At 38.8% G+C, this 72,089-nt stretch overlaps 1 protein-coding gene across 1 annotated transcript; it reads left to right on the top strand.

The window, feature by feature from the left end:
- Positions 1–36,621: 36,621 nt before the first annotated feature.
- On the top strand, positions 36,622–71,886 carry rrp15 (ribosomal RNA processing 15 homolog). Its single transcript, XM_059985831.1, has 5 exons — positions 36,622–36,726; positions 41,181–41,425; positions 44,032–44,129; positions 47,843–48,044; positions 71,634–71,886. Exons 1-5 carry the CDS (start codon positions 36,672–36,674, stop codon positions 71,760–71,762), a joined length of 729 nt encoding a protein of 242 aa, XP_059841814.1. The 5' UTR covers positions 36,622–36,671; the 3' UTR covers positions 71,763–71,886.
- Positions 71,887–72,089: the final 203 nt, after the last annotated feature.

Here is a 72,089-nt window from a genome sequence, read left to right as displayed (position 1 = left end):
GAGGACGAAGCAGGTGACAGGTCCAAAGTATTCCTCAGTGCATTCTGAAAGTGTGGTTTAACACAACCACAGTATTAACATTTCAGTTCTGGGTTTCCCAACCAATTAGGCTTGGCTGATTTCGTGATGAAATGCAGGAGTGAATTTCAGATCCATAATTTAGTAGCCCAATGTTGGAATGAAATTTATGTACTCTGGATTAGACTGAATAATTGAGAAAGAGGAGACAATGGGCAGCTTGTGTGGCAAGGCTGCCCAAAGGTTGCTGGGTTATTTTGCTTGGTGTCTTCACTTATTATGTAGTGTTTGCATGTACTTTAAGCCAAGCTAAGGCATTCTGCAGGTCAAAGTGTAGCTCAGATTTCTGTTGACCACACAGTGACCTTGGTCAGTAATCAAATCACTGAGGAGAGTCAACTGACAAAGTGGCAGATCAGAACGAGGTGGCAAGAACTAAGAGTATGTAACAAGGAAATAATTTATGGATTCTAGTGAGGTCTCCATCTTTTCACAACAGCCACCCACATAATGTCATAACTAGAATGGAGAGACATGATGGATAAACGGCATGGTGAAAAGTCTGTTAAATAGAGGCTCATTTGAAGAGTACTCTATCATAGTAATAAGACTTGCCACCTGCCAATTTGAATATTAACTGTCCTCTTTCCTCCCTCTCATAGTCTGAGACAAACTTTCCACTGCTCACCCAGTCTTCATCACTCACTCCAGCTTATGTATAATTTGTGATGCTCCAACTGTTTTTACAATCCTATGTTTGGATGCGACCTGCTGCACATTAAGTGTGAGTACTATTTCTTGCACACCTTTAATGGTTCTAGGTATTCCATCCTTGGCCATTGGTGTCCCACTAGCGTTGAGCCCTGCTTCTGCATGCCAGCCAGGACCCCCAACCTGACATTTCCCTGTCTGCTTGCATGGGACCCATTGCCACCGGGAATCTTGGGTCCCACACTGCCAGGTTCATGAGTGCTTGTTGCCCTGCAGCCATCGATTTCCTGGACTGGCATGGGTGGCTTCGCCAACCTCAGAGCTCAACTGATAACACAGCCTATACACTCACTCACTTTGTCATAAAAGGATTTTCATGGAGTCTATTGTATTTTTTATATTTTCCTGTGGGTGTCTGCAAGAAATTGAATCTCGGAGTTGTATGTGGTATACGTACTTTGATAATAAATTTACTTTGAACTTTGTAAATGATCTTTTACTACTCTGAATGGTACAAGAACCAACACTGAGAAATGTGTGGACGGTTTGGTCAAGGGGGACATTTTGTATGACTAATTAGGGTTGGTGGAGGAAGGAAGTTGTGGAGTCAGTCATGTAAATTCCTGAAGGCTAACTCAACATGCTTTGATGAGGACATCAGACCATCTGAGACAACAGTGTATTCTGGCTCTTCTGTTTGCACTATCTTCATCCTTATGTCTTCCTTCTGGTCCTTGTCCAAAGAGGCTGTCATGCCTTGTCTCATGCCTCTAACTCCTGCTAGAGACAAGGTCAGTAGAGCGCAAAAGGCCATGGCTATTACTGTTGTGGCGCCAGCTATATACTGAAAAGTAATGTTCGGATGGGTCCAAACACTAAAAGTAAAATTTATGAATGCTTGTGCTGAGCCATTTCCTTAAGTAGATGATTTTTCTTAAACAATGCTGGGTCTCACCAGAACCATTGATAACCTTTCCTTTGGGTTGCCTTGGTCATCAAATAGCTAGACCTTAAGACTGCTGAGAGACATAAATAGGTCACTGAGGTGGCGGTGGCGGTGGCGGTTGGGGGGAGGGGTGAGTTGGTAGTGAAGGGTTGCCATTTTGCAGATGACTCAAGGTAGCTGACAAAGAACCTCATGGGCGTATGGACAACATTCTTCTTATGGTGATGTAGCACACCTGGAGCACAAGTCCCTATGATTGACGAGTATTCCTGGGTGATTGTCTTGAGAACCACAACCCTGGGCACTCACTGCAGACTAGAGAGTAGATGTGAGACTAGAAATAGAGGTTATAGGATTAGGGTGAAAGGTAAATATTTAAGGGGAATCTGAAGGGGATCTTCTTCACTCAGAGGGTAGTGGAACTTGGAACAAGCTGCTGGCGGATGTGGTTCAACTGTAGCATTTAAGAGAAGTTTGGGCAGCAGTGTGGATGAGGAGGATATGGAGGGCTAGGGTCCAGGTACAGGAAGACATGGCTGGGCAGAAGATCAGGTCATCATTGACTAGATGGACCAAAGGACCTGTTTCTCAGCTGTACTACTTCATGACTCACTCTGACTAGTCGACTCAGTGGCGAAGATGAAGCAGTTACCAGCCCCTCAAAGCAAGATGTCCATCCACCACCTGATGTATTACTGAGACTTGGAGTACAGTGTAGTGACCGCTTTCATATCCACAGGTAGACTATCGGCTTCAACAGACTATCAGTGTTCTTCTAGGTTAGTAATGGCCTGCCATCTTGTGACATAAAACTATGAACCATACTTACTTAGATCCTCGGTATGTTAATTATGCATGAAGAAATAAAAATGGAACATGCTAAAACCAGTTAGTCTCAGGTGGCCTCTGTAGAGATTTAAAAAAAGGCGGAGTTAACATTCCAGGATGAAAACTGTGGTCAGAAGAATAATCTCTGATGATCCCCTCTCTCATATACAGCTAAAGGTTTCTGAGGAGCAGGGTGCCATTGTTGCTGAGGCTCTTATTGTTCCCCTTTGAGTCTAACAGTCAATGTAGAGCACACATTGTGAAGTGTACTGGAGAGCAGGTAAGTGCATTAGCCATATCTACAAGCCCAGTGTGTTGAAACTGAAAGATGGTTTTCACAAATAGTGGAAGTTTTACAAGTTCTTATTCTAGACTTTCCCAGGGAAAGAGTTTGTGAAGAGTCTGTCAAGAAATGCAAGGGAGAAGATCAATGGAGCTATGGTAAATACGTTGCATCCTCAACAACTACAGGTGAAGTACCAGAAGACTGGAGGATATCTAATCTTGTTGCCTTGTCCAAGAAGTGCAGTAGAGGTAATTCTGGAGCTAAAGGCTGATAAGAATCAGAAGTTGTTGGAGATTCTGAAGGTGGATTTATACAGGGAAGATCATGTCTCACAAGTGTGACTGGATTTTTTGAGGAGGTAACCAAATCTGTTAAAAAAAGGTAGAGCAGTAAATGTCTGTATATGCATTATATAGGATTATTTATGCTTTAGACAAGATTCTGCATGTATATCTGGTCCACAAGGCTAAAGTGGAAGTTATCTGAGGCAAATGGTGAATTGGATCAAAAACCTAAAAAGATTCCATTAGTATATTAAGAGTAAAATAGTAGCCAAGGAAGTGAGTAGGTATCCTTAAGAGTTTGTGTGGTAATCTATGTGTGGAGCCATGGAAATGAGAGAGGTATAAATGAATGATTCTCATCCTCATTGTGGAGGTGCTGGTAGTGAATTCAGGGGAAGGAACAGTGGTAATGCTGAAAGTATCAAGAGGCGTCAGAGGTCTTGCAATGCATAGATTTGGATAAATTCCCCTGACCAAGTGTATCCTAGGATGTTATGGGAACCAGGGAGGAGGTTACTGAGGCCCTGGCAGAAATTATTGTAACTTCATTAGCCACAGGTGAAATAGCAGAAGACTGGAGGGTGCCTAATGTTGTGTTTTTATTTAAGAAAGGGAGTGGAGGTACTGCAGACTGGTGAGTCTTAACTCTGTGGTGGGAAATTATTGGAAATGTTTCTGACAAGCAGGATTCATTTGCACTTGGAAAGGCAAGGACTGGTCAGCATAGCTTTGGGCATGGGAAGTCATGTCTTGCAAAACTGAGAGTTTTGTTGAAAAGGTGATCAAGAGGATTGATGAGGGAAATATGGTATACATTTTCTACATGACTTTAGCAAGGGTTTCTATAAGATCACGGGGATAGTTCACTGCATTAGAATACTAGAACACATTCACAAGGTATGAAGGACTGTAGCTATAAGATTAAATTACCTGAATTTGTATTTATAGGAATAAAGGAGACTGTAGGGTGACATTATAGATATTTACAAAGTTATGAAGTACATTTATTGAAATAGACAATCAGTCTTTTACTTAGGGCAGGGGAGTCTGTAAGTAGAGGGCACCAGTTTAAGGAGAGAAGTGGAGATCTGAAGCAAAATTCATTGGTGAATATTTGTAATGAGCTATCAGTTGAGCAGATAAAATTACAACTTTTAAAGTACATTTGGCAGGTATTTGGATACAGGCCTAATGTGGGCAAATAGGATTTGCATTGATGAGTATTACAGCCAACATGGAAAAATAATAGTCATGCATGAACTTCTGTTGTAACTTGGAGGCTGGTTACTTAATCTGGAACCAAAGTACCGCAGAAGCCTGATATCAAATAGAAAATATAAGAAATATCCAACAAGCCAGACAATATCTGTGGAGCGAGGTATGGTTAATGTTTCAAGTTAAAGACTTTCTAACAGAATAGGAAAAGGTTACAGATAAAACAAATATATATACCCAGGAAAATGGAGATAAGGGTGTAGTGTATATGACTTTGAGGGTACTTTTAATGACTGAGTGCCGCACGTGTTATGACCTTGATATTTTTGTGCAAGGTATTGCTGTTTAGTTGAGATTGCTTTCTTTCAAAATTGTTTACTGATTTTTTTTCTGATAATTTCTTATTCAAGCAGCACAGCAAGTAAACACGAGAGCCGAAAGACAGGGGAAGAAACAAGATTCAAGCCTGTCTAACATCATTTCCGGCACACAAGTGTAAAGGAGAATAAAGTAATTGTATCCAATGCAGCACAGTTAGTATTGTTCAACTTTACTGCTTGGGGAAGGTAACTGGTTTTGAGTCTGATGGTCCAGGCGTGGAAGCCACGGAAACTCCTACAAAGCACCCACTGATGGGAGTAGGACAAACAGTCCATGGCCAGCGTGGGTGGATTTCTTCATGACATTGCTGGCCCTTTTCAACACCTTTCTGTATTAAAGCCCTTGATGGTAGTTTTGCCAACCTGGTGTAGACTATTCCCGTCAACTGCAGAGCAGCTTCCATATCTTGCAGTGATGCAGCATGTTAGAATACTCTCTACTGCCCATACATAGAATGATATGAGCATAGATGTGCACAGTCCAGTTTGCTTCAGCCTCCTCACAAACTAGAGGCATTGGTGAGCTCTCCTCATTGTGTAGAACATGATACTGTGAGCAGTTGTGTGTGATGTACACTCCCAAGAGATTGAAACTGCTTGCAGTTTCCACTGCTGTGCAGCTGAAGTAAAGAGGGGTGTGAGTGGTACGAATTCTCCTGAAACATCTTTGATTTGTTGATATTGAGGCCTTGAGTTCTGCCCAACTTCTCTTTGTAGGCCACCTCGTCATTGTGAGAAATGAGCCCCCGCCAATGTCATGTCATCGGAAAACTTGACAATGTGATTACTGTACTTCCACGTTTGCCCATTTGCAGACCCCGTGTGTGAGCAGAGCCCTGGGGGGCACTCGTGTTGAAGATGATGGAATGGAAGGAGCAGTCATACATCCTGGCTGCCTAATTAGGAAAACCAACTAAAGTGAAGGCCTATAATAAGATGAAATCAAGATGGATTTAATGACAAAGGCAGAAGGAGACATTTCGGAAGCAAGCAAAGAAACAAAGGACTGTTTCAGAGAGTTCAACAGATTTCTTATCAGTGGTAGCAAGCCCAAAAATTTGAGATTTTTGAACAGTACGGAATCCATAAGGCTGTAAAATTCCAAATGGAAAGGTGAGAATCTGTTCCTTGTGCTCGTGTAGAGCATCCTTGGAATGATGTAGGAGGATAAAGAATGCGAGTGAATGGAGAAAGAGAACGACAGGTGATGTGATTTATATTTCCATTTATGCGGCTGACCTGTGAAAATAAGAGTTATAATATTTCATAGCTGGCCTTGACTAATCTTTGATGTGTTTCATTCTATACAATTAATGAGGAAAACATAACGTTTCAATTGAGGAATCCAAACCAGTATCCAGGCATGTTATCGGACATCCTATTTTACTGTCCTGCTATTTTCACCGAGGAACAAAAGAAATTCATTCTCCTATAAATCAATACTTTTCACACACATACAGGACTTGCAAGTTCATAAAATGGTATTTTATAGGTCAGATCTGCATAGAGGCATCACAGAGTTGCTTAATCTTGGTAAATTAGTCATGTGTTTTTAAATTATTCATATCTTTGAGTCCTCAGGAATTTAATGATATAGTACATACACTGATAGTAATTTACTTGCTACAAGTACATTTATTTAATTATGCCACTAAACTTAGTGCACCAATTGGTCATCATAAGGGCTTGAGGCAGGGTAGCTAGGCTAATCAGAAATAATGGTATGTGTTATTTTGTCCCTAGCGGCTAGGTTCTGAAATGCTATTTAGATCTCAGAAGGTTAATGTCCTCCTTATGTAAATTGTCCAATTTAACATTCACTGGCAGTATCATAAATCCTAGCTCCAGGATTTCATTAAATCTATGTTCAAACTAGTTGACCTCGGAGGTTAACAATCACAAGTCACACAGGGCAATTATTTAACTCTCTTCTTATCACAAGTCTGAATCATGCTAAACATTCTACAATTACTCATACCTCACAGATAGAGTTTACAAAAGTAATTGCTCAATCTATGGGTCATGATTTTCCTAAAGACCACATTTGCTGGGGTCTGCAAATGGGCAAATAGTGCATGTTCTGCAGAGTTAAGGAGTGTCTTTGATGCTGTAATCCAATTACAAACCCTTGTCAGGGTCATTTTACATCATGGTAAAAAGGCCAATATGAAAAGAGCCTTGCAATTTGCATACAAACTGAATTAAAGTCTGATCAAGATTAAACTACGTAGGGGAATGATTTGGTCTGTCTTAGTTCAGAATGGAACTAGATAATATGTTAGAGTGCATCCTGCCATACGAGAGTTCATGTTCTGCTGTGAATAACAATCGTAACTAACAACGGGCTAAATTTTTCTCCCTGTATAATTAATCCAATCACTGCTATGCTGTTTTTTAACATTGCTCAACCTAAAGATAACACTTTAAAATCAAGCATATATTTTATATTGAAAATTATATTCAATGCAAGCAGTTCTCATAATTACTCACAGAGTTCCAAATACAAATCAGCTTAACACAGAATGGAGCAACTTTGTACACATTTGGGGAAATTTAACCCCTGATTTTTCAGTGAGATTTTCATTCTTTAAGAATAACATCATCAGCAGTGCAACTCTTGTCCACGGTAATCTTTTCAACAGCATAAATGTGAAATCTGACAATTCTTATTTATTCACAGTACAACCTGATTTTACTAACTCTGCATCCCTTGATGTTATGCTTTTTAGAGGGCCAAAACACCAATGGGATTCTCTGGCTTTGCTGAGAGCTCTGAACTTCTACAGCCTCAAATATGATCTCATGCAAGTGCTTTGATTGTTTTGCACATGGTCACTCCTAGCTTCCAAGCTCCTTCAGCTCACAGGAGGACTACATGAGAGAACTTTCCATCCATCTCCCAATACTGAAGTATCTAATCATTCAGTAGCAACACACCCCTGAAGCTGGAATTGATAATCTGCAGTATATCTCTTTAAGAGCACCCCCAAAGACTCTGCCTGGTGTATGACATACCGAGAACATGTTGAAAACTGCAAGAATTTGATACACATCGCAGGGAATGTCATGTTCAGTGGAACATCGCACAAGAAAACACATCAAAGCTGTACCATGAATCTTACAACTGCAAATCTCAAATTAACTTTCGATGGATAATGGTTTGAGTAAACCCATAACACTGCCATAACATTAAAAGAAAACATTAAAAAATAACTATTACAATAAAGAAGAAGATCCAGAGAGCTTCTTCTAGGCCCATATACAGTGAACTAAGTGCATTTTCCATTCTTGAGGGAAACACCATAAAATAAGGAGGAGACGATCCATCGCAATATCATAAACTACTTAAAAAAAGACATTTTAATATGGAGCAAATAGCAGGGGAGGACATTTTCTGTTTCTTGTTATGATTGCAAGATATACGAATAAGCAAAATTATATTGACTGTCAAGATTATTTCTTTCACAAACTATACACAATGTTATTTACCTGGAGCTCAGTCATATTCCAGATAGAAGTGTCTAGTCACTCAAGCTACAAAAGGACACAATTGTGAAACTTTCATTGCTTACAACAGTAAAAAGGTGAAACCTTGGTATCTTAGTCCTATTGAGAGTATGTTGTTGCTGGTAAATACATTTTATAGATGATGTGTATTTGGACCCAGCTTCATGAGTTTTAATCTTGAATTGATAAATTAAGAAAAAGCTTTGTATCTTTACAGTCCTCCTTTTCTGCAATTGTGTGCATTTTAAGTATGTACTTAACTGGACTTTACAGGAAAATGACAGGAGTTCTGATGTAAAGAGACCTTTACAAGAATTGGTAATTGGATTACAACATTTAAGACATTTCTTAAATCTGTAAAACAAATCTTATTTTCCTATTGGAAAGCCCAGAACTTGGAGAACACATTTAACCAGTGACTTTGCTATTGCACCAAAATTGGTCTTCTTCTGGAGTGTTGTATTATTTGCACAGAGGAGGCAATTGCAAAGTTGTACAGGGTTGGGCAATTTACAAATTTTAACTCAGCTTTTTAATTGAATGATCTTAATTCTTTTGAAGTGTTCTGATTTTTGAGGAAAGGTCACGACCTGAAATATCAATTGGTTTCTCTTTCCATAAATGATTGACTGATTGAGTTCTTCCAGCATTTCTGTTTTAGTGTGTGGTTTTTGCTGTTCCCCCTTTCTTAACAGTATACTTACTTTAATCATTTGATTTTTAAGATTTTTGAAATATTTTAAAATGCTTCTAGCTTCCTTCCGGAAGTATGCTGCACAGTACCACCAGCTCCTTTTTCCATGCGAACCACAATGCCCACCCAGCTGGTCTTTTGCCCTATATTCCTCTAAGTCCATCCCTCCGTGTAACTGCCAGGTGACTTCATGACTTTCAGCTAACACATGGAAAATGTTTATATTCATTAAAAAGCTATCAAACATTTCATTCTTAGCATTTCCATTTCCTATCCACACTGCTGATCAAAAGACCACTAGAACCAATTAAAATTTAAAACATTCATTCAATTCATGTATTAAAGTTACTTTGGAAAAGACACACCCTGAATTCTTTAGAAGAATAGATGTTCTTTTCCAAAACTTGATGTTTGAAGATACACAATATGATTCAGCTACTGTGAAATGTAATTACAAGATGCTACTTTATCTAAAACATTTATACAGTGGGATTTGTCTCTTAAAATGTCAATGTAGCTGTTAGTTTCAGAACAGTAATAATTAAATAATGTCATATGTGGCATGAACATGAATGTCATGACTAAACAGGAGGCACCTTAAAATTATTCATTTCAAATCAATCTCTCAGCCACCAGACAAGTACTTAGAAAATGTGTTAGACAAATGGCACATTACAACAACAAACCATTATTTGCTCCAAAGTTCAGGGAGCAGATTTAGAAATACAAATAATCCATTTTTCATTTCCACATGCTAGTTTAATTCAATTTGTGCTGCAGGTACTATATGGAATTAAATTGTAAGTTTTTCTGATGAATAATAGGCGCAAAAGCTAAATTACAGCAGTTTCTCAACATTTAAAATTCTATAAAATATAATATAGACAATTAAGTTTGCATCTAACCTATCAACACTATCCTTTAATACCTGCATAGAGCAGAGGGAGAAATTATAAAGAGCCACTCAGCATGGAAGAAATGTCTCTAAGCGTCATTAGAAAATTACATTACAACATTATTCATTTCTATGTTCACAAAATCATCCGAGCCTTTCCCATAATTTGTGTCTCAATATCTTACCATATCCATCTCCTGTAAATTGTTTCCTTTGCAGCTTCTAAGGCTGTCCATTATGCTCTACCTAAAAATTAATTTCCAATAATTAAACTGAAGGTAAATGTGAAAGTGTACAATATTTCTCTATACTAGGTGAACTTTGTCCTCAACAGGGTAAGTTAGTGCAGTAAGTGAAACTTCCTTAAGTTCATGTGTGGCCAGGTCCGTTACTGAGCATGGGAAGGGGGAGAATTCAACTGGTAAGTCTGTCACAGAGCCACTGCTGAAATAAACTTTTAAAAGTGCAAGAGCAGGCATCTGGGAAAGAAGGCACTCAGCAGCCAGCAATGAATAGTAAGGGTCAGGTCAGCCTTCTGGTTGTTTTGAAGTATTAGGAAATGGCTTCCAATAGTTGCATTAAGAAATTCATTGATATAATAAATTGTATTAGGAGTCCTATGGTGAATGCAGGATGCCAACTCAGACCTTTCAGTGAGTTGTTTAAAATGGAGTTTAGGATGGCCATTACAATACCCAGGTAAAAATTAGGTCAGGCAAATTTTTGACAGAAGTTATTTGCCTACCCATATTCGTCGTGCCATTGAGTGAGTGGCAAATCAAAAGTAGCTGCAAGACAAATGTTAAGATCAATGAGCATCTTATATGAAGCATTATTTCTTCAAAATCTAACAAAGTACCTCAGAAAATCAGAGGCTGCATATTTTCATCAATGCAAAATATTTATGGTCACGTTTGAAAGATACTAAATTTAATTGTTGTGATGCACCCCTGCACAATCCTTCTACTATCACATGATATTATATGACATATAATTTTAATGAAGTCCAGAAATAGTTTTAACCTGCTAATCTGTACTTGAACAACCTATTAGTTCAAGGCTTAGAATTTACACTGTAAAGGAACCAATAGTGTGTCTGTTGGACTGACAGTTAAGAGAAATATTACATGCACAAATATTTCTAACCACCAAAATATTTACACAGTTCAGCATATTTACTATATGCAGTTTTCAGAAGCCACTAACCTCAGGGTTTAAGTTCTTAAAGTGGTTTTTAACTGGAACTGCTGCTGGAAGTGATGAATTATCCTAGGAAGTCTCAGAATGAATGCAGCAATAATGCCCCATTTTTTAAAACACTAGATTTGGAGGTTATAGCTACCAAGAGAGAGGAATATAGGACTAGTCAAATAACAATGTAAAAAGTCTGATCTACTTACTAGTAAAAATCTGATCTGTTTTTTAATCAAAGCAGAATCCATCAGTGGCTGCAATGAACAGCCCATCAAAGATGAAAATAACGTCTCTTCATTTAATTTGTGCATCAGTAGGCCTGCTTCTTTCTGTTAACACCAATAGTTTGTTTGTGGTCACATTGCTTTTTTGAAATCTAACATCATTATCCTACACCTGGCATCCCACACATGTACATAGGAATGTCACATACATGGCAATAAATAAACAGAAGCTTCAATATGAATCATGGGCTTGAAGGTCCGAGACTACATTTCAAATATTGAGTACTTTAAAAATAAAAATGAAACTGATATGATTAAATTTACAGCCAAATAACCTTCTAACATGTCAATGGACAGAATTGAAAAAAAAAATCTTCATCTGGCTTCCACAATGTGAAAATGACTGTGCATTGCAAACACTGCAAATAAAATCAAAAGAGGTAAAATTAGGTCTTCCAACAGGCACCAACACCCATTCCTTCTTCCCCAGTATGCATATCCAGGAAATAGGACATTTGGTATTTACCTTCTCCCTCTTCACTATCTTGAATGCCAAATTCCAGTGCAGTAGTCATCTACTTATATTTATGTCATTTTATTATATTTATTTGCTGCTTGCATTATCTTCTTGTCTCTGTTAGGAAAGCCATTCTGCACTCAGAACGCCTTTCAGTCTCTACCCTCAGATGTTGTTTGAACTTCTGAGTATTTTCTGTTATTTCAATCCTGGTGAGGAATCTCGGTTTGAAACATCTTCTGTTTACTCTCCTCCATAGATGCTGCCCGATTTGCTGAGTTCCTCCATTATTTTGTGTGTGCTGCTTCAGATTCCCGACATCTGCAGAAATGCTTGTACCCTCTGTCGTTGTCTGTGTTTTATCACCACAGTATTAAACTATGTGCTGTACCTCATCTCCAGGTCTCAGGTGAAACTCAGGGATATTATACTCCATGATATAGTATGTGAAAATTTTCTTTCAATTATTTTATAAAAGAACTACCTCAATTGAAATAAATAATTCAAATGCTCAATTAAAAGAGAAGGCAATTGAAATACACATACAGTACATGAATATACAAATCTGTCTCTTTAATAAAAATGCACAGAGCAATTTAACCCCACAAGTGTCATTGAAGCCTTTTCTAAAAAATATCACAGACATTCACAGTTAACACTACATGATATATATTCCATCATTTTCAGTGACTAGATTTCTAGACCTTTTTAACGTAATGCTCCAAGAGTCTCTGAAGGACACTCCAGGCATCCCAGCTCGAGAATTTAAAAACTCCCCAGTGAATACCCAAGGTGTTATGAATCAAGTTCACACTAGGTATCATACGCAAAAATCCAATGCTTTTTTGTGAGTCCTCAAGAATGCAAGGAACTGGAACATGGTTTTAGCCTTTGTAATAATAGGAACACTGTTACTGTTCACTGCTGTTGTATTGGAAAATTGACAATAACGTGGAGTATGCAGGTGCACGTTAATGTTCATCCCCCACAGTACTGAAGTTCTTGCAATTTATAAATTGTCAAGGATGTCAACACTTCATTCTTTGAAAACGTTAATTTGTTTGAATGAGTTGTAACTTATAATAGTGCAATAAACTGTAATTTCTGCTGAATACCTCCCAAGCCTAGAGAAACTTCGATTTTTATAGAACCATAGAACATTACAGCACAGAAACAGGCCTTTTGGCCCTTCTTGGCTGTGCTGAACCATTTTTCTGCCTGGTCACACTGACCTGCACCTGGACCATATCCCTCCATCCACCTCTCATCCATGTACCTGCTCAAGTATTTCTTAAATGTTAAAAGTGAGCCCACATTTACCACTTCATCTGGCAACTCATTCCACACTCCCACCACTCTCTGTGTGAAGAAGCCCCCCCAATGTTCCCTTTAAACTTTTCCCCCTTCACCCTTAAAACATGTTCTTTGTTTTTTTTTCTCCCCTAGCCTCAGTGGAAAAAGCCTGCTTGCATTCACTCTGTCTATACACATCATAATTTTATATACCTCTATCAAATCTCCTATCATTCTTCTACGCTCCAGGGAATAAAGTCCTAACCTATTCAATCTTTCTCTGTAACTCAGTTTCTCAAGTCCCGGCAACATCCTTGTAAACCTTCTCTGCAGTCTTTCAACCTTATTAATATCCTTCCTGTAATTCGGTGACCAAAACTGCACACAATACTCCAAATTCGGCCTCACCAATTTCTTATACAACCTCACCATAACATTCCAACTCTTATACTCAATACTTTGATTTATAAAGGCCAATGTACCAAAAGCTCTCTTTACTATCCTGTCTACCTGTGACGCCACTTTTAGGGAATTTTGTATCTGTATTCCCAGATCCTTCTGTTCTACTGCAGTCCTCAGTGCTCTACCATTTACCTTGTATGTTCTACCTTGGTTTTTCCTTCGAAAGTGCAATAGCTCACACTTGTCTACATTAAACTCCATCTGCCATTTTTCAGCCCATTTTTCCAGCTGGTCCAAATCCCTCTGCAAGCTTTGAAAACTTTCCTCACTGTTCACTACACTTCCAATCTTTGTATCCTCAGCAAATTTGCTGATCCAATTTAGCACATTATCATCCAGATCATTGATATAGATGACAAATAATAATGGACCCAGCACTGATCACTGTGGCATTCAACTAGTCTCAGGCCTCCACTCAGAGAAGCAATCCTCAGCTACCACTCTTTGACTTCTCCCATTGAGCCAATGTCTAATCCAATTTACTACCTCACCATGTATACCTAGCGACTGAATCTTCCTAACTAACCTCTCATGCGGGACCTTGTCAAAGGCCTTACTGAAGTCCATGTAGACAACATCCTCAGCCTTCCCTTCATCCACTTTCCTTGTAAACTCCTCGAAAAACTCTAATAGATTTGTTAAACATGACCTACTACACACAAAACTGTGTTGACTCTCCCTAATAAGTCCCTGCCTATCTAAATACTTGTAGATCCTATCTCTTAGTACTCTTTCTAATAATTTACCTACTACCGATGTCAAACTTACCGGCCTATAATTTCCCGGATTACTTTTAGAGCCTTTTTTGAACAACGGAACAACATGAGCTATCCTCCAATCCTCTGGCACCTCACCCATAGATACCGACATTTTAAATATACCTGTCAGGGCCCCTGCAATTTCAACACTAGTCTCCTTCAAGGTCCGAGAGAACACCCTGTCAGGTCCTGGGGATTTATCTACTCTGATTTGCCTCAAGATAGCAAGCACCTCCTCCTCCTAAATCTGTATAGGTTTACTGATCTCACTACTTTTTTGCCTTATTTCCATTGACTCCATGCCAGTTTCCTTAGTAAATAGAGACGCAAAAAACCAATTTCAGATCTCCCCATTTCTTTTGGTTCCATACATAGCTGACCACTCTGATCTTCAAGAGGACCAATTTTATCCCTTACTATCCTTTTGCTCTATAGTATTTATTGCTTTCATTATTCAAAATTCCCACTTTATACAATTTATTTAAGTTTGTTTGTAATAGAATTAGATACTGGATACTGGGATTTTGTAGGATTCTGCACATAGATGTTCTTGTCATATGCTAATGACTTCAAGGTAGAGCTGGGCATCAAAATGAATGAACTATTTTCAGGCTTCCAATGGGTAAGGGTATTGATTTTAGCCCATGTTTTGATGACAAACTCTGCCATCTTCATCAGGGATGATGCCTGGGCACGTCTTGTCTGATGGCACATATACCCCCGTCATCCATCTCTTCTCATTGGATAGTCCTCATTCAATTAGGTTTTCACTGTCCCACCTTGTTTACAATCGAATTCCAGTTCTTAGACCTTCTGAGACCTTCAACTTTGGTAAAATTCTTTTCCACTAGTTTTATTTCAAAGGCTCCCTTCACCAGTGTAACGTATTATGTGAGTATTCGTAGGTCAGAGTGCGTATGACGTCAGAACGCGGGGGTTTTGTAAAATGGAAGTCTGGTGAATAAACATGTGTGTTTAATACTACGGTGTCTGAGTCACATTAACACTACATGGTGTCAGAAATTATGCACTTTCAACACGCCCATAGGGAGATATCGTTTCCTACGTCTACCCTTTGGGATTTCTTCTGCATCAGAGGTATTCCAGAGGTCAGTGGCACAAATGATTGAAGGCTTGGATGGAGTGGTCAGTATCATTGATGGTTTGCTGATATGGGGTGACACCATTGAAGAGCATGATCAGAGATTGAGAAAGCTTCTGGAGAGAGCACGTGAGTACAACCTAAAACTGAACAAAAGTAAATGTAGGATCAGAACTACAGAGATCAGAAATACATAGGTCATGTACTCAGTGCTGATGGGCTAAAACCAGATAATGAAAAGGTCAGGGCTGTGGTACAGCTACCACCACCTGAAGACAAGCAAGGACTTTTGAGGTTCATGGGCATGATACAGTATCTTGCCAAGTTCATTCCCAACTTATCGGAGGTCAGTTCTCCACTTCGAAAGCTAGTAGAGAGCAACACTGAATGGCATTGGGAAGATGAACAAAAGAAAAGTTTTGACATATTGAAGCAGTTGGTTACCAATGCACCAGCACTCAAGTCCTATGATGTCAATAAACCGGTGACAATGTCTGTGGATGCAAGTTCAGAGGGAATAGGAGCTGTTATACTGCAGGATGGGAGACCTGTGGCGTATGGATCACGAGCACTTACGGACTGTCAACGCCAATATGCTCAAATCGAGAAGGAATTACTCGCCATAGTTTATGGGTGTGAGAAGTTCCACCAGTATGTGTATGGCAAAGAAATCCAGGTTGAGAGTGATCACAAACCACTTGAGAGCATCTTCAAAAAGCCACCCCACCAAGCTCCTATGAGGCTGCAAAGGATGCTTCTCAGGCTACAGAGGTACACTCTCACAGTCACCTATAAGCCAGGAACAGAACTGCACATCGCTGATGCTTTGAGCCGTGCTTACCTCAAAGAGCAAAAGGAAGAGTGGCTAAGAAGAGAGCTGGAGGTCAACTGGGTTACACCTCAGCTACCTATTTCTGAGGAGAAGTTGAACAGGTTCAGGAAGGCGACTGCAGAAGATCCTGAAATGCAAATGCTAAGAGGCATTACAATGAATGGATGGCCAACAGAAAGAAAAGATGTTCCAAAAGAAATACAGAAATACTGGACATTTAAAGAGGAAATTAGCTATGCTTCAGGACTAATGTTCAAAGCGGCAAAACTCATAGTACCAAATCAAATGAGACAGGAAATGCTCAACAGAATTCATGCGTCACACCTGGGGATAGTGAAATGTAAAGAAAGAGCAAGAGATGTTCTCTATTGGCCAGGTATGTCAACTCAGATAGAGGACATTGTGTCTCAGTGTGCTGTTTGTAATGGAAATAAAAACAGCAATCCAAGAGAGCCTTTGCTTCCCCACCCACTACCAGGAAGACCATGGGAGAAGCTTGGCACAGATCTCTTTCGCTACAATGGTGCAGAATATCTGCTTTGTGTGGACTACTATTCAAAATATCCAGAAATCACTAAGTTAAGTGACATGTCCAGTCAAGGAGTCATTACCGCAATGAAGTCGACATTTTCAAGACATGGTATTCCAGATAATGCCGTCAGTGACAATGGTCCACAATATGCCAGTGGTGAGTTTAGAGATTTTTCGGAAAGCTGGGAATTTCAACATGTTACTTCCAGTCCTGGGCACGCTCAGTCTAATGGACAAGCAGAGAGAACTGTACAAACTGTGAAGAACATGCTCAAGAAGGCACAAAGCAGCAACAGTGACCCATACATTGCTCTGCTTGAATACCGCAACACACTGATTGAGGGTGTGGGGTTCTCTCCTGCGCAGCTGTTGATGGGACATCGTCTGAAGTCCAAGCAGCCAACATCCACAACTGAAAGTAATGCTCAAGTACATGACAAGCTAAAGTACAAGCAAATAAAGCAAAAGAGCTACTATGACAGACATACAAGACAGTTACCAGATCTGCATACAGGTGAAAATGTCAGTATACAGAGAGGAGACACTTGGCAGCCAGCTGTGGTTGTGAACAGGCATCAGCAACCAAGATCCTTCATAGTTCACACGGCGGATGGAAGAGTCTACAGGAGGAACAGGAAGCATCTGCTGAAGACGGGTGAGAGGGAGTTTCCACGTACAGATGCACAGGACATTTCCACGGATACAGACATGGAAACAAACGACACCAAGAGTGAGGGGCGTGATGAAACCCCACGACGCAATGACGGTGAAAGTTCGGCGCAGACAGACCGAGGTGGAAGTGCAGACACAGGGGTTACTCGAGAGACTGACTCTGAAGGACAAGCACAGTCACTGTTCTATCGCACAAGGTCTGGGAGTCAAGTCAAACTTCCAGCTAGATACAGAGACTAGATCTACCTACAGTCTTGCACAGTTTGAGAGGAAACCACATGTTATAAGTTCCAAGGTGTGAAATAAAAGGTTTATTAGTCTATGTTAGTAAAAGAAAATATACTGCTGTTAGTATTGTAAGATACAATGTAGAATACAGTATAAGAAGTTAAGATTTTTATTAGTTTATGTCATGGCTGTTGTAATGTTAGAAAGTCATACCTAGAGGCATTGTTTTGGTAATTCACAGTATTGTAAAAAAAACTTGAGAAGGGGGATGTAATGTATTATGTGAGTATTCGTAGGTCAGAGTGTGTATCATGTCAGAACGTGGCGGTTTTGTAAAATGGAAGTCTGGTGAATAAACGTGTGTGTTTAATACTGCGGTGTCCGAGTCACATTAATGCTACAACCAGGTGATCCCAAAAGCCATTGGCACAGCACACTAGATTGGGGGTCAAAATGTTTGCAAATTTCAGATGATGGTTTTATTTCTTCCATTTACTCATCCCAACCTATTACTACCCTCTTTCATTACCATTGCTGTTTGTGTAACTTATTTTACAAGCTACGCTTTTGTGTTTTTTTCTCTTTTGTCCTCTCAAGCTACTCTCCTTATTCTGCATTTTAATGTTTGTTTATCTCCACTTTTTCCCAGTTTTAAAGAAAGGTCACTGATTTGAAATGTTAACTCTGTTTCTCCACAGCTGCTGCCTGGTAAATTTAATCAGCACTTTCTGTTTTTAATGTTTCCTTGTTAAGCACTCTTGTAACTCAGCCTTGTGTGTGTTTTCAATTGTATTTAATGGCCAGAAATAGAGAGGAATATAAAGTATGTAAATTGATGTCTTGTCACATGTCTACTGTAATGTTTTGTAACTTCAAAGCATTAAACTAATCCAAAGGTAGACACAGGAGTCTGGGAATGCGGGTCTAACTTCATATTTCCTTTAAGTGAGGTGTGCTTGTGTCACGTGGCAGCGTGATGGCATATGCAATTCTTGTATTTATACGCGCAACTTGTAAAGAACACGTAATCAGCTAATGTATACATAGATATATATATATATCAGAATCAAACTTATTATCACTGGCATGTGACGTGAAATTTGTTAACTTAGCAGCAGTATTATCTAGCAGAGAAAAAAATAAATAAGATAATAATAAATAAAAAAGTAAATCACGTTTTTAAAAACGTGAAAAAAGAGAAATACTGCATATTAAAAAAATGTGAAGTAGTGTCCAAAGGTTCGTTGTCCATTTAGGAATCGGATGGCAGAGGGGAAGAAGCTGTTTCTGAATCACTGAGTGTGTGCCTTCAGGTTTCTGTACCTCCTACTTGATGGTAACAGTGAGAAAAGGGCATGTCCTGGGTGCTGGAGGACCTTCATAATGGATGCTGCCTTTCTGAGACACTGCTCCCTAAACATGAACTGGGAACTTTGTCGGCTAGTACCCAAGATGGAGCTGACTAGATTTACAACCTTCTGCAGTTTCTTTTGGTCCTGTGCAGTAGCCCCTCCGTACCAGACAGTGATGCAGCCTGTCAGAATGCTCTCCACGGTACATCTATAAAAGATTTTGAGTGTATTTCTTGACATGCCAAATCTCTTCAAACTCCTAATAAAATATAGCCACTGTCTTGCTTTCTTTATAAATACATTGATATGTTGGGACCAGGATAGATTCTCAGAGATCTTGACACCCAGGAACTTGTAGCTGCTCATGCTCTCCACTTCTGATCCCTCTTTGAGGATTGGTATATATATTATTGGTGTATATATGTATGTACTATATATATATATAAAGGTATATGTACATACTGTGTACAAGATTACTCAAATATCACTGAAATATTAAATACACAATATCTATATTTTAAACAATTATCATATCAATTGTTTGCCATTAAAGTATAAGGATGAGTTAAAATGCACATTTAGTTAAGTGGATGGTTTACTGGTAAAGTCTGTCACTGTGGCAATGTACAGACAATACTACAAAACTCATTGGTGATTTAGCAGCAGTTAATTTAGCCTGTCAGGATATAAACCCTTGACATTCCCTAAACTAATAAATACTCAAAACAGCATTTCATCTTTCAATCAAAAAAATTAATTAAGTTTATAAGCTTCTTCTCATAGACATGCAGTTTATTTATAAGCAAATATCAACTGTGCTCTATTGTAGCCTTTAAGTTGGAAGATTCTAACTTCAATTGTTACTTCAATGTCTCAGCTGACTCAACAGGGTAATGGTGAGAGAGAGTCACACAGTCAGAAATGCTAACTTTTACATAAGCTACCATATTCACTTTTATATTGACATACTGTAAATGGTCCTGTCACTGTGTTTACAATTTCATGCTAGGACACAGAAGAAGGATGTTTAGTCCATCAAGTTTATGCCAGGTTATAGAGCAATCCCACCAATCCTATTTGCCCCCTCCCTTATTTTCATCTTAATAATTCTCTCTCATGTGCCAGTTAATTTCCTCCCAATTCTCTTATCATCCATTTACACAAACAATAATTTATGATAGACACAGAAGCAACTCCAGATGCTGGAATCTGGAGCAACAGACAAAATGCTGGAGGAACTCAGTCGGTCAGGCAAAGTTCAAAGTGCATTAATTGTCAAAGCATATATACGTTATACAACCTTGAGATGCATCTCCTTACAAGCAGCCACAAAACAAAGAAACATCAAAAGAACTCTTTAAAAAAGATGTCCATCAAACATCCAATGTGCAGACAGAATGAAAAAAACAAATCATGCAAATAATAAAGGTAAGGAAATAGCTTCAGAGCTGAAGTTTTACAAATGACGCAAAGCCAGGCGTCACTGTAGTTGGGGCAGAGCGCAGCCGCAGTTCACTGCGGAGCTGAGTAAACATTGTGGAGCAGTGAGCAGAACCAGGAGAAAACCAGCCCTCACCTCACCTCCGGTCCAGACAACTTGACTGTTTCAATCTGGCCCGAAGCTTAGATTGTCCAAGCAGGGGGGTCATTCCTCACTCTTAGACCACTCTGGGGCCTGAAACCTGCTGCCACAATTCAGCCCATACACGACCTTTCCAGTTCAGCCAGATGGGAGGGAAATGGATAGTCAAAGCTGGATAATCTACAATAGCTATTCAGACTAACAATCAACATATCTTTGAGTGTGAGAGGAACCTGAAACACCTGTGGAAACTAAAGAGATACAGGTAGATTGTGAAACAGCAAAACTATGTTTTGAAGAGAAGGTGAATTGTTTCAGTGTACTATTTAATATGTAATTCACACAGCAACTTTTTAAAAGCTGATATTTTGATCATTATCACATCATCGTTGTAAATATACAAAAACTGGCTTCATTATGTACCTTTCTATATTTCTCCATTGACTATAAAGTCCATTGAAACTGAATTGCAATGAGATACATAACTGCAACTATTTCTTTCCCTTTGTTTGTGATTTATTATTTCATTGACAAGATCAGATAATTGATCACAAAATATCAAAGAAGCTTTGTTTTAAAGATTAACTAATTTATGTCACTTAGTGTAAATCATAACAAATCAATTAACGTTCACATTTCTTATCTTAAAATATGGGTATTCTACAAATACACATTGTGGAAATATAACCAAACTGAAGACACTTATGAATTCCAGAGTTACAATTTAGTGCTCAACCCAGTGGCACTTTACAACCTGAAATCTTTATTAGCCACAAATGAATACTACAATGCATATCACAGACTTTAGTTTCTAATCTCCTTTATCTTGCATATCATATCATAATGATAGAATCTATCCTGTAGCTAGAGAGAGAGAAGCTAAAATCAAATGTATTGATACCATAGTTGAGCAGCAATGGCTGGGGTTTCTGGGAGTAATTCAAAAGACAGAGGTTTGGTTCATCCCAAAGAAGAAGAAGCATTGTCAACAATCGTGGCTGACAAGGGAAATCAAATTCAGCAAAACAGCAAAAGAGAGGGCATTAGTATTTTGCATCATTCTTCTCTGTGAAATATACCAATAACATGCCAGAAATTCAAAAGTTAGAGAGAGGAGAAGTAAGTGTAGTCACTCTTACTAAGGAGAAGATGCTTGGGAAGCTGAAAGGTCTGAGGGTCGGTAAGTCAACTGGGCCAGATGGACTACCTCCCAGAGTTCCGAAAAAAGTAGAGGAAGAGATTGTCAAGGCATCAGTAGTGATCACTCAAAATATCACTAGATTTTGGAATGGTTACATAGGAATAGAAAATCATAAATGTCACTCCACTCTTTAAAAAGTGAGAGAGGCAAAAGGCAGGAAATTATAGGCCAGTTTGCCTGAAGTCAGTGGTTGTTAGTCTATTATTAAGGATGAGGTTTCAGGGTACTTGGAGACAGATGATTAAGTAGGCCAAAGTCAGCATGGTTTCTTTAAGGAAAAACCTCGACTGACAGATTTGTTGGAATTCATAGACCATGAATTAGGCCATTTGGCTCATCAAGTCTGCTTTGCCATTTGATTATAGCTGATGTATTTTCCCTCTCAATCCAATTCTCCTTCTTTCTCCCAGTAACCTTTGACATGATTACTAACAAAGAACCTATCAACCTCCACTTTAAATGTCTTCAATTATGTTGGATTAGACTGTATAACTCATTTTTATACAGTTTGACGATATATGCCTACTTCTATTTCATATAATTACCTATACACATGTAACTATTTAGTGGGGTTCCTAGTAGTTATAATATATATACAAAATTGTTCAGTGTGCTCCCTAGTGGTTGCAGTTATTTGCATTAATGTAGACACATCTTGCTATCACATTATTTGCGTAGGGGTTGTCTGATTGGTTAAGTCTTATCTACAAATCTGAATGGAATGTTTCATGTCTATGAAACATGAAAACTAAAGATGGCGGGGCAACACATTCTAATCTTCTCACACTCAAGAAGATTAGAATGTGTTGCCCCGCCATCTTTAGCTTTTTTCTGAACTTTGTTCATAGCTACTGGACTTTTACAACTTTACATTTCTGATTCTCCTTGTTCTATTACTGTTTAATAAAACAATTGTGAACTAGGTTTTGTGCTACTTTCCTGACTTCTGAAAGGACATTGGATTATAATAATCATAGTTGAACAATTTTTGGCATAGTTGGCAGGATGGTTATGAAAATTTAATGTTTTGGAAAAATCCCAGATGAAGTGGATTTTTTAGCACCCAAGCAAAGGAGGTAAGAGCTTCTTTAATTTCCAAATTGTTTGAGAGGAAAACGAACCAGTTCTGGCTTTAATACACAATCTGCTGGAAGTGAAGGATTAAGGAAACTACTATACACTGCTATTTTGAAAAAAAACAGATCTATAAAAATTAGATGAACACTGAAATTAATATAGGGCTCCGATTAAATTCATACAAGCCAATATAGTGCGAAGAAAAATTCTGGTTGTAATCTAATGCTTTAAAAAATCTAGATTGTAATCGAGTGAGAGAGGTTTGCAAACCAAATAAAATATGATTTCTACTATAAAGATTTTGAAGCAATCCTACAATATTTCTGTTGCTATCTAATAATATTTTGAGATTGTGGTCGAAGTAATAAAAAGTATGCTTAAATTAAGTGTCACACAAGTTTGTATGAAAACAATGGCCAAAGTCATTAAACTAAGCTCTCATCTGAATAAAACATTTGAGTTTGATAAGATTAATGAGAAAGTCTGGATGAAATATACCATTAACGTTATTAAGAAGGCATGGTCGATCACATGGCTTTGAGCCCACATCTGAGGTGCTTGCCAGCCATTGATTCCACTATTATACAATATGTGGATGATGCTCAATTGCACCTGAAGCTGCAGACCAGTATGAATTTGCTTTATTTGCTCAATTATCTATCCTCCAAAGGTCACAAAGCAAATCTAGACAAGGCACAATTGCAGCAAGAAGTAATTTACTTGGGACAGAAAATATCCCAAGGTAATTGGGAAATAACTAAGGATCATGCAAAAACCATTAAGTCAGCAAAGTCACCTACAAGAGTCCAGCAAATCTAATCACCTTTAGGCTTGTGTAACTATAACAGAGCATGGTTCAATTCAAATGCTGAGATTACTCAGCCACTGAACAATCTGCTAAAATTTTAAAGGCAACATTGTCTCCTGTACCTGCATTACAAATCCCTGATACTGTGGTAAATCAATGACTATGTACGTCAATGAGAGACACAGGATGGCAGTCTTAACTCAAGAACACGGAGTCTGACAGTGTCCTGTTCATTGTTACTCTACCAAAAGTTTGTACATCAATGGCTCATCAACAATTGAGATAAGAATTTGAACGGCTGGATGGGCTGATGATTTTGAAACCGAAGTGGTGGCATTATGGTTGCTGGTACCTCTGCACAAAAAGCAGAACTGAAAGCTCTGATTGAAACAGATTGAATAGTAGCTAAAATTTACACCAATTGTTGATATGGTTTTGGTGTTGTTCAATATTTTGGAAACTTATGGAGACCAAAGGGATTTCTTATGACCGTAAAAACCCTAATCAAGAATAGCCAACTGTCAGACACCCTGTGCCTGACAGGGTGGTCCTGGACTTATTTCCACTTGGCATGATTAACTTATTGCTTAATTATTTATGGTTTTATATTGCTATATTTCTTCACTATTTTTGGTTGGTGTGTCTGTAATGAAACCCAATTTCCCTCGGGATCTATAAGGTATGTCTGTCTGTCTGTCTAATACAAGAACTCATGAATGTCTTACAATTGCCATCAGAAGAGGCTGTTCTAACATGTAAAAGCTATTCCAAAATGGATACAAAGGAAAGCTGTGGAAATGCATTTGAGGATGAAACTGTGAAAATGGAAGTGTGGAAAGTAAGAAGTTAAAAGGTCAAAGACTTGGAAGAAGTTCTGAAAACATACGCAATTAATCCAATAACTGAAATCACAGAAATGGAGATCGACTCTGTTTCAGAGAAGAACATATGAGATATTTGAGAGATGCAAGCACAGTGCTTCAGGAAAAGTGGTTCTGGATGGAGAATGGTGGGAAGTTAAGCAGTGATGGAGCGTGGAGATATGGCACTAGTCATAGACTAGCAGCTCCAACTACATTGCTCCCTTATCTAGCACAGCAGATATATTCACTAGGAAACTTTGGACTGGAAAAGATGACCAACAGATTCTCCCAATGTTGGCAGAATCCAAAGTTCAATACATTAGCTCAACAAATACTTGAAAGATGCACGACATGCCAAGAAATGAATCCTAAAGCAGCAAAAAGCCTACCGCAATTAAATACTCCTGTCCCACCTTACACTTACAAGTGGACTACATTACTTCGCCAAAGTGTTAAGGATACTCAGATTAACTAATAATAGTGGACACATTTTCAAGATGGGTGGAAGCTAGTCCAGCAAAGAAAGCCACTGACAATACATAGCGAAAACTCTTATCAAGGACTATATTCCCAGATGGGGATTGCCATGTCATATCAACTCTGACCAAGGAGCACATTTCATTGTGAATGTTTGTCAAGAATTATGTTGACTGATGAACATTGAATTCTTTTTCCATTGTCCACCTCACCCAGGGTCATCGGGACAAGCCAAGTGAATGACTGGAACCATCAAACAACAACTGACTATGTGTCATGAGGAAGGGGTACCACCCTTATGCTTTTCTGATGGTGTCGCATAGCATTAGAGTGATCCCAAATGAGAAAACTAAATTTAAGTCCATTTGAGATAGGAACAGGATGTCACCTACAGGCGTTCTCAATTTCAGGGTGGCTGATAAACACAGTGTAACCAACAATTTAGATTACAATTGTATGAAATTAACCCAAGCTGTCGAGTCTGCTTCTCTATAGGCTTCTGCCACTGGGGGTGATCCAACAGAAGCAGGACACACCCTGATTCCTGGTGAGTGAGTCCCTGATTAAGAAACTGCATGAGAACCATTAAGAGCTTGATAGATAGGTCCTTATTGAGTTAATTACCGACTCAGCAGTGAAAGTAGAAGGTAAAAGTGAGAGGTTACACAACAGCCACTACAAGCAAGGTAACGTGGTATCCAACAAGGATGACAAATATTGTGATGAATGTGCTAGTAAACTTTGACTGGCACCTCCTGACTGCAAGAGGGATAGATGGGGCTGAATTTGTCAGGTGTGTTCAAGAAGGATTCCTGACACACAGTATGTGGACTGGCCAACGAGAGGAGAGGCCATACTGGATCTAGTTCTGGGTAATGAGCCTGGTCAGGTGGCAGACCTCTTGGTGGGGGAGCATTTTGGTGAGAGTGACCACAACTCCCTAAGCTTCAGCATAGCTATGGAAAAGGATAAAAACAGACAAAATGAGAAAATGCTTAACTGGGGAAGGGCTAACTATGAAGGGATGAGGCAGGAACTAGCGAGAGTAAATTGGAAACAGACGTTTAAGGGTGAAAGCACATAAGTAGTGTGGAAGAAGTTCAGGGACCACTTGTGCTGAGTTCAGGATAGGTTTGTCCCATTGAGACAAGGAAAAAATGGTGCAAAAATGGAACCGTGGCTGATGAAACACATGAGGCAACTCGTCAAGAGGAAGAAGGAAGCGTATGTTAGATATAAGAAGTAGGAAGCAGGAGGGGCTCATGAGAAATATAGGGTAGCCAGGAAGGAGCTTAAGAAAGGACTTAGGAGAGCTCGAAGACGGCCTGAGAAGGCCTTGGCATGTAGGATTAAGGAGAACCCCAAGGCACTCTATGCGTATGTGAAGAACAGAAGGATGACAAGAATGAAGGTGGGGCCGCTAAAGGATAAAGAAGGCGACATGTGCCTGGAGGCAGAGGAGGTTGGGAAGGTCCTAAATTAATACTTTGCTTCAGTATTCACAAGTGAAAAGGACCTTGATCAGGATGAGGTCGAAATAGAACAGGCCTGTGTGCTGAACAACGTGGAAATTAAGAAAGAAGAAGTGTTGGATCTTCTTAAAAACATCAAGATTGATAAATCCTCAGGGCCAGATGTGATATACCCAGGTTGCTGTGGGAAGTGAGAGAAGAGATCGCTGGAGCAGTAGCTATGATCTTTGAATCCTCTTTGGCCACAGGGGAGGTGCCGGAGGATTGGAGAATGGCAAATGTAGTTCCCTTGTTTAAAAAAGGTAATAGCGAGAATCCTGGGAACTATAGACTGGTGAGTCTTATGTCAGTGGTCTGCAAACTATTGGAAAGGATTCTTAAGGATAGGATCTACGAGCGTTTGGAGAAGTACAGTCTACTCAAGGATAGTCAACATGGCTTTGTGAAGGGAAGGTCGTGCCTCACAAACCTAATTAAGTTTTTTGAAGAGGTAACAAAAGAAATTGATGAGGGTAGGGTGGTAGATGTGGTCTATATGGATTTTAGCAAGACATTTGATAAAAAAAAAATTGGCTTACAGGAAGACAGCAGAGGGTAGTAGTGGAAGGAAGGTATTCTGCCTGGAGGTCGGTGACTAGTGGAGCGCCGCAGGGATCTGTCCTGGGACCCCTACTCTTAATGATTTTTATAAATGACCTGGATGAAGAGGCAGAAGGATGGATGAGTAAGTTTGCGGATGACATGAAGATTGGAGGAGTTGTAAATGGAGCTGTAGGTTGTTGAAGGTTACAAGAGGATATGGACAGGATGCAGAGTTGGGCAGCAAAGTGGCAGATGGAGTTCAATCCAGATCAGTGTGAGGTAATGCATTTGGAAGGACAAACCAAAATGCTGAGTACAGGGTTAATGGTTGGTTACTTAAGAGTATAGATGAACAGAGGGACCTTGGGGTTCAAATCCATACATCCCTCAAGTTCACTGCACAGGTTGATAGGATAGTTAAGAAGGCCTATGGGATGCTAGGCTTCATTAATAGGGGGATTGAGTTCAAGAGTAGAGAGGTCATGTTGCAACTCTGCAAATCTCTGGTGAGACCACACAGTATTGTGTTCAGTTCTGGTTACCTCATTATAGGAAGGATGTGGAAGCAATGGAGAGGGTGCAGAGGAGATTTACCAGGATGTTGCCTGGATTGGAAAACAAGTCTTATGAGGAAAGGTTAGCAGAGCTGGGAATTTTCTCTTTGGAGCGTAGAAAGATGAGAGGGGACTTGATAGAGGTCTACAAGATTATGAGAGGCATAGATAGGATGGACAGCCAGCACCTGTTTCCCGGGGCACAAATAGCAAACACCAGAGGGCATATGCACAAAGTTAAGGGAGGGAAGTTTAGGGGAGACATCAGGGGTAAGTTTTTTTATACAGAGGGTTGTGGGTGCCTGGAACGACTTGCCAGGGATGGTGGTGGAGGCTAAAACATTAGGGGTATTTAAGAGCCTTTTGGACAGGCACATGGATGAAAGAAAAATAGAGGGTTACGGGGTAGTGTGGGTTTAGTACTTTTTTTAAGGAATATATGGGTCGGCACAACATCAAGGGCTGAAGGGCCTGTACTGTGCTGTAGTATTCTAGCGTCTAATGCAGGCTTGGGCAAACTATGGCCCGGGGGCCATACGCAGCCCGTTAAGCTTTTTAATCCAGCCCGCAGAACTTGATGAAATTATATTAATAAACCTTGTTAACGTTTTTTCCCCGCAACTCTGGTGTTTTCCCAATAGATGATGCACTCTATATACATTGACCTTTGTTGAGGTGCAGCGTATTACTCCACATTTGCGCTTTACTCTTTGTTCGGCTCGACCTATTTGTGTGAACAGGCGTTCAGCGTCATGAACATCAACAAAGCCAGCCACAGATCCAAATTAACTGACCAACACCTCAGATCCATCCTGAGAATCGCCACAACCAAACTAAATCCAGACTTTGATGCGCTGGCTAAAAAGGGAGACCAACAACACTGTTCCCACTGAAATTAAAAATAAGTTTCTTCGTTGTGTTATGTAAAAAATGCATTTGAAAATATTTTTTTCAATAAGCCTTACATGTTACATGTCATTTCTGTTAAGTGATGGACATGAGTAGTGCGCAGGTGCACGTACGTTCTCAAAATAAAAAATGCGCTCCAGATCAAATAACGCGCTCTGCATACTGGCGCGCTGTCACTGTTCTGTCCTTGTGCTGATCGTTGTTGAGTTTTGGCACAGGGGACAATTGAATAAGAAGGAGCAGGACAAGTAGACCTGCATCTCCTACCGTTTTTGAAATAAAGACAGTCAGGAGGAGAGTGATGATGATAATATCTTGAAGGATGACAGAATTTTCAGTGCTTTAAAATAATAACTGTTACTATTAATAAAAGCTGTATTTTATTCATTTAATTTTCAGTGTTTTAAAAGTCATTTCAATAAATAGCTAAATACCATGGGACTTCAAAGACAGATATCTTGTTGTAATGCATTTGTTCATTTTAAATTGAAATTAAAGCACATGTTTTCTACATATCCCATGATATTTTATTTTCTCTTATGAGGTGTATTACCAAAACACTCCATCCATCTGCTCCTGGTCCGGCCCCCCTGTCAAATTTTAGAACCCTTTGTGGCCCACAAGTCAAAAAGTTTGCCCACCCCTGGTCTAATGCCTATGTTGCTGTGCTACAGTGAGCAAATCACTAACCAGCAAGAAGACTGCCAGCAGAGTCAACAGCTCCTGAACATTATGAAGTTTATTCCAATATTATTTGTTATTATATTTTTGTCAATTATTCCTACAACCATTTACTAATATTTGTCCTAATATATTTTATCATAACTTATATCTTTTTTACTTGTATTAGGGTGATTATTAACAGAGTAGTTTAAACTCATGTAAGTGTCCCTACTAATCTATTTAACAGTCACATAATTCTATAGGTACACCTATCAATATTTCCATAACTTGGGTAGTTTTTTGATTACTTCATACTTAACTAAGATACTGCCAATTTTTCTGCCTCTAAATTTTCAGATGTAATGATTTAGAATGTGTGGTTTAGAATCAAAGGGAGAATGTTGGATTGGGCTGTATAATTGTTATTTTCTATGCAGTTTAACAATTTATGTCTACTTGTATTTTATATAATTACCTATATACTGTCCACATAACTGTTTGATATTTTCCCTAGTGTTCACAGTGTGTATATGCAGAGCTCCCTATGATGCCATGATTTCAGTCTCTGAGGTCAACATGTGAGAATCTTTCAGGCGGGTGAGCCCACGGGAAGCATCCAGCCAAGATGGTGTATCTAGCTGAGTACTAAAGACTGGCTGGAGCACTCACTGAGATCTATAACCTCTTGTTGAGGTACCGAATTGCTTCAAGCAGGCTTCAATTATACCAGTGCCTATGAAGAATGTGGTAACCTGCCTCAATGACCATCATCTAGTAGCACTTACAACCCTTGTGATGAAGTGTTTTGAGAAGTTGGTGATGAAACATATCAAGTCCAGCCTGAGAGGTGACTTGGATCCATTCCAATTTGCCAGAACAACAGATCCACAACAGATGCCATTTTATTGGCTCTTTACTCAACCCTGGAACATCTGGACAGCAAAGATGCATACATCAGAATGCTCTTTATCAACTACAGCTCACTCAGCAGACAATACTATTATCCACTCAAAGCTAATCAATAAGCTTCAAGAACTTCGCCTGAATACCTCCTTTTGCAATTTGATCTTCAATTTCCTCACTTGCAGACCCCAGTCGTTTCAGATTAGCAACAACGTCTCCTCCACAATCTCCACCAGCACAGGTGTACCACAAGGCTGTGTGCTTAGCTCCTGGCTCAACTCACTGTACACTTACAACAGTGTGGCAAAGGATGTCTCCAATACTATATTTAAGTTTGCTGGTGACACCACTGTTGTAAGCCAAATCAAAGGCAGTGACAGATCAGTATTTAGGGGGGGAAATTGAAAATATGGCTGAATGGTGTCGAACAGCAACATCTTATGCAATGTCAGCAAGACCAAGGAGGTGATCATTGACTTCAGGAGAAGGAAATCAGAGGTCCATGAGCCAAACCTTCATCATAGGATCTGAGGTGGAGAGAGTCAGCAACGTTAACTTCCTTGGTGTTAGCATTTCAGAGGACCTGTCCTGGGCCCAACAGGTAATTGTAATTACGAAGAAAGCACGGCAGCACCTCTACTTCTTTTGGAGTTTGCAAAGATTTGGCATCTATAACTTTGACCAACTTTTATGCTTGTGTGGTGCAGAATATATTGACTAGCAGCATCACAGGAGAAGACAAGAAGTGAGCTAATGAGGCATTTTCTGGTTGGTTGCGGGTGACTAGTGGTGTTCCACAGGTGTAAGTATTGTGTCCACTACTTTTCAAGTCATATGTTAATGCTCTTAATCTGGAAAGTAAAGAGACTTGTTTTAAACTTCTTGACTTGTTACTTTTTCTCTCAAGCGAAGACTGTTTCTGCTACTTAAGTAAACTTAAAATAATCTAGTAGTTGTTGAAGGAGTTATTTTGACTATAGAATAAACTAAATATGATTGGTTCATGTTATCCATTGAAATAATGACATCATTTTTGGCAGCATGAAATCAGTTGCAAGAACTCTTAAATGTTTCCATGGTCCATTTGCAAATTTCTTATCTCGTGACTCATAAGAAATATTTTTTTCATGAATAAGAATGTAAAGATCACCGTAGCAGCATCTCACTCTATATGGGCTTCTATATGTGCCTCACACTATAGCTGTGTGGATCAATTGCTGGGCTAACCCTGAACAAGGCATTCAGAATCTTGAACAGCAAACCGTTTCACTGTTCTATCAGATTAATGGTTTATATCAGAATACCAACTGCAGAAAAATGAAGCTAGATGGTGCTTATTAAGTAACACATTCTTAGCTCCCAGCTAAGTGCCTATAAAATAGAAATTTAAATTTATATTTTAATGTTCCCAGGAGAATTTGCATGCTAATATTCTGATCTTTTCTTAACGGCTGAAATGGACCCTATAAAGTACTGATTATGGAAAATGGAAAGGTAAAGTTTGATCAAGCCTTTATGTTGCGTATCATCCAAGCACAAAATTGTACATCTACAAATATATTGCTTTAATTTATAGCTTAAGGGGTTCAGACTGTAGTACTGTATATCAAATTACATTCCAAATGTTTTTTTTGTTTTTATTTCTAATAGAACATTTCCCAAGCTCTCAATCTCAGCTTTAGCTCCCATAAAGTGATAAAAGCTTGACATGCAAGCTTCGAGATGGCGGTGCGACGCAGTTTGCAGCAGCCTCTCCGGAGTTGATATCTGTTATTTGTCAAGCGGGGTTGCGTGCACAATCCTAATCTGATGAAAAACGGACGTAGGAGCACAGAGGAACATCTGGAAATCTCCAGGAAGGCTTTCTTCATTGCTGCTGCTGTTGTGAGGTCTGGGTCTCTGCTGGGAAGAACAGGCCCCCAGTCCTCAGGGTCACTTTGCCGGTGGCCGGTGGTGGGGGCGTCGTAGTGCGCTCGGCAGAGGATGGCGCTCAGAGAGGCTGTGCCAGAGGGGATGGTCGGAGGCTCGGAGGTTCGACGGACTCGGAGTCTGTTGCGGTCGGAGTGCTTTCATTGTGTGCTGTGTCTGCGAGGCTGGTTCCGGCGGCGCTGTGGAAGTCCATAGCACGGGTATTCCCTTCTGCCTACTGCATGGGATGACTAATCTATCAGGGCCCTGAGGACGTGTGGAAACTGTGTGGTGGTTTCTTTCGAACTTATAGTCTTTTAATATCTTTGGACTATTTTTACTGTGCCCGTGGTCTGTTTTTATTTTAATCAATTATGCTATTGTTTACACTGTTGTCACTATATATTGTTAACTATGTGGTTTTGTGTAGGTCTTGTAGCTTTAGTTTTTGGTTTGTTGGGTGTTAGAGTTGGTCTCCTGACTTGGTGTGTCTTGGTAGTCTTGTTTGTCTGGTGGATTTGGAGCTCCTTTCCAGTGAACGCGCTAAGATGGTAGCGCAATATTAATACGCAGCAGCCTCTCCGGACTCTGGATTAGGGGATTACTAAACGTTATGTGGGTTTTCTGGTGTAATCTGTTTTGGTGTGTGCTTTTGTGATATCATTCTAGAGGAACATTGTTTCATTTTTTAACCGCATTGCAGTTGTGGTTTTTAAATGACAATAATCCGAAATTCAATTCAATTCAATTCAAAAGCATTACTTTGTTAAAATTATCTGAACTTTGATTAACCATTGGCCATTTCAGATCATGTTAGTACCATTTCAAAGTTTCTCACTAAATACTTCACCCCAATAAATTCTAACATAATGAGCTACATTTGCTTCTACACAAATTTGAAAGACCCCATTGACTCCAGAGTAATATAAATTTTGAATACTTTTGGGTAAGAATGAAATACTATGTCTTTATGTTATTGCCATAGTTCCTGTATGAAAAAAGATCTGGTGATTTCCCAGCATATATGATGAATAAATTCTCATGGGCTTCATTCCTGATGAAGGTTGGGAGAGTTTGTCATCGAAACATCGGTTATGATAGATGCTTGTACCCATCTGAAAGTCCTGGTAGAGTCTATTCATAGTTTCTGTATATTGAAAGAGTATATTTAAGGAAAACTGTAGCCCTCCCTGCTAGTAGAGAAAGATATAATTCAAATCCAGTAGTTTTCTAGGACAGATCATTCTGCTCAGGTAATGAATTTGATGTCATTGATCTGTCTTTTATAAACATTGAATGCTGGAGCACTACAGGAATTGGTTGGTGATATTTCAACTGCATCATCAGGAACTAAATCCCGCATATCTTCCAAATTTGTCACTTGATTTGAATCCCCTGAATGAATTATGCAAAAGACAGATTCTGTTTCCTTTTTACAGTTGCTTTGTTAACTTTAGGCTAAAACAAAATCTATTGGTTTTACTTTAAAGTGTAGTTCAAAGAGCAGTTGAGACTAATTCTGGGCATAAAGCTTTAGAATGTCAAGGGTTTAGACAAGAGGGTGTACATGTGAGATTTATTTGAATGTACTAATGATGTGAGGCTTCTGTCACCTGGAACAACAAATGAACCTCAAAATGGCTTCCTTAATATGTTAAACTCCTTAGTACGTTAAAAATATTATTAGCGTGAATCAAACATGATAAACATGAAGTTGTCAATGTTTACCACGGGATAATTATCACAGTCCCAAAACATTACATAGGGCAGATGCTAACAAAAACTCTGCAGGACAGTATGTACAACTGCATGCAACTTCAGTAATGTGCAAAGACCAGAGAAATTAGGCTGATTTCTAAACCAAAGGTTTGAGACACAGAAAAGTAGAAACATTTTCCAAATTCAAGACAGCTGAAAAAACAGGGCACAGATTTATTCTGTTGGCTGTACCTTGTATGAATCTGGACACATATTGCATGGGAGATTTTTACAAGATAATGATGAAAGGACAAGACAATGAGACCAATTATTCAAAGAACATAATAGAACACTTTTGCTGTTCCACTGAATTTATGATAGGCTTTGGAGGCATAATATAAGTTATGTAGCCTGTTAATACTCAGCTTGAAATCGTAGTAACATTAAGAAAATTTCAGAAATGTATTTTGAACTTTCTCCTAACATTACAAATGGTTGATGAAACATAATTCAGTATCCATTCTATCACCATCTTTTCTGCACATTTCACAAGTGTGAAAAGACACACATTTAGTCACACTCCAGCTGTCTATGGCAGATGTTTGCAAATGATAGAACACAGAGCATAGAATATAAAGCAGTACTGCACTGGATAGGCCATCCAGCCCACAATGTTGTGCCAATATTGATGCCAATTTTTATTAATAACCTCCTCCATATGTCACATCCATATCCCTTGATTCTTTTCACATTCATCTGTCTATCTAAAAGCCTCTGAAATTGCACCAGATTGCCTGACTCCATTATTAGCCTTGGTAACCTGTTCCAGACACATACCACTCTTTGCATCAGAAACTTCCTCCCTCTCACCTTAAAAGTATGGATTAACAATAGACTTAAGAGGGGAATCAGAAGGGCAAAGAGAGGGTATGAGATGCATCTGATGGGTAAGGTTAAGGAAAATCCCAAGAGATTCCAGAACTATATTAATAGTATGGCTAGGGAGAAAGCAAGTGCCTTTAGAAATCAGAACTGTTTGTTTATGTCTTGAGCAAACAAATTGTAGTTGGGAGAGTTACTTTCTATTTGCTTGGTCCTCCCATTGTCGGGCCCCATTGTGCAATACTATTTTAACTGTTTTCTGCTTATGCTATGGTTTCTTTTGTCACCTGTCTGGATCCTGAGTTCTGCATTAGGGCCAGGATATTCCAACCAAAAATGCACAGAGCAATATTAGACTATGCTTTTCTCCTGATCTCCACATTTCTTGCAGACTTAGTATAACACCCTAGAATCAGTGGTGTATTGATGATGCATGAGAGCAAATTTTGTGTTGTCTCCTTACATTTTTGTACACCAGTCAATACCACTACTGAAGTTAAATATCAATATATTTCTGGGCAATAATATTCATCTTTTACATAATATGCCAATGACCCTTATTTTCTAATATTTAAGTTTCACAATGTTGGTAGCTTATATCTGTATACGAAAACAAAGCTGGGGAGGTAACTTATTGAAATAGCATTCCATAGGTAGACACAAGGATGCACATCATATCATGTGTCAGAAAAAAAACATGCTTCACACTCCAAAACTGCAACCATAGCAGTTAAGGAGAAAGCCACGTGTTGCAGCACGAAATAAAAACTAACCCACAATGGCATAATTCGATTAAGACTTTTAAGATACCATATTAAGCTTTTTTTTTAAGAAGTTAGGCTTATACTTAGGTTGTTCTGTTTTCTCTCAGCATCCAGATCAATCTTAGTAGTCTCCTACGTAGCAGGCTTTCCATCTGAACTGTTAGTCCCATTCCTCTTCTCTCTGCTGTTGCTGGCCCTGCTGAATGCTTCCAGCATTTTTTTTGATTTTCCTTCATATTTCCAATGTCTGCATCAACTCCTCGTTTGCTAGTTTTCAATGAACTGAATTTAAATTGTTCTGAAATGCACAAAACTATAACAATTTCAAACGACCGCCACATTTTGTTTCTGTCGTAATTCAGGATTGTTCTTCAATGCCGATTGTTTACACAGAGAAAACTAAAGTTGCAATGGAGAGCTTCCCAACCCAGCATTCATTGTGGTGATAAACGTCCTATATTGAAACCGCAGCTCTGTCTGCAAATAGAGGGCTTTCAGACGCGCTATGGATCCTGGGATTGGCCCATCCTGTACAATGTTTGATCGATTCCCCAGCTCCGTGGCACAATGTGCCACATTTATCCTTTAAAGCAGGATTTATTTTCACCTGACGCATCATTCCCAAAGAGGAGAATTAAGAATTTTTATTTATTTTTATTAAAATAGTAAATTACTTTAAAAAAAAATAAATGCTTAATAAAGAGTACATGGAAACAGAAAACGTGACATCACGTTAAATTTGTGGCTTGAAATAAAACTGGGTTAAATTCTTAGCAGGTTTTAATAAATCCTTTCTTTTAAAGATCAACCTTGTGCCCACTTAAGTAAAGTACCCTTTGGTGCAGGTTAATGTGAACGAAAGAATCGAAGTGGAATTGTTGGACACACGTGGGCGAACGCTGCATGGAGTATAAGGGGAGAAGCGCGGATGTGAGTGCAGTGACTTCCTTTCTCAGCTGCACGGAACCGCAGGAGAACGGCTTCGCTTTGTGGCTTTATTGCCCCTATCCCGCTCCACTCACAAATATAAGCCGACAACACTTGAGAACTAAAGCAATCTGATAAACACAAGACGGCCACCTGCACCTGAATTTTCTAAAGCCACCAAGTTACGTACGCTAAACTGTTGTTCTGAGGAAGAACAGTTAAAATTAACAATTGGGCCAATCACAAAAAGATTCGTTTCAATGTTCATTAGCAATCCTGCTCGCAAATATGAAGATCGCTGCAGACGCAAAAACTGGGCTAAAACGTTCGGTTTTTTGGCGAATTGTGAATGCACGCAGTTCTGCTAATGTAAAAGTACAGTGTCAATTACGGGTGCTTAATGTTCCCGGAACCATCGATTCCAGCTTTTAACTGGGGGAACTTTTAAAGCCGCCCTCCGTTTCCTGTCAAGATGGCGGCGCAGGGGACGGTAGCTTCGCGTGGGAAAGTCGGAGATGAATTCAGTGGTAAATGGACGGGGCATTGGTGGGGAGAGTAACCGTGGATCTCGGTGAGAGGACGGAGAGAAGGAAAACGAGCCAGGGAGTGAACAGCTCGGGGGCTAGGAGTTAATTTGATCTGAAGCCTCGTTTCCTCAATTCAGATGTCTCCGATCATTTACTTAAAACCTTTCACCATGCTTTCTTTCTGTACTTAGGGTTAGCAACCCCCTGTTGTAGACGCATTCCGGCTTTTCTCTACATTAATTTTCTACTTTTTGTAACGTTGACAGTTTTCTCCTCTTTTTATGTCTATAATAGACATTGATATACTCCCGAGTTTCCCGGATTCGAAGTGATCTCTTTTCTGTTTTGCCGATTTGCCTGCATGGAATCTGTCCCCCACATGTTGTGTGATACGCCTTGTTAGCGTTAGTCAGTTTCTATACGTGCTACTAGATTCCATTTTCATTCCTTTAAACATTGCTACCAACTAGTCATGTGATTCAAAATCCAACTTAATGCTCAAATTGAGAATAAATCTTACCGTTTTTACCAACACTTTCTTACAAGTTCTTCAGTCTCCCGACTACTTTCTTAAATTAAGAATCAGATTCAGTTTATTACTACTAACAGACATTGTGAAATTTGGTTGTTTTGACGCAGCAGTGCAGCAAGACAAACATTACTGTAAGCTACAGTAAAAAATGAAATAAATACTGCAAGAGAGGAATAGTTGAAGCAGTGTTCATGAGTTCATGGATCACTGAGAAATGTGATGGTGGAGGGGAAGAAGCTGTTCCTAAAACATTGAGTATGCATCTTCAAGCTCATGTGCCTCCTCCCTCATGGTAGTGATGAGAAGTGAGCATGTCCTGGGTGGTGAGGGTTCTTAATGATTGATGTCAACCTTCAACTACTTACTTTTGAAAATATCTGTGGTGGTGGGGATCTTTTGCATTGGAACCTCTACAACGGGCCTTGATGCTCTCTAGGGTATATCTGCAGAAATTTACTAGAGTCTTTGATAATACCTGTATACCAAATCTCTTCAAAACTTCTAATGAGCTATAGCTGTTGGTGTGCCTTCTTCATGATTGCATTGATATTTTGGGCAATATGTGGAAAAATATGGTCAATGGAAGTGTAATGTATGGTTGCATGCATCCTTCCTTGTTATACAAGACAAGAGTTTAATATCTTTTAATTTGTCTTTGATAGCCCATGTGATCCTTATTTGACTCACACATAAATTTTCCCTCAGTTCTGTACTTCTGTAGTTGAAAAATACAGCTGGATGTCTGAAACCTTTTAAAAAGGTGACTTGTAAATCGAAGAAGAAGGAGGGCAAGTGAAACAAAGTCAAAAGTAAAATTGGCTAGAACTGGCTGTTCCTATATAACTGCCTGTCCAGCACTCACCCTCTTGTGTGCTGCTAGCTGAGTAATGGGAACGTGAAAGCTATTTTCTCTAATTTGACTACAATTTCTGCTCCTTTGCAACTGATTACCTAGGTTGATATAGGTGGATTATATTTATTCCTGTTTATCACGCATGTTCTTGAACTTGCCTTTTAAGTGTAAAAAGAAGAATCGTAATACAGTAGCTGACACCTTTATGCAAGCTTTTCACGTGTCCAACAAAGCAGTCTTTTAATTCCTCCCTTACATTGACCTGCTCAACCAGAAACATTCATTTAGAAAATTTTTGACTTTAACTGAAATCTCTTTTATGCCTTTCCACATCATATATATGTTATCTGTTGTTTTTTGTGTCCTGTAGAATATTCAATTCCCTAAGACAAACCTTCTATGCTTTATTACCATCTACCATTTATCAGTTATCTCTGTTACACACTGGAGTTCTCTGTCTTGCATATACAATGGTGGTGGTGGCATATCTAATTGCCATCTGATATTGCAGCTATAAAACTCCTGTCAGAAAATTTCTTGTTTGATATTAGTTTTACTTCAACGGATTGTGAATCTCGTGGCATATGTCCATGGGATACTTTATAAGTGAAAGTAGTCATAATCATTGTGATAGCTTCAGATCTGTCATTTTGCCTAAAAGAAAAAACCCCATGTTATAGTGACAAAACATTCATGAAAGCACATTGTCCCACAATAAAAAGGCTGCAGAAAGTTGTTTGGGATTGAAAGAAGCTTTGATTTTATGCTCTGAAGGCTTTCTTTGGTGTCCTTTGTATTGTTGGGCAGGTCCAAAAGAAAACCTTGCAAGAGACTTAACCAAGAAATGCAAAGGGAGCTAGCATCAGAAGTTCTGTTTCCTTTAAAAAAAAACGTGACTGTGGGTTGATTACTGTGGCTACCTGGCTTCTGTGATCTTGTTGATGCAGGAGTTTACAGTGTGTAGTTAAAGGTTTATTGCGTATTGACAATAAACAACGAATAAATAATTAACTTTGATTGTTAAAACAAACTGATAGCCTGTTTCTGGGGTTTGTATGTAAAAGATTCAGTTAGTCAGTGAATAAGGTAGCAAGGGCTCTTTGGCTCAAGTTCTCCATGGAGATCAAGGTACCTATTTTATTGGACTGCATTTTTCTACATTTGGCCCATGTTCCTCGAAACCTTTCCTATCCATTTACTGTCCAAGTGTCTTTAATTGTTGTTATTGACCGGCCTCAGCCATTTCCACTGGTGCCTTGTTCCATATTCATACTGTCCTTTACATGAAGAAGTGTCCCTCAGGTCTGTTTCAAATTGTTCCCCTCTCATCTTAAACCCATACCATCTAGATTTTTTTGAAATTCCTTTTTCCTGAGAAAAGACTAGGTGGAGTCTTTGTATTTTCTAGTCCATAAGACACAGGGCCAGAATTAGGCCATTCAGTCTATCAAGTCTGCTCCACCATTCCATCATGGTTGTTTTATTATACCGCTCAACCCCATTCTCTTGTCTTCTCACCCATGCTAGTCAAGAACCTACCAACCTCTGCCTTTCCTATCATTTTATACACCTCTAATAAGGCCACCCCCTTCTCTCTTGCGTTCCAATGAGAAAAGTCCTATCAGTTCCAAGCTCAGGCCATCGAGTCCTGGTTATGTTCTCGTAAGTCTTTGCATTCATTCCAGCTTCATGGTGCCCTTCCTAAAATGGTAACCAAAATTGTACACAATACTTTAGGAAATGCCTCACCAACCTCTAACACAATTGCAACATAATCTGCCAACTCTTTCACTCACCCTGACTGGCAAGGCCAGTGTGCCAAATGATTTTTGCATCACACTCTCTGCCTGTGAAGTCACTTTCAGAGAATGAAATACTTGTAGTCCTAGGTTCCTGTGTTTGCAATATTCCTCAGGACTTTTCTGTTCAGTATGAAAAATCTGCCTTAGTTTGACTTTCCAAAATGCTGGACTGAATGGCTTTTGCCTTACTATCCAGACTCTCATTGTAATTTTGTTAGCCTCCTTCACTGTCGACAATACCAGCTATTTTAGCGTCATTTGCAAATCATCTATGTAAATGAGGAACAACACCAATTCCTATGGCACTCGACTAGTCAAAGGTATTCAGTCCAAAAGCAACCTTTTTACCATCAAGCTAATTGTGTATCTACAAGAGAGCACTCCCCAGAGTGCTCCTATGCTACCCTGACTACCCTGCCCTGTCATGCAGGATCTTGTCAAAGTCTGCTTTGCAGAGGAATGCAAATCTAATGCCAAGTGCCTCTTTTATCCGTACCTTTGTCTTTGCTAAATTTTCCCAGTATGTTTATTATGATGAGTAATCAATTGAGCAGCACCTTTGAATTGTCTCTGAAAATCTAACGAAAAATGTCTCGGGTTTGCAAAAGTTCTGTTCAGTGTTACTATTTTACTCTTTGCACTTTCAAAATTACACACTAAATTCTGAGAGTTTGATTATACACACACTGGTATTGTATATCATTTAATTTGTGTATCTAATAGTTGATCAAAGTTTTCAAACTGTCAAGATTAACTGATAGATGGATGGAGAGAAGTGTTTTGCTAACAAGATGGTTTATGCAAGGAAGCATTGTCCAAGAAGAAGAGCTGGAAATTATGGGTCTACTTTTATTTTCAAATAGTGGGGAAAACATTGGACATACTTCTGTGTCCTTTAATTATTGCCACTGTAGATCATTTGTTAAAAAGTTTCAACTTTGAAATTGTTTAACACGATCAGGTTTAAAAGTAGGTGACAAACATAGGAGGTATACATAGAGGTAGGTTTCACCTTCACATGCTGTGTTTCTGTTTTGTCCCAATGTCAGGAAAAAAATTACCTTTAAAAATACAAGCATCCTTCGTGATGAACTAGTATCTTCGACAATTCTTTAATACATATGAGCCTGAATTTTATTTGTGGTTGTTGGCTGTTGCAAGTAGATGCTGAATCTCACTTTAACACTAGATGTCAGCACAGGATCAAATGAAAACTGGAATGAGAAATCGCCCTTTATTTTCAGTGAAACCTACCTGTTTCTTTTAGATTCCGATGGAGATCTTTCAAATGACCACTTCTCTTCAGAGGAAGATGAGAGAAATTGTGACCCACTGGCTGAACCTGGAGAGGAATCAACAGCTTCGAATCCCAATGCTGGCTGGGCAGATGCAATGAGCAGGATTCTAAATAAGAACTTACCTGGTGACAAACCAATAATACTTGCCAAAAATAAGGAGAAAAAGAAAGAAAGGGAGAAACGGAAACAAGAGCTGTCAGAATGGATGAAAAAGGTATTGCACTGAGCTCTTGAGTTGAAGCAATTATTTTTTTCATAGGTCCAAAGAAATTGAATGGAAAATGAATACACAACTCTGTTCTTCACTTGGCTCCTATTCATTACATCACTCTTGCAATGTTGAATCGAGGAGGCAAATTAGAGTGGCATCCAAAGAATTAAAAATAATGGGCTTCTCATTTATAGATGCAAATGCATGTACTGTATAGTATGAGATATGGTGCAAGTAATAAATATATTAGTCTGTGATCCCGTTGAAGCTGAAGTAGGGTTTACAATTCATTTGTGTTCTATAGTCAGGAGAAATGAAGAAGGGAAGGTGGTTGAATTGACCAGTGTTTATAAAAACAAGATTTATTAGGCCTAATGTTTTCTGCAAGCTCATTTCACTTGAGAAGAATTGACTTTTCATGACTAGCAAATTTGGTTGACTTTTCTGAACAAATAACACTGCATCATTAGTATTAGATGCTTATAATGCATAGTGTGTTTTAAGATACTTTCCAAACAAGTAAGGGCTTCATAGATTCCTTCAGACAACTTTAAAGGCTGCATACAACTTTCAATCCCTGGTCCCAGCCACTTTGTTTTCACCATGAAATCTGCATCTAGTTCCTGTAGGTCTTCATTGTAATCAGTTCCCATTCACCAGTCTTAAGTTTGGCAGAACTGGTGCTTGCCCTCAACAACTTTTGGCTCCACCCTTTTTCTTCAGATCATGGGCAGGTGCATGGGGCCCAGTTATACACACTATGTAGAGCAATCCATGTTCCAAACCTACATCTCTCTCTGCTACATTGACAACTGCATTAATGCTGTTTCCTGCACCTAATCATAGCTCATCAATTTCATCAGCCTTGTTATCAACTTTTACCCCACCACTTTGCTGAAACCTGAATAGATTGTGGAATTACTTTGTTGTGAACCTTTGCTGAGTGGGATCTCACAGTGGCTAGCCATTTTAATTCCCAATTCCCACACCAATAGGACTTACTGCAGCGTCCTGTATGGCTAAAATGAGATTAAATGCAGATTAGAGGAATGTCACCTTGTATTTTACCTTAGTATTCTCAAACACGATGGATTGTACATTGATTTTTCTGATTTTGATAACTACCCCCCATCTGTTTCCCCACTTCCACTTTTTTCATTTATCCCAGAGGCTCTATCGCCCTTTCCCTTCCTCTTTCTTCCGTCTCTATCTGCCCATTGTCCTCTCCTGTCAGATTCCATCTTCTTCAGCACGTCGTCACTTCCAGCTATCACCTTCCAGCTTCTTAGTTTATTTCCACAAACCCTCTCCCCAGATCCACCTATCACCTGCCAGCTCTTGCTCATTCCCTTCCCAACCTTCATCTACTATCTATTCCCTCCCCCCTTTCTTTCCAGTCCCAGTGAAGGGTCTTGACCCAAAATGTCAACTGTCCATTTCCCTCCATAGGTGCCGCCTGATCTGCTTATTTCTATAAGTGTTTTGTGTGCTGTTCTAGGTCCCTAAATCATCAGGGTTATATTGCTGTATCTGCTAACTTTTCATTGTTCCTCATGGATAAAAGAGAATGTGTTCACAGTCAAAGTGTAGTAGACACTGGGAATTTTGTCAAATGCTTAACTCCACGTGAAGTGAAATGAAACAGCAAGTAAGAAATTGAAGGAGACCTTTTGGTAATGGACCATCCTGTAAATGTTATGATAAAATCTTAGAGGATACTATATGAACTGTTGGTGTACATGAGTGAGCCATACTTAAAACAGTAAACGGAACAAAGTGTTTCCTGTAGACTAATGTGGAATTGCAAGCATTTGTTTTGGCCACTGTTTCAGCTAGGAGGGTCATGTTAGTAAAGCTTGCAATACATCAGGAGGCAACAACGTCATTAAATTCAGGGAGTGAATTTCAAAGAGTTTGTCACCAAACTCCCAATATTGGATTGCTGCCAGTAATTCTGGACCAGCCCTCAAGTGTTAATTGTGCTTATTAGTAAATTATATTAAATTTACAAACACTTTAATAACTCTGAAATTTGAATTTGACAGGATGTTTTTTGAAAGTCCTGGTTCTGAGGAGCATGAGTTGACATACCACTTCAAGCCTCTGGAATCGAATCTGACAGGAGTCAAGTTTTTGTTTCCTTGATTACACAGGCTCCATCTGAAATGCATTTGCCTGTCTGTGCTGCATTTCCTGATGGAAGTGGGCCTACCACATGCATTTCCAATTTCATTAAATGGATCTTGAAAAGACAGGTGTCGGATAAGGAAACCTTACATTTAGCAGAAAAGCATATTGTTAGAATTTGTTCTACTTCCATCCTGAGCTCGACTTGATGTGGAGTTAAATGAAGCAGACATCAAATGAGGGGAAACGTCTAACTGATAATAACATTCATTTAGTCCAGAAATATACCAATAACAGCCATGTGTTCAACAAATTTCCATATTTACAAATAACTAGTAACTGTTTGGCTGAAAGTTTAGTTTTGCTGGATAGTGTCATTAGTGTTCAATAAACAACTGGAATATTCAATATAGTATTTCATTCATTAAAAATCTTTGAAGTTAAGATTATGCAGCATGTTCTTAAATGAGTTTTTTTGGCAGCTGGATGAAAGGAAAGAATGGGAGCAGATGTGCAGAGTGAAACCTGATCTAGTTCGAGACCGGGAGATTGAGAGAAACTTGCAGAGGATAGCCACTAAGTAAGTATTCCTTTGTTCGGCTTGAAGTAATTCTCTAGTGGTAAGAAATTTTAATTTCTGATATATATTGCAAAATCACTATTTTGTCTAAGGACTTGAAGATGCGTACATAAGTTGGTGTCTTATGACAGGAGAAACAGGATGCTTAATATGTTCTTAAGATGGCACTGATGATTCACTGCAATGACTTGCTGGCAGTAGAAACAAGTATTAATTACTTTATTCATCATACTTGAAAAGGATCACTTTCTATAACTTCCCTCTTTTAGTCGAGCTGTTGAACCACCTGTATGACCTGGAATTTTGGTGGTGTGAACCGAAGTGTTGAATGTGCAGGGTGGTTATGGTGAGGAAGCAGGGCCCGGGCCTGAGTGGGAGGAACAAGTCAAGGTTTGACTGATGTAAGCGACGGGATGAATCGGAAAGGTCAGTACCCAGGCCTAAGAACATATTAAAATGGCAGGGCCTGTGTGCAACAGAGAGGAGGACCTGAGATTTGGCCCATTTAAGTGTGGGCCTGATTGAAAAGGTCAGGGTGAAACAGCTGGATGCAAGGAACAGGCCACTGTTCCATGGAGTTTACACGTCTCTGTACTGAACCGAGGCTGTGGCCTGCATTTAATGGGCTTGTGGATTGGCTGCAGTAATAACTGGCTTCTTGGCTATGGATTCACTTTTGTGAATTTCAGTTCTGAAATGTAATTTGCTAACTTTTATTGTTTGTACTGTTTTTTTTGCACATTGGGTTGCGGCACTGGGAATGGGTTCTATTGGGTTTCATTGTTTTGCGACAGTCTGTAAGGAGCCGAATTACGATGTCATATAAAGAGTACATACTTTGATAATGTACTTTGAACTTTGAAATTGTGATGTGTTTAGAAGACCTGTTTGAAATATCTTTTTATTGGTTTATATTATGTAATACAACTTTTTCTCATTAAAGCAAGGGGTCAGTTCTGTGAACTAAACTTTGCCCACCCATCAACAATTTTTTTTTTGGCTACACAGTCTGAAGGCAGATACTTAAGCCTTCATTTTTCTCATTCCAGCTCCCTTTATTTCGAAGGACAATTATTTATATGTTACTTTAATATAATTAAAATATTTTAAGGCATTTCACATGAGCACAATCAAACACAGAAGTATAAGGTAAAACATTCAAGACCTTGGCAAAAAAGTTTTAAGGAGCATTTTAAATGGAGAACGAGAGGGAGAATATGCAGAGAGGGGATTTAGGAGGCTAAAGCTTCAGCAGGTGAAAGCATGAGCTAACAAAGGTAGAACACTTAGAGTCACAATTTTGTAAGAGCATATTTGAAGGAACGCAGAAACAGGAGGACGGGTGAAAGGAAATAAAATTGAGTTTTACTCAATAAGGTGGATGAGAAATAAGATTTACTAGAACTAGGGGACATAACCTCAAGATTCAGGGGAAATGAGGAGGAACTGCTTTTCCCAGAGAGTGGCAAATCTGTGGAATTCTCTGCGCAATGAAACAATGGAGGCTTCCTCAGTAAATATATTTAAGACAAGGTTGGATAGATGTTTGCATAGTAGGAGAATTAAGGATTATGGGGAAAAGGCAGGTTGGCCATCATCTTATTGAATGGTGGAGCAGGCTCAACAGGCCAGATGGCCAACCCCTGCTCCTATTTCTTATGTTCTTATGAGTTTTGAAGACATGCAAATTTGAAAATTGAAATATTGCTTAATTGGAAGCTTATGCATTTCATCAAGCAGTGGGGAGATGATTGACAAGACTTCATTCAACGTGGTTGACAATTTTTGGATGATCTCTTATCATGACGGATAAGAGGGACATCAGTTGGAGGGATGGAAAGTCATGTCACATTTTGGCAACAAATGAACAAAGGGGCTAAGTTGGGTAATGTTACAACTGTCTTAGCAAGAGTGCTTTGCTTGGATCAAATATATCAAAACTAGGAATTGACTGATTCTGACTTAAACAGTTGCTATGAAGAGGAATGCCGGCTGGTGGCATAGTGGCATCAGCGCTGGACTTTGGGGCGAGAGGACTCGAGTTCAAATCCGGCTGGCTCCCTTGCACACTCTCCATCTGTGCCTGGGTTGAGTGTCAAGCTAGCAACTCGACCTCGTAAAAAAAAAACCTGGAGAGGAATGGGCTCCGTCAGGTTTCAGTTGCCCAAGACACGCCACAATCACACCAAAAAAAAAGATCGGTGCAAAAAGCTTGTCATGACGATGCCCTGACAACTCCACCAGGAGTTAGTGTGCACGTATATACACACACACACACACACACACACACACACCCCCCCCCCCCCCAGAGAACTGGTGACTAGAAAGGACTTGAGGTAGTGTTCTGAATTAAGTTCTTCCCTTCACCTGCTGTTTATGTTTCTGTGTTGAAATAACAGATCTTTAAACAAGTCTAAGGATATAATTTTTGAGGATCAGTGGAGAAGGTTTTGCACATTCAGTTATTCAGAAAAAACCTTCAGTCTTTTGGTAGACTTTGATGCCTTCCTCAGCAAATTTTTATTTCAAAGGAGAGAAATAAATCGCCATTGTGTTAATGAGCAGATTAATCAGGAAGTGCCTTAATCCGTGGCCAACAAATATCTCACTTTGCTGCTCTGTGCTCAGTCTGAAAGTCTAGGTTTTGATGTTCTTGGGTCTCAGCCCTTACATGATTTTCCTAGTGAGTACAAACGAATAACCTGCTCTGGATGATATTTCACTGTTTCTTCTCAAGAATAGGGGAAAAAGTAAATACTGGACTTGGAGTACTCTAGATTCCCTTTTTTCTGAGAAAGCCAAAGGGTGAATAATTAATGTTTCTCTCAGAGTAGAGAAGTCTAAAACCAAAGGCATAGGTTTAAGATAATAGAGAAAGATTTAAAGGAAGCCTGTGGGGCAACTTTTTCCACACGGGGTGGTGAATATATGGAATAAGCTATTAGGGGTACAATTCAAACATTTAAAAGACAGGTATATGGATAGGAAATACTTCGAAGGTTGCAATTTTAACCAGGCAATTAGCACTAACACAAGTAGACAACTTGGTCGGCATACCAATGCAACACTTTTGAATTTTTCACTATAGTCTATTTATTTTAATCTGTTTGTGGTGGAAATTCATTTAACATGGTAGAAGCTCATTTAACAGTTGCATTAAACAATTACATTAATAGACATTGAAATCTTGCATTTCCTTCAGTAGTTTGAACAAGGACCTACATTGTGTTTGAGGTTCAAGTACATTGCTGTGAAGTTGAGATAAATGTAGATTTTTAAGGCATATATAAAGCCTTCTGAAATTGGTATGGATTTTGCATTTAGCTTGAAAATGGTTATATTATGCAAAGCAATCTGGAATTTCTTTTACGTTGTAAATTTTGCTATTTCGACTGATTTTTAAAAATAATTTCATGAAAATATTTTTCTACTTTATTGTATTGTTATCCAAGACAGCTAAAAGAAATGGAAAACACAGTTAAGTTTATAGCTTATCAAGTTGGCAAATCAATGATGAAATTATTGCAAATTACAGTTTAGAACAGGCAGAGAATTAAATACGGTACTGTGGTGACCCACTTCCCAGCGCACTCGAACCAGTACAGTACTTCAATTTTTCAGTACAACTGAGAATAAAGCAATTGGCTGGAAACTAGGCAAATATTTGCCATCTGTATGGATGAAGATGACTGACCTGTTTGTTTAAATTACAGGGGTGTTGTGCAGCTGTTTAATGCTGTGCGAAAGCATCAAACTGTTGTGGATGAAAAAGTTAAAGAAGTGGGTGGGTCTGAACGAAAACGTGCCAAATTGATGTCAACTGTCTCAAAGAAAGATTTTATCAATGTGCTTCGTGGATCATCACAAACTGCGCAGCAAGACTCAGCAGAAAAGACACCTAACAGTGAGAAACAGGTGTGAATTTTCTTATGATATCGAGTTAATTACTCTTGACTTTAAATTATTAAATAATTATTCTAATAATAATTATTCTTGTGGAAATAAGCAACATTTTTTATAACGATAATCAATTCTTTCATGACCTAATCATTGTAATATGGGGATTCAATTAACTTTAAACTAACTAGAGTACTGTGATCTTTAATTGGTAAATAACAACAGTTTCCTGTGGTTATTGGAGAAATATTTGCCTTGTTGAAACTGTACTCTCGTACTGGTTCATCTAACAGCGAGGAGGAGTATGGGTAAAGTTAACGTTAGTTTTACTGCAGTTTTAAGTAGGAATAGGTCCATTAAACACCTTTAGTAAAGGATGTAACTGTGCAAATGAGCTACGTAAGCTTTACTTCTCTCCGAGCACTATTATAAACTTGTAGCAATTTTAAGAGATGTTTTCAAAAATATCTAAGTGTGTAGTTGAGTAAGCAATGCAAATGCATTGTTAGCATTCATTTTGAAAGCATTAAAATATAAAAGCAAGGATGTCATGCTGTGGATTTATAAGGCATTTGGAGTTTTGTGAGCAGTTCCCCACATTTATGAAAGGGTGTGCTGGACCAGAGGAGGTTCATGAGAATGAAAGAATTAAAAGTATGAGAAGCATTTGATGGCTCTGGACTCTACTCACTGGAGTTTAGAGGAATTTGGGAGCGATTTCATTGAAACCTACTGAATATTGAAAGGCTTAGATAGATACGGAGAGGCTGTTGCTGTTTCTAATTGTGTGTGAGTCTAGGATCAGTGGACACTGGCTCAGAATAGAGAATGTGGAATTTCTTTAGCCACGGGATGGCGAATTTATGGAACTCATTGCCACAAATGGCTGTAGATGTCAAGTCATTAAGTACTGTATATTTAACGTGGATGTTGATAGACCCATGAATAGTAAGGATGTTTGTGGGGCTAAAAGGGAAAATAAATCAGCAATGACCAAATAGCAAAGCAGGCTCAATGGGCTGAATGGGCAAATTGTTCTCCTATGTTTTATGGTCTTGTGTGCTAATAGACAATCTGTGCATTGCAGTTTGATAGCTGCTTGGGGCTACGTTACACCTGCTCTGTAATTGTGAGCCCATCTCTTTGCTTCAATACAAATTAGATAGTGGTATCTGGCGTCTGAATGATAGTGCCACTTTTATGCAGATTCTTTGGAAAGCTGCCTTTATGATCATGCTTGTAATGTATCTGAATTAATCCAAAAATGATACCTGTGGGATTTATTTCCATTGTGATGCATAACAGTGGAATTTGATGTTTTACAATAACTGGCATGTATACTGCTGAAATTTAAGCATTTTCTAATAGGGGGAAAATAGCATGTTGTTGGTGTAACCCGTCAGGCAAAGTCAAGGTGCTGTGGGGAGAAGAAAATTCGTACCTTTGGGACATGAAACAAACGGTAGTCAAATGTTGTGTAGTATCAGATAGATTAACAGTGATATCTTCTCTGTTGTCTTCTCTCTTAAATCCACTAAGTCCTCACCATCTTTATCAATTACTGTGGTAAAATTAGCAATGGGGTTCTGAAGAGGGGGGGGGGGACATATAATGGGGGACCCAGAGAGTGGCAAGTTCCCAGAATACACTGCCTGATAGAGTGGCGGTAGCAGAGTTGTTGACAGCCTTTAAGAAGTATTGAACCAAGTACTTAAATTGTCTAGACTTAAAAGGTTATGGGCCAGGTGTTGGAAGCTAGGATTAATGTTGATTGGTGTTCTCTGTTTAGATTAGACTTACAGGGCTGTACAACTCTGTGACTATGCAATATTATGTGGCTATTTTCTAATTCATAACTTGCATTTGTTTGCACTTGAAGAGATGTAGACAGATAGCAGGCCGCAACACAGTAGCGAGATCACCTTTTAGGCTGACTCATGAACACTGCCTTCATCTATCTGGTGAACGTGATCAATCCACTGCAGATATTCTTGGCTGAGCAATGAAGGTGTGTGAAATGCAACTGAAGCTGCACTTGTGGCTGTTAAGCCTTTTGTCGTATCTTGTATTTGTTGCCCAGTCCTTTCTGCTGTAGGGGATGTCGCAAAGGCTTCATTGAGTTTAAATTTTTTTTGTGTTCTCCTTCAAGTTGCTGTGTACCATGCTGTCTGGCTCAAGCTGGACAGAAATAGTGCAGCTGTTGCAGTGTGTGATTTGTGCATTGAATGGCATATGCCATTGATTGCAGGGCTGTAGTGTGTGCGGCTGCAATAACACATTGTCAACACTACTTGAGAGAGTGGCAGCATGCTGAGGCACGTCATTCATTTTCATATTGCTGATTAAATCTGAATTTTTCACGTGTTGAAGTGTCTCTCCATGTGCTGTTGGAGATACTATTCAGTTTGGGATTGTTACTAGGGAGCCGATCCATGATGACAGCCTGGCAGACTCTTATCTTGGCTCACAGGCAGGCAAAAACAGTCTTTCAGTGGTTCTGATGGGATGTGAGCTCTAGGCATATGACATCATTAGAAGAAATTGTAAATCCACTGTCCTGTTTGATCCTGCTGTAAACCTTGAAGAATTTTGTTTCTCTATTAGTATGTTCTTTCCTACATGTTGATTAGAGGTATAGACCAAGACCACAATGAGCAGCATTAGTGGCAGTCTGTTTTATTGCTATAATCTGACACGTTGAATACCTTGGTGATGTATGTGAGGTGCTTCGGCATTTACCAAGTGAAGATCATTTTCACGATCAAAAAAACTGCAGATAATGGGAATCTAAAATGATGGAAATGCTCAGCAGATCAGGCTACAGCTGTGAAAAGAGCAAACATTTCAGAATGGATCTAACAAAGGATCTTTGACCTGAAGTGCTAGCTCTGTTCCTCTTACCACAGGTGTGTCCTGACTTGCTGAGATAATTTTGATTGTGGATCTCTGTTGTAAAATCAGATTCTGGGTATATGTGATCCGCTTAGATTTACAGTGTGGCCAGGACAACACAAGGAAATAATTTTCTATTAGTACTCAGCAGAAAATAAAGGATTCACAGTTGTATAAAAACAAAGGTCAAAATTATTTTAACACGTGGTTCTTGTATACATCTCACTGATCTTGCAGCATAATCTCTATTTGCTAATGCGTCAGAAAGAAGTTTGAGCAGGGGTTGCTTAAAATTTATACTTCATTCTATTATTTCCTCCAACTCTAACCCTGTTAGATTCAGGCTTTCAAGCAGCTTATTGTGTTAACTTGCCTATTCCCTCGGGCAACATGTTTGCTCAAACATTGAGTTGTGCAGGTTCCAGGAGCACTTAGTTATAATTTGTCAAGCCTGGTAGTCTGTGTGTGTTTGAGCTGTAGTGTGATGTGAATTGCTGAAGCTTGCAGTCAATGTTTCTAACAGGAATAGAATATCTTTTAGAAACCTAAAATTCAAATTTGAGCTGAGATACAACATTTTTATTTGGTATAGCGCTATATAGTGCCCAATAAAGCTAAGGGTGAAAATGCAGCATTCGGACTCTTTGTCTCCATAGGAGACGATTGAGAACAGGAAAAATGGTCTAATTATTGCCACTGATTGCAAAACTATGCACCAGCCAGGACAATGTTAGCTCGGAGTAGTACACTATGAAAATGGGCCCATCGTCAGGGATAACATTCATATCCTACTTTATTCTCCTATATTTCCATCTACTTGTTAAGATTCTATAACTCATCTACATACTGCGGACATAAAATAATAGAAAAGCAATATAGGTCCTGTCCAGAATATGAATGTCCATTTATGTACAGCGTGTACATACAAACAAGTGTTTCGAAGACCAACAGAATTGATTTTCCAACTGCTGCAGGGGTGTAGGTGACTGTTCTTGATGTTAGCTGGAATTTTTCCAAAGAATACCTCTGAGTTTAACATATTGATGCCGATTGTGCAAATCCTGTCTTGAAACACATCATCCCTTTTAAATCCATCGATAGCATTTAAATTCTCATATGCAATAAAATCTTTTAAAATAATATCATTATTAGCCTGAGACAGACTATATTTGTTAATGGCAAAATGAGGTTTTACAATTCTTGTCCACGTTATTCCAATTGGACAGTCCACTGCTATGGGAATCCTCTGCCATGCGGGAACTTGGTGACTATATTTCTAATTTGGAAGCAATAAGCAAGAGGGGAGCAATAATTACAATTATTTTGGCTGCCAATTTGTTTTGTTGCTAAACTGAGTATTAGTAATAATTGAGTCGGATGTGGCAGAAATGGGTCATTCACAATGGTGCCTTCTTTTTGTAATCTTCCGTTTTTACGGTAACTTTTAGAGGTATGTGCTACTAGCAGTCTAACTTGGGTAATAGGAAATCTGGGACCTTGGTGAAATTGGGACTGACAAGTAATCACCGAGAATGAAACAGAAGTAACTGAGAATGTGTAAATCTACAAAAGCCTTAACTCCTACATCAGTAGGCTCAAGAAGTGACTTCTCTTCAACCATTCAGTTCTTAAACTAACTGCACTTAGCCTTATTCACTACAGCACTATGACACTCGGTACTGGACTGTTTTTTTTGTTCCAATTTGGTTCTTTTATAATTTGTTTCTCTTGTGAACACTTTTATGTGATATTAATTGACTGTGGTGCTGCTGCAAGCATATTTTTCATTACATCTATGCATACATGTACTTGTATGTATGACAAGCTCGACTTTGACCTTGGAATAGAGCCAAGTATGTTGAAGTGAAAGTGGAATGGGATCTTTGAAATGGCATTTTTGGGGGATGGTGGAACTGGAGGTGAAGAGGAAAAAGACAAAAGCAGATGATCTGAAAAACTGAAAATACAGTGGTTTCCTGTCAATTTGGACACACCAGAACCAGTACATTGTTGTGCCAATTAGCCAAAGTTTCATGGAGATCGTTAAGGTATCTAGCGATTGACTATATTGTAAAATCATAGGGCAAAAGAATTTAGCATATTTGACCAATTGTGCGTGTGCTTGTTTCTTGAAATACCTCTCCATTTAATCCCCTTTCCCTGTCTTTGTTACAATTCATTCTATCATTATCAGCATCTTCTATTTTTTACTAAATAAGCTCCTACAACCGACTGTATACTCTGGATCCAAAGAAATGAGACAGAATTATTCAACATACTTCCTTGGTGGATTAGAGGTTTATTGACATTGCATTAACAATTAACACATTGTTATGAGAGTGCTTGTTTTGTTCATTAGTAGCCTTTACTCTTTGTGGTTTATTTAATAGACAATTAAAGTGAAATGAATAAGTTCTCAAAAATAACAGAGACGAAGAATAAGATGTTGCTACCCTTCAAGCGATTTGCAAAATAACATGTATCAATCAGCAAAATGTGGAGATTTACAATTTGAGGCACATTTATCAATTTTCCATTCTCGTTGGCTGATTGTTCTAATTAATGATGTGTGTGTCATGTTAAGAATGCTGTTTTTTTTCACCGGGATCTGGCTAAGTGTCTTAACAAAATAATACAAAAGCAAATTTAGAAGAAAACATTTAACTGTCATTTTAAATCTCTTGATGCTTTTCAATATTATTACACAGCTGGATCCAATGGGGAAATGTTAGTGGTAGGTGAGAACAATCTATTCATCATTTTAACTGTTAAATTCCAGATCTCAGTGAATGGATTGAAAACATCAATGTGTTCCCATAGTGGTTCCAAGGTCTGTTGACTTTGTAGGAACAATTAGCACTTTGTTACAAAGGTGCTTGTGTTCTTCATTACCAGTCTCCACTTTTCATGGCTTGTTTAATGGACAATAAATGGATAAAGTGCCTAAATATTCCAGCATGTGCTAATCTCCTTCTCAATAATTAGTGCATTGTTACTCAAAAGCAGCACTGTATTTGGGCAAAAGGTGGTGTCCGAGCCCAAGCTTTCCATTTTGTCAGAATTGACTGTTTGAGGGAGATGGAGAGACTTGAGCTGCAGTTTTATAGAAATCATTCATTGACATATGCTGCTCTTCTCTTTCAAGCTTGCATTTTGCTATAACTTCCTCTATTTAAGAACTTGCTGGAGATGCAAATTGACATCCATTAAACGCGGTAAAATGTGAAATCTGGTGTTAGTAGACTTAATGGAGAATGATGTTCTTACCTGTGAAATGATGGCTTTGAGCATGAGAAAACAGTATTACATATTTTCTTTAAAAATTAAAATGACTTTAACTTTTTAACTTTCTCACAGCTGTAAGAAGATGAAAGAAATGTTTAACTGATGTAGATGAAATGCATTGAACTTCACTCTCTTGATATACAGTTTTCAGGAAATTCAGATAGAATCTCTTCAGTACTAATGTCGATACTTTTTCTCCCGTTGCCCTTTTCTTCCCTTTTGGTTTTTTTTCTTCCCCAGCCTTCCCATCTCCCATACCATAACCTCTGAAGCTTTTGAAAATATTACAGTAATACAGGAAAATAGGAACAAGGCTAAGCCACCTAACCCTTCAAGCCCGCTTTGCCATGGCTGAACTGTCCCAGGTTTTAGCTCCTTCTGCGCCAATCTCCATTGTTCTCGGCCCTTGATTTTTTTTCAAAATTTATCTACCTCTAATTTTAAACACCTGATGTGCTAGCTTCCATAACTTTCTGAAGAAGACAATTGAAATGATTTCCTGTCTTTTGCAAAACTGGTTTTGCGTGACTAGTTCCTTGAAACTGTGCTCCTCATTTGAAACTCTCCAATTAGGAAGGCTTCTCAATATCTACCCAGTCAAGCTTTCTTAGGATCTTTAGAACATAGAACAATGCAGCCCAGGAGTAAGGTCAGTTGTAGAAGACATTACCCCAGGAGTTGACATACTTTTTTGAACCTAGACTGTGATTGTTTAAATGGTGTACTCAGTATTGACGAGAAGTTTGAATGTTATTAGTTTAGGCAGATTGTTTCTTTACTGTTACGACTTAGATGAAGATCAGACGACATTTTATGAGTAATTAATTTAGAAAATCGGGTAACTGCAAAGGATTCACAAACTTTTTCTTGCAACTGTATATAAGATCATTATCTTAGAAGCATAGAATGGACAGCCAGCACCTTTTCCCCAGCGTGATAATTGCCAATGTCAGAGATCATCTGCTTGAAGTAAATGGAGGGAGGTTTAGGGGAGATGTCAGAAGTGCTTTTCTGTTTTGTTTTTGCACAGAGTGGTAGGTACCTGGGACTATAAGACATTTAAAATATTCTTAAGCCATGGATGTAAGAAAAATGGAGGATTATGGGATGTGTTGGAGGGAAGTGTTTGCTTGATTATGGAGAAAGTTTATATAGAACTCAACATTATGGGTCGAAAGACCTACATTGTGCTGTATTGTTCTATGTATAAGAACACTTAGATTCCTCTGTACTTCACTCATTTGCAGTCTATTTCCACTTGCATTATAAATTTGCCTTTTCCTATTACTGAGTTGCATAACCTCTCACTTTGCTGCATTAAACACCATTTGCCAAGTTTTCCTAAACTCAATTTATCAAGTTGCAGATTCAACAAATTCTTTATTTCAGTTTGTTCTTCCATCTATTTTGCGTCAACAGACAAAATTGGTCACCCTGCTTTCTTCCCTTTCCTCTAGGTCATTAATATAAATCGTGAAATAATTGAGGGCTAAGAACTGTTTCCTGGAGTACTTCACTAGTTGTGTCATTCCAGCTCTGTGTGCAGTCTCTCATAGATGTTTTGTTCCTTATTAGTAAAGCTTTACTTGGCTAATTGCAGAGATGGAAATTTGCTTAATCTTATCCAGGTGAAATCCTACTACTGTTCTATGTGATGTTTGATACATCCTTACAAACAGTATGCAGAATTGAAAGTAACCCTCTCAGCATTTGCACTTGGACGGGGGCATGAATTAAGAAAAGCACCTTGTATTACTCTGCTTTAAGTCACACTGTAAGCCCATTTGGGATAAAAAGTTTGGATTGAAGTACCATTGATTCTGCATTTGTTTTAGTAAAGATCAGAACTTGGTGGTTCATTGTTAGCAATGTGACTAGTTGTCTGATGTGCATAATTAAAGCCACAAGGATTATTGAAGAGGCGGACCAAGAATAGATCAAGGAGTGGATCTTGTTTTTCCATTCAAACTAGATGAGACTAGTCACTGTAGAGGATATTTTTTGGGGGGGGGGGGTAGTTGAATAGGCTGAGCTCATATTTGTTAAGATTTCAAAAGATTAGGAGGGTCTTGATTGAAATGCATAGGATCCTGAGAGTGGATGTGAAACAATATTTCTTCATGTGCGAAAAATCTAGAATTAGGAGTTATTATGTGTATTTAAAGAAATAAGTAGCAGTCTCCTATTTAAGACTGATAAGGGAATTTTCTTGAAGAGCACTGAATATATAAATTATTGTAAGGCAGAGCTAAATGTTTTCTTGATAAGTATTGGACTAATGCAGATGGACAGGAATGTGGTATTGAAGCCTTGGTTGCAGTATGGTAGAGTTAGCTTGAGGGGCCAAGTAGTCTACTTCATTCCTGATTTGTACACTCGGTTAGGTTGGTTTAGATGTGTCATGGCACCATCATCTTGTGTTGATTCTATAATCCTTGATGATTCCCTTTCAAGGTTGCATGGTTGCACCTACATCCATCTGCACTTTTCTTCAGTTGTTAAAGATGTTAAGTGAAATCTAAATGCTAAAGAAATGACGATACTTTTCAGAACCGCTTCAAGCCAAATTGACGGCACTTGATATCAACCATAAAGGCTGTTCGCCCAGACCCCAGAATGATCTAAAGAGCTCTTAATTTGGTGTGGGCATAACTTTGAAATTTTTGTTTAGAATCAAGCATAATTCAAAGCCAGATTTGACAAAATCAGTATTTTAACATATTAACTATGTTAAGCACACACTTCTTCACATAGAAAATAATCTGACAGTGATTTGAATTAAAAAAAAATCTGCAACTGCTAGAAATCTAAAACAGAAACAGTCTTAAAAAAGCTGGAAATAACTCAGCAGTTTAGGCAACACTTGTGGTAAATGAAACAGTTAACATTTTGAGCCTAAGACCCTTGGACTGAAGTTTAGAAGCAGTGTAAATTAAGAGTGCTCTAATTTATGTTTGTCAGAAACTTCAGTTGCCTTCATAAATTACAGTTAATGAAATAATGTGGCTTTATAAACAAAGTGATGCAGTCAATTACTTTTAGATCATAAATTTTACAGTAAAGTCTTTTCCATTTTAAAGACCGGTAAGTTATTTTTGTACAATTTTATACAAAGTTGCCTTGGTTACTGATGATTGCACCAGATACTCATTTTTATACCAAGAGCAGAAAATTGTTCTAACAGCACTTTTTTTTCAGGTTTCAGACATTGTTTTGCTATGTCTCTCTCAATAAGTAGTAGGACAACTCAAGTAATTGTTTTATCTTAAGCAAAATGCCTGCAATGATTCACCAAAACTACCAGGCATAAAGGGACAACTACAATAGTGATAGAACTTCAAAAATACTCGGGTGCGTTGCTTGATTATGTCTTGGGATGTCTCATAACAATGCACTGTAATATGGATTCTATTTCTGTTTATTTTAATTTAGAAAGTTTAAATGATGAACTGGCCTAATTTGGACCACTTTTCTGGTATTGCAGCAATTTTTATAATTTAGTGTTTTTGTCATCTTTTTATGACTGGTTAAGAAAAATAAACTAAATCTCTATATATTTGCATGGAACATAGAAGCAAGAGTAAGCCACTATTTAATGAGGTCATGGTTAATTATTTACCCACCATGCTACATTCCTGCTCTTGTCACATATCCTTAATATCTGAAATGTATTGATCTCTGCCTTCAATAGGCATTCAATGGCCGATTGGTTAGGTGCTCCTGTACCCTGCTCATTAATGCAAATATCTAATCAGCCAATTGTCTGGCAGCAACTCACTGCATAAAAGCATGGAGAAATGTGATCTAAGTGATTTTGACTGTGGAATGATTATTGGTGTTAGATGGGGTGGTTTGAGTATCTCAGAACTGTTGATCTTCTGAGATTTTAGTGCACAACAGTCAGAGAATGGTGAGAAAAACAAAATAAAAACATCCAGTGAGCAGTAGTCCGTGGTCAAAAATGGTTTGCTAATGAGGGAGATCAGAGGAGTATGGCCTGAATGGTTCAAGCTGACGGGAAGGCGAGAGTAACTCAAATATGCATGTGTTACAACAGTGGTGTGCAGAAGAGCATCTCTGAACACACAAAACATTGAAGCTGGAAGTGGATGGGCTACAACAACAGAAGGGTTCCATTCTCGTTCCTAGTGAAATGGCCACCAAGTGTACTTGGTGAATAAACTTCTGAAGTCTTGTTGGGTAGAGAAATCTATAGATTCATTACCCTCTGAGTTAAGTTTCTTCTGATCCCTGAATGGCTGACTCAACCAGGGGAATATCAATTCAGTTTCTACTCCACTAAGCCCCTTTAGAAACTTGTATATCTCAAGGAGATCACCTCTGATTATTTTGAATTTTTGAATACTGGGCTAGTCAGCTTAATCTCTCTTCATACAGAAGCTTGCCATCCAAGCAATCAATCTGTTGGACTTTTATTGCACTCCCTTTATTGCAAGAATATATTTCCTTTGATAGGTCTGACCTGTCAGCAATATTCCATATGCCTTTTCAACAGGGTCTAAAAAGTGAAGCAGGATGCCTCCACTCAAATCCTTCTGCAATAACGGCCTATATATTATTTGTCTTCCTGATTGCTTGCTGAATCTGCATGTTAACTTTTAGTGATTTGTGAAAAAGGATATCCTGATCCATTTGAACTGATGAGGTCCTGGATTATTATTGATTCGTAACTCTTCATGGGTATTTTCAATTGCTACTCAGCAGAAATTTTGAATACTATCCTGGTTAGACATGATGCGTCACAATGCATGGGAAATTGGATATATGGGAAATGATATTTGTTTAAAAAGTACTTGGCAAGTTGAGTGGGTAATTATGTTTCAGTCCTTAATTTCTTTCACTGACGGTCCTTGCATTTGATTAAATTGTTTATTCAAATCAATGCAAATACATGTTTTCTGGTTTAAAATATGGCATCCAAAATTTTGGAAAAGCTGGGAGAATACATACCTTGGTTATATACATGTTACTTCTAGATTTTATGGGTAGAAATGCTCTTCAATAATTTGAGGTTTGACTGTTTATTTTGCAAGCAGTTGTGATTGAAAGAGCTGTGGGCTGAAGTCAAATATTTGCTTTCCATGGCTTGAAGCTGTAGTCTTTTTGCAGAATTTGTATGCCCAGATGGAAATGATTACCTCTGAATGCAAGCCAGAATAGTTTTAAAAAAACTAACTTAAGGTGTCTTTTTCTCCATAAATGACTTAAACTTGGCATTCGGAGATCTATTTTATTTTGTCCATAATTTTGCAATTTTAAAGCAACACTTAATTGGTTACATGTTCATTTACAATTTTTATTCTCTATTTTAAAACAAAGTCAATATGGAGATCTTAGAAGATTATGGAAGGATTTCCCCCCAATAAAGATTGGGTGTTGTAATTAAATGCTTCACACTTTTAAAGCTTAAATTGTGTACTAATACTGAAATATTTGGAAAGATTTGATGTGTTACTTAGCAACATAAGAGAACCGAGTCTTAGCTGAGCTCATTTCTGTGTGGCGGTGTTTAGCTATAAGCCAATACAGAAGAATACTTTTTGAACAACAGACAACACAAACAATAAGCAAACCAGCTAGATTTGTATATATTCACGGTGAAGTGAACAAATCCATTTTATGGATGAAAAATCATTGATTTTAACTTGTATAAAATATTGAAGCAACACATAATTTGAAGTTTGTTAAAGAGATAAAGTTCATTTTGATGGATTTTTGGCAGCATTTCAACACCATTAGAAGGAAAGTTTACACAAGTCTGTCAAATGCATGCACTTCTTTCTTACCATAACAAAAAGATAAAAATGCTTTAAGGTGGCATTTTAAAACAAGTGTTCTGGACATCTTCATAATGTGTGAGACTTCACCAAAGTGCAGGTTAGATCTGTACTTGAATGATGATGAACCAGGTTAACTTGGAAATCAAAGGCCTTTGCAGTTTCAGTAACATTTTGTTGTGGAGCTGTGCACATCAGTGTGCCAAACCCACTGATTTCTCACATTGACAAATGGCACAGCTAATACCAGAAGGATTGGCGGGGGGGGGGGGGGGGAAGAATACAGTTTGGTATCTGACACAGATATGACACAGAGGAATTGTGCAGTTGGGCTTGATATATCATCCAAAGAATTGGACGAACACTCAGATCATACAATCAAAATAAAAGCTATCTTTTTATTTTTAAGATACAGTAAAATATTAGAATTTGAACAAGCATTAATGAATAGGGTGCAACTGCCACCTATCACTAACAGACTTTGCTTAATGAACATTTTTGCTGCTGTTTTGTGTAGGACATTTGAGTAGGTACTATAGGCCTGATTAAAATAGGTCTGCCCCTCTGCATCATTTTCCCAGCAGACGATTGGTTGCTAGTTGTTTGTTTTTGTTTGTGGATGGTTTTGAAAAATCTGTCCATGTTCCATAGTTTCCAAATGGAAGAACTTTGAAGATTGCAAGTTTAAAGTATTAAATGGAAAGTCTATTCTTTTCAGCTTAATCCTGTCACCTTTCTTTGGCCTACTAATGAAGATGTGCAATTATTGAGGAATTAATAGAAATTATTAATGAATATGGTGGGGGTAAATGGCAGATTTGCATTTCTTTGTATTTTGGTGAGAAGCTAAAGTCATAAATGTCAAATATTCCATTATATATGAAGCCATTCTTTTGGGTTAAACAATCACAGTTTTACATAATATTATTCGTAAATAATGAAATCCAGCTGGCTCTAAGTGTTTTTTCAACTAATTCATAGTTAGCCAGTCACCAAACCAAAGGCTCAAATTGCATAATTGTGCTTGTTTTGCTGGCCTTTAGTTGAATGGAATCTAAACAATTGAGTAAATGTATATGCAGCACTTTCCTGGGCTAGTACCCATGTAATTGTGTCAACACACAGAATAAAACTGACTGTTATTTGAATAAAGTGAGTCATTTTGTTAAATTATCACTCTATTTAAAAAGAATTCAACAGCTGACAAGTTTGGCTTTTCATTTTCTTACCCTCCATTTTTCTTCCCATCCAAGGCATCTAGCCTCTGCCAATAGCTGACTAATTCTTAACGTGCTCAACAATTGATTCAAAAATGATTTCTAATATTCACGTAGAACTTGCCAGTATTTATTTTCAATCACTATGGCTTTTCCATTGATCTTTCTGGTTAGTATATCAATTTTATTAATAAGCTTGCTAATAGAATCTCTCCTTTGTTTTTGCTTCAATCTCCCATATTATTTTTTAGTACAACTAACAGCATGGAACAAATGTGCTGTACTGCATTTTCTTTTGGAAATGTGATTCTTTTTAAAATTTATTCATTCTTCATGGTCATTCTTAATTGACCTTGAGAAGGCCTGATCAGAACACTAAAGGTCTCATATCTATATATGTGAGAAACATGTATTTGTCATTGTGATTTTTGCACCTCTGCTCCATCTGCTAAAAGTGGGGTTCCCAGTGGCCAACCATTTTAATTCCTATCCCCATTCCTTTTCTGGCATGTTGGTCCATGGCTTCCTCTTCTGCATGATGAGGCCACTCACATATTGAAGGAGCAACATTGTAAATTCTGTCAGTGATCTCCAACCTGATGGCACGAACATTGATTGTTCCAACTTCCGGTAATTTTTCCCTTTCCCTCTTCAATTCCCCACTCTGGCTTCTTGCCACTTCTTCTCGCCTGCCTACCACCTCCCCCGGTTCTCTTCCTCCTTCCCTTTCTCCTACGATCCATTCTCCTCTCCTGTCAGATTCCTCCTTCCTCCTCCTTTAGCCCTTTACATTTCCCACTTATCACCTCCGAAGTCTTTGCTTCATCCCCCTCTCCCACCCACCCAAGAGATCGCTCCCTTGTCCATTCATCCCTCCCCACTGATCTCCCTCCTGGCACATATCCTTGCAAGCAGAACAAGTGCTACATCTACCCCTACACCTCCTCCCTCACTACCATTCAGGGCCTTAAACAGTCCTTCTAGGTGAGGTGAACCCTTCACCTGTGAGTCTGTTGGGGTCATATACTATGTTCGGTACTCCCTGTGTGGCCTCCTGTACGTCGGCGAGACCGGACATAAATTGGGAGACTGCTTCGCCAAGCATCTATGCATCTATGCTCTTTCTGCCAGAAAAAGCGGGATCTCCTAGTGACCACCCATTTTAATTCCACTTCCCATTCCCATTCTGATACGTCGATCCATGGCCTCCTCCACTGTTTTGATAAGGCCCCTCTTAGGTTGAAGGAACAATACCTTATATTCCGTTTGGGTAGCCTCCAACTGATGGCATGAACATGGCTTTCTCAAACTTCCAGTAACCCCCCCCCCCCCCCCCACCCCACTTCACCATTTTGCATCCTCTTTTCCCCTTCACCTCATCTCCTTGCCTGCCCGTCATCTCCCTGTGGTACTCCTTCCACCCCCTTTTTCTTTCTTCCATGGCCTTCTGTCTCTTTCATCAATCAACTTCCCAGCTCTTTACTTCATCCCTCCCCCACTTTGTTTCACCTATCACCTTCTGTTTCTCTCTCCCTTCACTACCTTTTAAATCTACTCCTCAGCTTTTTTTCTCCAGTCCTGCTGAAGGATTTCAGCTCAAATTGTCGTCTGTACTTTTTTCATTAAATTCTGCCTGGCCTGCTGAGTTCCTCCAGCATTTTCGTGTGTGGCGCTCAGATTTCCAGCATTTACAGATTTTCCCTTATTTTTAACCATAACCTAATCACAGGACAATTTACAATGACCAATTAACCTACGTCTCTGTACTGTGTGAGGAATCCAGAGGACCTGGGGAAAATGCATGCATTCCATTAGGAGGATGTACAGTGACTCCTCACGGTCTGCCACTGGAGCACCGGAATGTCCTGATCTGTAATCGCATTGCACTAACTGCTATGATACCGTGACACCCGACAGAAGACAGTATATTTTTTCTCAAGGTTGAAATTTCTTAAATCAGAGGGCATGCAATTGAGGTGAGGGGGCTAATTTTAAAGGAGTGTGAGTGGCAAGTGTTTTTTTTTATACACAGAAGAGTGGGTGCCTGGAACACACTGCCTGGGGTGGTGGTAGAGGCAGATATATTAGAGACTTTTTAAGAGATGTTTAGATAGGCTCATCAATATGAGGAGGTTAGAAGGATATGGACTAGTTTAGTTATTACTCATTTAATTCGTTTGGTACGACATTGTGGGCCGAGGGATCTGTTTCTGTGCTGTACTGTTCTATGTTTTAATGTCTGTGATTTGGTTAGCAGCATACACAGCACTGGAGTAATTCTGTATATTGCATTGTACTACTACCGCAAGTAAACAAATTTCATGATGTGTGAGTTATGCTAAACCTGAATCTGATATGGGGCTGTTGTGGACTGCGAGTGGGAAGGGGGCAGGGAGTGGCAGGTTATGGTTGGGAAAAGGGGAAAGGAGTGAGGATGAGGTGTGAAGCACCAGAGAGACATTCTGTAATGATCAAGAAACCAGTTGTTTGGAATCAAATGACCTTGCTTGATTTGTTTGAAGAATTTCTGTATTATTCATGGGTATTTTGAGATGCAAGTATTTCATTGAAGAGTATTCCAAATTTATTTTTAAATCTGCAGGCAAAGTTGTTTATGCTTCCAATCACCATTAATAGTAAATATTTAATAAATCTATTTATCTGTTTTAGGTAGACCTAAGTTTAACATGAGAGTCGTGCCTCTGCACATAATTAAAATGAAATGAACTGCTGGGGTCACTCGGGCACTCGTGGAGGCAAAGGGATGATTGACAGTTCAGAGTGAGAATCTGCATTAAGACACCAGAGGGATGATAGCCAATGTGAAGGGTGAGGGTGGCTGGTGGGTGATAGGTGGAACAAAGTGCAGTGGAAGGCAATAGAGTTGAGGGAATTTTTTGACAATTGCGATAGGTGGAAACTGAGGTTTAAATGAACAAGTGGAGCCATTTTGGGGTGGGGAAGGTGTATGGAGGGCGAAGATGGGGACAAGTTGGTGGATAAGTAGGCGCACAAGGACTATAGGTGCTGGATTCAGATAATGGGAAGATTATTCTGGGAACCATTAAGGGAGGTGAAGGGCAGGTAGAACCAAATGAGGGAGGGGAGATGGTAGGTGAAGTGTGTAGTTAGATGGTGAATGGAACCAGGAGGAGAGGGATGAACACAGATGATGAGGGCTAGGAAGGACAATGATGGAAATTGGAAAACTCGATGTTCATACCATTGGGTTGCAGACTACCCAGATGGAATGAGGCGCTGATTCTCTAGTATGTGTAGTGCCTCACTCCAGCAGTGAAAAAAGTGTTGGATGGAGTTAAGATTTTTGAATTTTGTTTTTGTCCATCACTCACCAGCCTCTGCCTTTGAAACTCCTCCTCCCTCATCTCGACTGGAGGAAGGGGAGTTTAAGTGGCATGCATCTGGGATGTCAGGATCGCCATTGAGGACAGAGTGTAGGTACCCTACAAATTGGTCACCTGATCAGCACTTGGTGTCGCAAACATAGAGGAAGGCACATCAGGAGCAGTGAGTGCATAACCAAGGTTGGAAGAGGTGCATGTGTATCTTGGCCCAGATGGAAAGGCTGATTAGGTCTCTGGATGGTGATAATGGATGAGGTGCAGGGACAAGTGTTGTGGTTGCACGACGACCACAGTGAAAATGAATTCTGTGGAAGGTCAAAAAGGATGGGGGAGGGTAAGATGTTGCTGTGGAAGGCTAAGTGATAAAGGATGATGTACTGGTAGTGGAAACCAGCAGGGTGAAAGCTGAGAACGGGGAAACTCTCCCTATCTGTTTGGGGGCAGCAGTGGTGTTGGGGGGGTGTAAGGAATTGGGCTCTGAGAGAAGAAACCTGGAAAGCAGACCAAGTGCATGAGAATTTCCTCAACAATAAGGGCATTACAGATCTGGAATAGAAGGCCCCATCTGAGAGCAGTGAAGTAGTGACAGAAACTTGGAGAAGGAGAATAGTGTCTCTTTACAAGAGACACGATGGGAAAAGGTGTCATCTACATTGGATGTGAGAGTTGGTGGGTGTATTATGAGTGGATACTGTAAACTCCATCTCTCGAGATGGGGACACAGAAATTCTGAAAAGGAAATGATCCAGGTGAATTTGAGGGCACAGTGGAAGTTCATAGTTATTCCAAATTGCATTGGACCCAAAGACAGTAAAGCTGATTTTCACGATAGTGTCGACTTTTTATCTGTCATCTCATGAAACTGAAAACACCCAAATTTACAAATCTGCAGTGCTGTGGAACAAACATTCAGCAATCAATCTAATCACATTAGGTATCAACATTATAAATGTATTTCAATAAGTTTAAGTTTGGCACATCATTGCATTTAATTGAAGTTGTGATTTAGAAATTAGTTGGAAATAAACATTGCCATATAGAGCAGCTTGTGGGCTTTACACATTGTTTTAATGTACTAGAGGTCAGCCCCTTCAATCTGTGAGAAAAGTAAGGTCTTGTTACTGGCTTCTGATTAGAGCAACTATAACTGTTGTGCTTTTCATTTGATCTGTTCATGAAGTTTTGGCATGGATCCTGATAGAAAGGAAAGAACGTATAAACCCATGAACGAAACCCAGCTATTGGAAAAATAGTTGTAGAAGATCAGTAAAGAAAGGAAATGAAATTAAGTTGGTATCCTTGTCATTGAAATATCTAATGGAGCCCAAGAATAATAATTGGCTTAAGTAACCACCAAGAAAACTGATTTCTTTGCATTTAATATGTTTGTGACATTCAAAAAGCAAATTAACTTGACATTTAGGAATTTTTCAGTTACCAATAGGCATGTACTTCAGAGCCACACAATTAAGTTGTTCCTTTTTTTTCCTCATACCAGATAATCTGGAATTGCCAACTGCAACAGATCAAACCTTTCCTAGTTCCTTCTTTATATTTAGACATGACTTTCCTGTGGTCATATCAGTGTATAAAATTACCATTTCTAGCATAATGCAAGATGCTGGAGAGAAGTGTGGTAAATACACTTAAAATTGGAAATTCCCTGCAAGTAGTTTCAAAAGTCTAAGTTTGAAACTTTACTCTGAGTATGGTGAAGGGTCAGAGAATATTATGGAGAAGGGAAAAGGAGATGCAGATATTAAAGGTCCTAAAGTTTGAGGAATTGCTAATCTTGTTTATTTCTCATTATTTAAAATTTAATCTCAGGTTATGTTTGTCATATCTTGCTGATCTTGATATTCCCCCCACCCATCCACCAAACATAAAAACATACCATTCAGTAAGATTATGGCTGATTGGATTGTGAGCCCAGTTGTGCAATCCTGTACACATCCTGTAACCTTTTGCTAACCCCTACCTTAAAAATATTCAAAGACTGTGCTTCCACTATTCTTTGAAGAGGCATCTAAATTTTTGTAACCCACTGAATGATGATATTTTCACCTCATCTGTCTCAAATGGGTGACCATTTAATTTTGAACAGTGACAATTATTTTTTAAACTCTCCCTTGGGAGAAAATTCCCTCTGCATATCCACTCTCAGATTCATATGTTTTAATAAAGTCCCCTCTCTTTAGTAGATGCAGGTCTAGTCTGTCAGATTTTCTCATAAAACCACTGCATTCCAAGTGTCGGGGTACTAAACCTCTGAACTGCTCACAATCCTTCCTTGAATAAGGATGCCAGTTGTATGCAGTACTCCAGATCTGATCTCACCAGAGTCCTGTGCAGCTGAACCTAATGTATAATTAAAGCATAAAACCTCCCTAATTTTGTATTCTAGTCATCCAGCAATAAGTATCGACATTACCTTTCCTAGTTACTTACTGTATTTGCGTTTTGTGAATCATGCAGTAAGACACTCAGAGGCTGCTTCACAAACAAAGAGAAAATCTGCAGATGCTAGAAATCTGAGCAATGCACACAAAATGTTGGAGGAACTCAGCAGGCCAGGCAGCTTCTAGGAAAAGATTACAATCAACATTTCAGCCCAAATCGTCAACCATACTCTTTTCCTAGGTGCTGCCTGGCCTGCTGCGTTCCTCCAGCATTTTGTGTGTGTTGCTCAGATGCTGCTTCATCTGTGTTCTGCTGTCTCTCACCATTTAAATTGTATGAATTTATTTTCTACCAAAGTAGATGATTTCAAATGTCTCCATATTATTCTCTTAATTGTCAAATCATTACTCACTCACTTAACCCATTTCTATCCTTTTTTTCGTCTTGTGTTCTCTTCACAGCTTTCTTGCCTTTCTTTGAGTTGTCAGACAATTTGCCTGCCAGCCTAATGTCCACATCAATATGTGATCTCCTTCACCATGAGCTTTTATTTTCCACGATCACTCACTTATTCCCTCCTCTCCATTTCATCTCCTCACTCCAGCCCATCAATGGCAGCTTGGTCTGCACTCACCTTCTGCAGTACTGCCTTGTCTGTCTGTAAGCTCTGTATTATCTAGACTTGCTATCTTGTTATCCCAAGTGTACACCTGGAAAAATGATTTTTTTTTCCAAAAAATGCTTGTTTTTAATATTTTTGTCTCTCCTTCAGAGACAATTATTTCAAGGGAAATTAATTCAAAAGAATCTTAGCATTTGTACAAAGATCCACTAAATTATTTCTTACAAATGTAAAACAAAAACAAAATGCCGGTAACACTCAGCAGGTTAGGCAACATCCACAGGAAGAGAAACACTTTGATTTTCCAGGATTTGCAGTTAGATTTGTAGCATCAACAGATTTTTAATTTCATATGTATGTTAATCCACCTTCCTCTTTGGCATCTAATCATTGATTTACCAAAAATTTAAGGTTGGTGAAATACCAGATCCCTTACCAGGCCTGAGGAAAACTGGATTCATCCTGCTGAACTCTGGAGTCAAACAGATGAGTGCCTGGCAGATTTAGTACTGGGAATCTGTTAAAATCTTGGACCTTAGCTTTCTACTTTTCTGCTTGAAAATGTTGCAGGCAGTGAGATTGGCCCACAAGTCTAAGGAAGTGTGTCTAATTAGAATTTATCCAGTGAATATGGTAATATAACTACAAAGATGAAAATGTTGAGTATCTCTGTCCCATAGGGTAAAGGTACCCTCTGTTCTCTGTTACAATAGTAACATGTAGACGAGAAGGTTGCAGATAAATTTTAGTCTAGGCTGAATTGGCTTATGATAGCTGGGGTAATATATGGAATGCTAGGGTCATAGTGGAATTGGAAAACCATTAGGATCTTGCTCTTGATCATTATGATCTTAAAAAGAAAGTGTTGCTATTAATACAGACTTTTCTTTTTTTCAGTGGAGCTTGTAGTTGAAGAGCTCTGTGATGATCATTGTATAGCTCATCAAGAAAGCTGCTGGTGCTAGATATTGACTGGGGTACCACTGTCTGTGACTGTGCAGCAAAGAGACAATTTGTAGCCTCCGTACAGACTGTCCTTCTGGTGCTAGTCAGCTTCCTCATATTTATTTAATTGTGTCCTTATCCCTATTACAGCTCTGGCCACGACTGGAGAATTAATGGTTACAACTTTACAGTCCCTCTGAGGGGAAAAAATGTTCACAATGTCTTTTTTTTCCATTTATGACTGCTCCAATTTTGATTTTTAATATTTTGCAGTTGCCTTGATTGCAAAAATGTCTTTTTTCTATTTGCTATACACAGTCATAAAATGCTGATTTTTCAGTTTATAACTGGTGAAGAATGACATAATAGAACTGAATCAACATGGAATTATGAATTGGAAATTATATGTGGCTGGTACACTGGGTTGTAGATTCAGTCAGCTGCATTTTGTAATTTATAGCAATCTTGTGTCTTTGAACTATACTGCTGCCAGACAACAAGCTTCATGTCATAGTAATAATTCTGTGATAATTATGATTCTCATTCTCAAATATGTGACTAGTAGAATAATATGGGTGAACCAATGGATGTGAGTTGTTTAATTTACAGTAGGTTTTTAGTAAGGACCCCCATAAGAAATTGATCAACAAGGTTTGGAAATATGGCTTTGGGGTAATACAATGCCATGGCCTCAGAACTGGATATTGAATAAAAGACGAAGAATGAGAATATACAGGCTTTCTTTCCTCACAGGCTGGCGGGCAAGGATCAGAGCTTAGATCCCCATGTACTCATAATCAACATAAAATGATTTGGCCTGGAATCCTAATATTACTACAGAACAGTGTGTCATTATGAATAGGGTGGAGGATGTAAAGGGCCTGTGGACAATCAAAATGAGTGGGTAAGAACATGGGTGAGTGAGTCAGTGATATAATGCGGCAACTTAGGTGATGAGCTGCTTAGGGTAATTTTTAAATAATGTTTTTTGGGAAAATTCTGAAAGTGTATCCAAATTACTGAATACTCTAGTGTGTAATTAATTAGGTTGGCAGATGGTATATTATACTTGACTAAAGAGGATTTGGATACATAAAAGTGTGTTGGCATGTGGCCAGGTGGTTAAGGCATTCAGTCTAGTGATCTGAAGGTTGCAAGTTTGAGCCTTGGTTGAGGCTGCATGTGTGTCCTTGAGCAAGACGCTTAACCACACATTGCTCTGTGACGACACCAGTGCCAAACTGTATGGGTCCAAATGCCCTTCCCTTGGACAACATTGGTGGCGTGGAGAGGAGAAACTTACAGCTTGGGCAACTGCCAGTCTTCCATTTTAAAAAAAAACCTTGCCCAGGCTTGCGTCCTGGAAACTTCCCAAGGTGCAAATCCATGGTCTATCGAGACTAATGGAGGCCTACACTACACACATAAATGTAGATGTCTGGTTACACTTAAAAAGACCTTAATGAAATGACATTTGGAGTTTTAGTCCTCTTACCTGTGAAAATATATATTTACTATAAATCGAAGGATCCTGACAGTGACTGGCTCTTGGGGTTTGCAGGTTTGCTGCATGAGGACAGGCATTAGACTGGGCCTTCTCCAGATTTTCTTTATTCTCTAGGGTTGGGCAGAATGAAAGGAGATTCCATTGAAACTTTATGGATGTTGAGGGATAGGAAGATGGTTCAGGAAAATAACACTGGTATGTCATTGGCCATATTCTTGATGCATGGTGGAACAGGTTCAAAAAGCAAAATTGTCATCTTCTAATTGTGTTCTTCCTCTTTAACACTAACAGCTAAAGTAGATGTTAACTCCAAAATAGCTATAGTTACATAAAGTTTTTAAATTATACCAACCCTAGACCCAGTAACTTCACAGTTCCTATAGAATCCTAATTCAGAGCTCATCTTTATTACATAGGCTATGCTATCATGGAGTATTAATATTGATATTAATTCCCAATCCTGAATATTGGAAAAAATGGTGCAATGTTGTGAGATGTTATTTTGAAATATGCTGAATTCTCAGAAACTTCTGTGAGCTCTATGGTTTTTTTCTAAACTACATGCAAATACCAAGTTTTGCAGGAGTGTAGGATGTTATAAGGATATTTGGGGATAATTTTTCAACTGTTCATGGTCAAGTACTAACAGTTCTTGCTGAATACCAAAATCCATTTTTCACATTCATATTTTAAAGTGAAGGCACTTTGTTATCTAAGGTGAATGGTAGCAGAATTAACCTGCAGCTACCGGTGTATGTAAGAATATGCAAAACATATTTTATCTTCAGTGAAAAAGGGTTCTTTCCACAGCAAGATGAATGGAAGGCCAGTGAGGGCAGTTGAATCCCAAAAAAGAACATTTCTTCCCATGAAAAGAGACTTTTACTTTTTATTTAGCCACGAATATATTAAGCATCTAACAAGGTTATCCTCTATTGTTTCAATGTCGTGCTACTTTGTATTCCAACGGTGCATGAGAAATGCTATTGATGTTCGGTGGTATACGACTGCAAAGCGCCTCAGGGTGGCGCTCTAGCTCCACTGGAATGGACAGCCTGTTCAGTGAGTGAGTTGTGAAATTCTACATGCTCGTGATGCACAGCCTTGTTTAAATAGGAACTCTTGAAAGCGAGTTGAGAGGGAGCTTACGGCTGATTCCAGCTACTGAGCCAGATGCCTCGAGTTTTAAACACAAATATAGGAAATGTTGTACAAGATTGTTTCCGTTTTAACCAACCGACCGCAAGAAAATGAATTAATGCCACGATAACAATGTTTGACGGGTTCCAAAGACACATGTATTCTGCAGTCATCAAATTTCCTAAAAGTCAGCTTTGTGCCATACGAGTTGATGTAGTGCATAATGGGGAGTTGGTTCAAAGATCAAAAGAAATATCACGTTTCAAAACATTTATTAAGGCCACATTTGTATTAAATTTGTGTGCCAAGAACTATTCTAATGAGTCAGCACCGGGGGTGGGGTGGGTTAAAATTACATCAGATGGGTATATAAATGGGATCATGTGTTAATTTTGTGTTTTTGATTCTATTTGGTAATCAGCTGGTTTATTTTCAGGTTGTGGTTAAATCAGAAGAAGTTGCAGCATGGAACATATTACGCGATGACTTCATGATGGGAGCTACCATGAAAGACTGGGATAAGGAGAGTGATGTTGCTGGCGAGGAAAGTGCTTCGGACCGCTGACCCTCTCAGCAGAAGCACTCCTCGGTTTGAAATGTAAACTACAGCGATGCTCATTCTGTGAATGCAAGGAATTGTATAATATATGGCTTTTTTTTCTAAAATAAAGCAAACTATTTCTTTCCAATGTCTTTTTAATCGTTTCCCAAATCTAAACACTTCATGGTGCCTCATGCTCTCTTCTGAACTGTATGTGATTAACTGGAACGCGGGAGAAATGTTGATGCCTGCACCAAGTTGGGCTGACTGGAAATAGTGCTGGAGCAAGTTTATTCTTTAACATAATCTGGTCTTTCGAGGTTGATCTGTGTCGCAGCCGCGTAGGTAAAG

This window comes from Hypanus sabinus, chromosome 12 (assembly GCF_030144855.1).
Source record: "Hypanus sabinus isolate sHypSab1 chromosome 12, sHypSab1.hap1, whole genome shotgun sequence".
Lineage (NCBI taxonomy): Eukaryota > Metazoa > Chordata > Chondrichthyes > Myliobatiformes > Dasyatidae > Hypanus > Hypanus sabinus.
The sequence above is the reverse complement of the archived record's forward strand: the minus strand, read 5'-3'. Positions and strand labels throughout refer to the sequence as shown.

Coding starts and splice junctions, on each gene's coding strand:
- rrp15 (XM_059985831.1), top strand. CDS start 36,672: ATGGCGGCGCAGGGGACGGTAGCTTCGCGTGGGAAAGTCGGAGATGAA. Junction 36,727..41,180: donor AGTCGGAGATGAATTCAGTG/GTAAATGGACGG, acceptor TGTTTCTTTTAG/ATTCCGATGGAGATCTTTCA. Junction 41,426..44,031: donor TGTCAGAATGGATGAAAAAG/GTATTGCACTGA, acceptor TTTTTTTGGCAG/CTGGATGAAAGGAAAGAATG.